Raw genomic sequence first — 66,770 nt, 5'->3', positions numbered from 1 at the left:
CCTTCAACCTGCTCGCCTCCTGCTCGCCTCCTCACTGGTGGAGGTGCCCAAGCTGGCACGGTTTTGAATGTTGCAATGGAGAAAACTGGCTGTTTTGGGAGCATTACATATTAAGAAATGGAAGAGCCCGTCAAAAGTTGACAAATGTCACTTGCACCCTTGCTGCTGTTTAGTTATTTATTTATTAATATATTTATTATGCGGTGCTGAGGATCGAATCCAGGGCCTTGTGTATGCTAGGCAAGCACTATGCAGAGCTACACTCCCAGCTCTCTTACTGTTTATTTATTTGTGTATCTCTTTGCTTATTCTTGGCGGTATTGGGGTTTGGACACAGAGCCTTGCTCTACCACTTGGGCCACACCTCCAGTCCCCTCTTGCTGTTATTTGGTAAACACGTATTGACTGAGCACTTACCGTGCGCCCAGCCAAGCTCTGTGCAGGAAATCCCAGCTTTCACAGAGTACCACATCTATTAAAACAGGCCTAGAAAGAAGCATTATTTACCAACCCTGTTTATAAGAGCTTGCTGCACCCCAATTTCCAGGTGCCATGCAGAATTTATCATTCTCATTTTCCAGATGAGGATAAACAGGCACTTAGAGATTGAGATATAGCTTCATGGCACATACACAGCTGAGATCACGTTCTTTAAACTTGGTCATCCAGGCGAACTTTGGTCTAAACTAAGCCATCCGAGACAATTTGTCTTGTATTGTTGCTTCTTGGAAAACATGGCCCTGGAGATCTTTCGAAAATGCTGATTCCAATTCCCTTTCTCAGGGAAGCGGTTTTGCATTTCTAATAGTTTCCAGAAGATATGGGTATGGCTAGCTCAGGGATCACACTTTGACTCTGAAGCTGAACTGTTTCAACAGTCTGGGTTAGGAAGACTTGACGGGGTAGTAGGGTGAAATGGGAAGAGCGTAGGACGTTATAGTGAAGCCTGGAATCGATTCCCAGCCCTCACACATGCTCTGACTTCTGGGCTGGTCAGTTCGCCTCTCTGGGCCTTAGATCCTCATCTGTAGCATGGGAGGCATGGGAGATATCTGTCTCTACAGCATCCCTTCCGCTCTGGCAGTCTGCACTGTGTGTATAAACGTCTTTTATAAATCCTAGCTGATGTAGAGCCCTTCATTTAGTTTAGATTTGAAAAGGCAACAAAAGAATATACTTTAAAAAAGTAATCCTCCTCCCCCCATTCTCATGGTTTGTATTTGGAAAATACAGAGAAGTAAAAGGGAAGAAAAAAAGAATCACTCATTTTTCACCCCAAAAATAATTTGTGCATGAACATTTTGGCCTCTTTTTCCATTGTTTTTCATGGAAACAGTGATTTACTTTTTTGTATATGTACTCCTTTTCCTGTGGTAGACATAGTCTCTACATAGCTATTTTAAAATTTGTCTCACAAATGTTTCCATGTTCTTAAAATCACCTAGTTGCTGCCCACTATTCCATGGCATGACATAACTCATGGTTTATGTCACCCTACTCAGGGGTAGACTATTTTGCTATTACAGACAACTCTACTTAGGGTGATTTCATTAGATTAGCACATTTAGCCAAAGGATGAGAAAAGTTTAAGGCTTATGAAAAAGGATTTTTTTGTGTATCTATTTTTTTTTCTTTTTGGTAAGACTGGGGTTTGAACTCAGGGCTTTGTGCTTGCACATCTCCAGTCCTTTTTTTTTTTTTTTAAACAATGATAGTCTCTCTTTGTTACATGAAGATTTACCTAAATAGGGACAGAGTCATATAATTTACCACATCTGAGGAAACACTCTTTTATTTTTTCTCTTTTTTTTGTGGTGCTGGGGATAGAACCCAGGGCCTTGTACATTAATTTCTAGCAAGTGCTCTGCCACTGAGCTACATACCCAGTCAGAAACCCTAATGTTATTCCACCTGTGGCAATAACAGTAATAATTATGTGTGTGTGTATTTGGTGCTGGGGATTGCCCCAGGACCCTGTGCACACTAAGCACCTGCTGGTCTTTACCTCCCTCCCCCAATTATTATTATTATAGCCAACCTGTGTCGGCTGGTTAGTAAACCTAGACTCTGTGCTACATTTATGATCCTCATTTTATATACGAAGAAAGCTTACTTGAAGGACTGGGGGTGTGGCTCAAGTGGCAGAACACCTGTCTAGTATGTACAAAGCTCTGAGTTCAAATCCCAGTACTAACTACCAAAAACAATCAAGAAAAAAGCACTTCATTTTATATAAGCCCAGAGTTAACTGAATTGGGGTTTTGACCCTAGATTTGTCTCATGACAAAACCATGATGCTCTTAACCCAGGTAAGTTGTCTTGGGCGTGTTTTTTTATGTGGCCTACAGCAGCTCCACTTAAAAATGTGAATTCCCCTGTCCTGACTAGGTGCTTGGAATCAGAATTGCAGCAGAAGCTAGGAATCTGCCTTCTTCACATCTCCCGCAGGTCATTCTTTTATTTATTTATTCAAACTATTTTTGGCCTAAATTTTGAAATCTGTTATCTACAGAAGAGTTCATAAAATATATACACACAACTTAAAAAAGTTATAATAAAACAAACACTTGTGTACCCACTGCCCAGGTTGACAGATTGCACATTAGAGGGGAACTTTCCTATGGTGGCCTGATTGCTACTCCTGTTTCCCTGTCAGAGGGAATACCTATCTTAATATTTGGGGTTTTCATTTCCTTGCTTTCTTTAGTTTTACCATCCCTGAGAGTAGTCCTAAATAATAGATTTCTGTTTCAAAAAACTGAGTAGCAGGCCCAAACCTAACCCCTTCTGGAAATAGCAATAAAGCCATTCATATTCGAAGGTATCCAGGAGCATCCAAGCTGAGCAACTCCGGGACAGAGGCCAGACTCAGCTTCCCCAAGCAGATTCCACCTGGAGAAGTCAGTGGGCAAGTCTTGGGAAGATTGCTCATGCCAGTGGAGACATCTGAACAGGGCTATAGTTTGACTATCTGGCCAAAATATAGTTGTTCTGTTTTTGCATCTCAGCTCACTTTAGGACCTCTCCAAAGTTCTCCAGAAGAAGGTTAGTGTGGAATCTTCTCAGGGTAAAAAGGAATATTTTTACCTGATCCAGGCAATAGGATGCTGCTGGTGGTTGTGGTAGAAGAGCGGGGACCTTGCACCTCTGGGTTGTTAAAAGAAACAAAATCCAGACACACACCTGTACTAGGTTTACCAGGAAGTCCAGCCTTAGGCTGGCTTTCACTTCCTAATACACATTCAAGTCTCTTCCATGTCTATCCATGTCTTAATACTTCATTTTTTAGTGCTGAATAATATTCTACTGTCTCAATATACTGCAACCTACTTATCCTTCAGCTCTGGAAGGGCGTCTAGGCTGCTCCCAAATCTTGGCAATTATGAATAAAGCATTTGTGAACATCTGTGTGCAGATTTGCATGTACATGTGAGTTTTCAACTTATTTGGTGAAAAGTCTTCTCTTTTGTGGTTGTTTTGTTTTTGTTTTGAGACAGGATCTTGCTCTGTAGTCCAAGCTGGCCTCATATTCTTGATCCTTCTTCCTCAGCCTCCCCAGTGCTGGGATTACAGGTGTGTGCCAGTGGCCTGGCCTCAGGTTGGTTTTTTTTTTTTTAATTTTATGAAAATTTTGTCTTATCTTCTACATCAGAGGATTCCCAGATGTCTGATGCACCTCCAGGTGATTCTTATGCACGGTAAGGTTTGTGAACCATTGCTGAAGAGTCTTCTGATTTCTGTGAGGTTTTGTCACCCGATTGAGACGCCATAGAGAAAAAACAACCTGTATTGCAGTATTTTCCCCAGAATTAGTGCTGTCTCTTCTAGTTAAATGTCCAGTGCTTTTCCTGAACAAAATGTAATATGGCTTCAAAGTGGCTTCACAAATTATTCCACCCACGTCCACCCCCTCCTGTGATCATTTGTCCCCATCTTACATTCCTGCCCCCTGCCAGTGGTTCCTGTTTGGGTTGGATGGCAGACTGGTTCTGGCCATCTGAACTGGTGCTGACCTTGGATGTCCATACCTACTGGACAGACACAAGTTGAGGCCAATGTCCTGGACCCAGAGGAGAAATTAAAGTCTATTTGTGGAAGCACACAGGAGGCCAGAAAGGCCCCTGTCCAAGGCCAAAACCTCTTACCATTGTACTGCTGCTCCAAACAGGAAGGGCTGTGTGCATAATGTGCTGACGATGGAAAGGGAAACCAGGGACAGGAGTGGAGAATGGGCAAACCAACTCAGAGTCAAAAGGGAGGGACCACTTTTTCTTTTCACATAAAGACACATTTTTATTTCAAAAATCTGTAAAGTTTGTGTGTCTTTTTTTTTTTTTCTCCAATACTGGGGCTTGAACTCAGGACCTCACACTTGCTAGGCAGGCGCTCTACCACCTGAACCACTCCGCCAGCAAGTAGTATGACTTAATATGTATGTGATTAACCTCTGTCTCTTTGATCTTTTGGAATGGTTTTATGGACTTTCTATCATGTTGAGAATAATATATGAATGACATAGAGAGGAGAAGGAGGGAGAATGACAGTCATAATAGTCATAAAGTCCTTCCTTTCTCTCTCCCTTTCTCTCTCTCTCTCTCTCTTTCTCTCTTCCTTTCTTGTCAGAGTCTCCCTATGTAGCCTAGCCTGGCCTTGAACTCCTGATCCTCCTGCTGCAGACTCTCAAGAGCTAGGACCACAGGCTGTGCCACCACGACCAGTGGTAACATTGTCAAATTCATCATTCAACTTCCCCTGGCCAGAGGATCTGATGAAGACTTTCAAGAAGTCTAAAATCCGCTAAAATGGTAGGGGAATCATCTCAGCACTGTAGCATCATCTCCCTCCACGTCCAGTGATTCACTGGGCGTCCTGGCAATCTCTTGGTGGCCTTGAATTTCTTTCCCTTGACCTTGGCTGTCCCTAGTTCTGCTCTCTATTCTGCCACCTTGTGGATTTATTGAGAATTGCGTCTTCTGCAGAGAGCCTGACCCCTAGCCTTGTGGGAATGGGGAAAGGAAAAAGGAGAGAATTCTCCCACCCACTAGAATGACAGTCACAATGACACCTGTTCTTTCAGTCTTCCTATAACTCCTCTCTCTTTTGGGACAATATTCCCAAAGGCCAACTGAAAGTCATTTGAATGGCCCGTCCAATATCACAGCTGAGGGATCACCTGCACCTAAGACCTCGCACCAGCATCCCAGGTGTGATGCAGGGTCAACTCTCCCGTCCACTATAAAAGCAATTCAAACTTACTGAGGGCCTCCAATCCAGTGGAGGAGACAGATTTTTAACAAGTAAGCAAATAAACACAGTATTGATAAATTATGGTGAGTGCTACTAGATGGAGCCATGGGGGTGAGGACTGGGGAACTTTTACTATTCTTTATTTCTCTTTTATGAAGGTCACCGTTACTGCTGCATGGAGGTTGGGTTGGAGTGAGCAGGAGACAGAGGTGAACAAGAATCTGGGAGAACAGTTGAGAACCTGGTGCGGAAGCTGGATGAGAGGTAACAGTGGGTGGCCATGACAGGGATGGAAGAATCTAAACCCAGGTTGTCCAGTGCAGTAGCCACAAGTCTCACGTGGCTGCAGAGCACTTGAAGTCTTGATACAAAAAAATGTAAAATATCCCATGAACAACTTGTTCTTACTGGTTACATGCTGAGATGGTATTTTACATATTACATTGTGTTAAATAAGATACTAAAAAATTAACCTTTTTAAAGGTTTTCTCTTTATTTATTTGTTTTTGTGAGACAGGGACTCACTGTACAGTCCCTGCTGGTCTTAATTTATAATCCTCCTGCCTCAACATTCCAAGTGCTGGGGTTATAGGCATGAATTACCATGCCTATTTCACTTTTTTGGGGGGGAAGGAAAATAATGGGGAGGGAAAACTCAGGGTCTCATGCTTGCCAGGCATGCACTCTACCATTTGAGCCACATTCCTAGCCCTTTTTTACCTTAGTTATTTTTTTGATAGGATTTTTTTTTTTTTTGCCCCAGCCCAGCCTCAGACCAAGATCCTCCCAACTATGGCCTCCTAACTAGTGGGATCACAGGAAAGTACCATCAACCCTGGCTTATTTATTGAGATGGGGGTCTCACTAACTTTTTGCCTGGGCCAGCCTGGAATTTTGAACCTCCCAATTGTCCCCTCCCAAGTAGCTTGGATTACAGACATGAACCACTGTACCCAGCCTCCCATATTATAATTTGTATTGAACAATAATGATATAGACAACTATTACAAAAATGAAAGAAATATTGTAGAGTCAACTCACACTTCACACATTAGAAATTTCTAGGTAGGTATAGACTTTCCTAGACCATGGAAGATGTTTATTTGCTGTAACAAAGCAATGTAGCTTTATGTTCCTTCCAATCACAAAGAGTAAAAGGAATGAAAAATTTGAATATGAATATAAAGGCTCAAGGTACTTTATTTGACAAATAGATGTGTGAGATGTGTGTATTCCTAAAATAATGCTCCTAAAACTCCTTAGTTCTTAAAAACTCTGTGGAAATGGAAAGGTGTTTGTAGCAGCAGAATGCAGAAAACTGAACCACAAATTCTGAGCAAATTAATATGTGAGGCAACTTTGCTAAAATGCATGATTTTTTGCCTTGTTTACAATCTGCTCAAAAGATCTCTTTACCAACCGAGTGGGCAGAACATTCAGTTTTTGTATCAGTCACAACATTAGCATAAACTCGGACAACTACAGGTCAGTTTTGTTTTTTTTGAACTGGTAAAGTGACCACAGAATCATCAGACCATTTCTCTGAATGGAGAGTTTTATCCAAATAAATGCCACATCCCTTCCAGACATATTTTTTTTATAATTGCTTAATAATTTCTTCATGTGATATTTATAGATGAATTTAAAAGGACTTCAGCATATTGAGATTTTCTTATCTTTATGAAAATAACCTTAAGTCTGGAATAAAGCTGCTTATATCTTACTGGTACATATTGCATAAGGTCCTGTAAGAGAGGAAGGGATGTCCCTGACATCATGGAATGTGTTAACTTTCTGTCACTATAATGAAATACTTGAGACGATTAACTTATAAAGAGGAAAGGTTTATTTTGGCTCACAGTTTTGGAGGTTCCAGTCTATGATTGGTAGACCCCATTTTTTCAAGACTGTTTTTCAGATAGCACATCATAGCAGGAGTGTGTGATGAGGCAAAACTGCTTACATCATGAGCTAGGGAGCAAAAGAGAGAGAGGAAGGGGCCAAAACCCCATAATTTCTTTCAAGGGCATGTCCCCAGTGACCTTAGGACTTCCCAGGGAGGCTCCCACATCTTAAAGATTGCACCACTTCCCAACACTGCCACTCTGGGGACCAAGGCTTTAACATGGGCCTTTGTGGGGACATTTAACATCCAAACTCTGATACGGGATATAACAGGAAGAGCACGTCATAGGTTTGAAGATAGTAGATAGACTCTGGCTTCCCTCAGCATCCATAATGTGTGAACTTGGGCTTGACTTCACATCTCTGGATCTCACTTTCCTCATTTGTAACCAGGAGAAGGATAATAGAGAGTTGTCACGAAGTTCATAGCTTACCCCTTATTCTTCATGACATCCCACAATGTAGGAACTTTCATCTCCTTTTTTCGGAGGAGAAAACAGACGCTCAGAGAGGCTAAGTGACTTACCTAAAGTTGCAGTACTAGAAAGAGGTGAAGCCAGGATTTGAATCCTGGTCTTTTGGCCCCAAAGTCAGCTGAAAAAAACTTTTTCCCCTTTGTCATGCCCCTTGCTAATTTCCCTGCCTACCTCTGAAATTATTGACAGGGGTAGGGTGTCTATTAGATTGGTGAATGGGCTCCAGAAAAATGTCATAAAATGAAGCAAATGTAATAGATGATTAAAACTTATTTTCTCAAAATGCTTTTATATCAACCAAGTAGGCAGAACAATTGGTTTAATATCAGTTACATGGCACTGTCATAAACTGGACAATTAATTATAGATTAGGAGCGTCACATAAATAACCAACAACTATAGAATGCACTAGATAGGTATCTGCTTACATGAGCATTCCCAAAGTCAAGCTCTGGTAGTTATCTTACAGTGGGACAATTTCCTGCCTCAGGATGAGTTCTCAGGAACTCAGAGGAAAATATTTTGGAGGTCATTACTACAAACTCAGAGTCAGACCCATTTAGTATCACATGGCAAGTGCTGTTAGTCCAAGCCCAAAACAGCATTGAACCTGACGGGGAGGGCTTCCTCAAGTAGGCTGGCTCAGTCCTGGAGATGTCATTCAGCTTCAGGCAGAGAGGATTCTGGGCACGATGGAGAAATTGTCTGTGCTGTTCCTCGCTCTCGCCCTGCTGCTGCTCTTCTCAGGTGAGCACTCCGCAAACACAGCCTCTTGCTTTGCTGACATGAACCCTGGATAGGGACATGCATTCAGCATTTAAGAAACATTTCCATTTCAAACAATACACGTGTATATTGCATAGATATTTCAATACACAATGCTCTTTTTTATTATTTTTTTTCCTGGAACAGCAGGCTTCTAGAATTACTATCATGAGGAATAAATTATTATTTAAAAATACGTAAATGTATTTGGGAACTAATTCTCCAAAATGCTGATAAGTCTTCAAGTACACCTTCTGGGGAGATCACCGAAACTTGACATATTTTTACCATGTTAATATTTTTAGTATTTGATGTGATTACCAAACAATGTGATTTTATTATCATAATACCTTAGGGCATGTGTGATGATCAAGTTTAACATAATTTTATTTATGGGTGTCTTCTAGGAATAACTTTAAGCTTGATTTTGTCTGTTGAAGATTTAAAAAAAAACACTCCCACTAAAACGAACCTGAAGGAGGAGAAACACAGACCAGAGAACAGAAGAAAATGTTTTAAAAAGCATATACTTATTGAATGTCTACTTTTAAGGGAATGGGTCATTGTGATAGGTAAATAGATATAAATTGCATGACTTTTGAGTTCATGATATTAGAAACAACTTAAGATTCTTCTCTGAGCCTTCTGGAATGCCACTTGCCTTGGGACAGGTTCCTGGAAAAGAACTTTTGTGTTTTAACCAAAATTGAACTTGGCAGATCCTTTGCCTTGGACTATGGAGATGGAGAGTGAGTACTTCCTTCTCCTGACAGTCCCTCATGCCCCTTCCTGACTTTTTCAGAGGCCTCTCCAATTCTAATGGAAAAGCAGGCCAAACAGCTCCTGAGGTCTCGGAGACAGGACAGGCCCAGCAAACCTGGGTTCCCTGACGAGCCTATGCGGGTGAGTGCCCTGATAACTTTAGACAACATGCTGTCGTCTGAATGCTCACTCATTCTGAACTGATCTGGGGGCTGTCTGGCTGCAAATGGGGGTTCTGTTACAGTCTCAGGTATAAGATACCTGGGATCTCAACCTCTTCCTTTGCGTTTTCTCCCCTTGCAGGTGCCAGCTCCACTCACCTACCGAGCACAGGGCATTTAAAGTAGAAATACTTTAAATGGTGAGAGTCCCAGGATGCTGAGTGAGTGACTGAGTGTCCCCTGGAACAGGTTGCTAGGGAGCTGTTTCCTTTGGCCGATGGCAACCCTGCCTTCTCCCTCTTGGGCCCAGGCAGGCTGGATGGGCATCCTTGACCAGATGGTCTGTCCAGACAGGCAGAATCTTTTTTTTTTCTTTTATTCATATGTGCATACAACATTTGGGTCATTTCTTCCCCCTTCCCCCCTGCCCCCTCCCTTACCTACCCCGCCCTCTCCTGCTCCCCCCCCTACTCCCTCGCTACCAGGCAGAAACTGTTTTGCCCTTATCTCTAGTTTTGTTGAAGAGAGAGTATAAGCAACAATAGGAAGGAACAAGGGTTTTTGCTAGTTAAGATAAGGATAGCTATACAGGGAGTTGACTCACATTAATTTCCTGTGCGTGTGTGTTACCTTCTAAATTAATTCTTCTCGAACTAACCTTTTCTCTAGTTCCTGGTCCCCTTCTCCTGTTGGCCTCAGTTGCTTTAAAGTATCTGCTTTAGTTTCTCTGCATTGAGGGCAACAAATGCTATCTAATTTTTTAGGTGTCTTATCTATCCTCTTATCTCCCTGTGTGCTCTCGCTTTATCATGTGATCAAAGTTCAATCCCCTTGCTGTGTTTACCTTTGATCTAATGTCCGCATATGAGGGAGAACATACCATTTTTGGTCTTTTGGGCCAGGCTAACCTCGCTCAGAATGATGTTCTCCAATTCCATCCATTTACCAGCGAATGATAACATTTCGTTCTTCTTCATGGCTGCATAAAATTCCATTGTGTATAAGTACCACATTTTCTTAATCCATTCATCAGTAGAGGGGCATCTTGGCTGTTTCTGTATCTTGGCAGGCAGACTCTTGATGACAGCTGCCTCCCGTTGTGGTCTGTGGCCTCAGCTCCCCTGTGGGTTCATGTTGTCCACCTGCCTAGTCTTTCTGAACCAGGGCATCCTTTCCTGTCAGTATTTTGTCAGTTTCATGGGTGCCATCAAACCCTGTAACGCTGGTCCAAATTGGGCCTGACTTGGTGCTGCCATGGCTGAAGCAGTCCTGACATTTGTGGCATTTCTGCCCCAGCCAGGTAAGTTGCTGTGGCCCAGAGAAGTCAGGATGCCTGGGAAGTGTCTTTGCGGTTCAGGCTGGGCTCCCATCATGGGCTCCTTCGGCTGGGTGCCAGCTCAGCCTCTTTTCAAAGAGTCCCATGTCAAGGCCCACATTTGCCTGCTCTCACTACACCTCACATTCATTGAAAAGACTCTTTTATTAAGATGAGGTATCTCGCAGTGACAGTGAGAACTGGCTTGAGTCACATTGGGTTTGAATCTCCCCATTTCTAACTGAGTAACTCTGGAGTTTCTGCACCCCAGTTCTCTTATCTGTAAAATGGATATAATAATAATTTTTAAAAATTATAATCCTTTATCATTATAAACAATAATGTACAATAACTGATTTGTGGGGATGCTATAAAGTAGCTCATAGCAGTTCATTGTTCTTAGACAGTGCTAAGCACATGGTAAGTACTACGTTGGATAGGAAGTACCAGGTGCCAGCTGGGTGCTAAGGCTGAATGGAAGGGCCAATTAGGTCTGCTCAGAGTCTGGTGGAGAAGTGAACCCAAGCTATGACTGACTCAGAGTGCTTTTAAAAATGAATCAAGGTCTCCAGGCACCGTGGTGCACACTTGTAATCACAGCACTTGGGAGACTGAGGTAGGAGGATGAAGAATTGGAGGCCAGCCTAGACTACAGGCTAAGTTCCAAGCCAGCCTGGACTGCATGGAGAGACCCTGTTTTAACAAACAAACAAACCGAGGACTTCAGACTGTTAAGTGTGGATGTGGCTTTTTGGCAGAAGAAGTAAGAGATGATTCAGACTATGTAGGTGCAGGGTGAGAGGGCCTCGAAGGGGGACAGGGGCAAGGTCAAGAAGAGGTTGAGTACCCTGGACTTTATCTTGTGCTCAGAAAAGAGCAATAGAGGGGTTATTTGAGCCAGGGAGTTCAGACCTGGGTGTTAGACAGATGGTCCAAGTAGCAATTAGAAGATTGAAGTCTGGGCACATCAATATTCAGAGGTGGGCAGAGGGTGAGGAAGGGGGCTAAGAAGGAATGCAGAGAGATCTAGAGGGAAACCAAGAGTGGAGGGTGCAGAGCAAGGGCAGTGGAGGTGCTGGAGGGGCATGGAACCCATGGGGAGAAGGATGCCTGGCCTGGAGTGATGGTGCTATTGGGGGCTCTATGTGGCCCGTGTGTTGGCTGATGTCTGGAGGGGCCATTCTGAAGGCTGCTGCTCAGGGACCCAGGGGCCTGGGGAGGAGGCTCAAAGGCCTGGAAAGAAGTTGTGGCTGCTCCAGGTGCTCAGGAGACAGGTTCTAATGACTGCAGAGTCTGCCATTTGAGGTTTCCAGTACCAACATCTACACCTGGCTCTGCTGAACTCTGGGGAGAAACGGCCTTGGCCCTGACTGAGGGCATCTCAGGCATCCATCAACAGGTGGGCTTGGACTGTTGGCAGCCCAATCTCCTGCATACTGTGCTGTGCTGGAACCCTAAACCCTACTTTGTGTGGTCCTTTCCTGTTCAGAAGCTTCTGAGTCCTCCTTCTCTGATTATGCACCTCTTCCTGGCTGGTCATTGCTTGCCTTCATCCTTGAGAACACTCCTTGCCTACAACTTGTAATTTTACTATCTGGCTATCTTCTTGTTAATTTTGATCATCTTTTATTGACTTGATAAACATCTACTCCTCCTCTTTACCTCCCTCCCTCCCTACCTTTCTCTCTCTCTCCCTCCCTCCCTTCCTTTCCTTCCTCCCTCCCTTCCTTTCTTTTCTTTTTTTTTTTTTTTGGTTTTTCTTTTGAGATAAGGTCTCATTATGTAGCCCAGGCTGGCCTCAAACTTTCCATCCTCTTGCTTCAGCCCTCTCTAGTGCTGGGATTATAGATGTGGGCTACCACACCCGCTTCTACCCACTCCTTTAGGTAGCCTATTACCTACTTAGACCTGATCTGTTTTCTCTGTGACTATTTCTTGCCACAGAATTTGCTGTTGACCTCACCAACCGTCTCCCACCCCATCCTGTATACTGCTCAGACCTACATGGCCCTCCTTGAGGCTCTTGACCTTGATGTCTATGATTCTCAGATACTCAGGCCAGTTTGGGAAAGTGGTCATGTGACTTACAATTGAAAGGGGAAATGAATATGCAGTCAATGGTTTGGTGGCTAGTCTTTACCAGTGGTTTTCATCCAGACGTGATTTCACTCCTCCATCCCAGCAACACTTGACAATGCTTGGAGACATTTTTGGTTGTCACAACTGTGTGTGTGGGAGATCCATGGATGCTGGTAAACATCCTACAGCATACAGGACAGCCCACTACAACAAAGAATTATCTGGCCCCAGAGATCAGTACCTGTGAGGGTGAAGAACCCAGTGTGTACAATACCAAGCCTCTTTTTCATTTATTCCCTATTATTCTCTCTATTATTCTGTGCATCTCTCTCACTCTCATCCACAATAGCAAAAAGTAGTTCCTGGCATCATATTTATCTATGAATATGTCTCTTAACTTTGGCTGGAACCACTAGGAAATTAAAAAAAAATATGATGTGTGGGTCCCACCCCCAGAGGGGTGCCCAGGCCTATGGTCTAGATATGGGGGTGAGATTAAAGTCCCCAGTGGTATTCATGGGGCTAGTGACTCATGCCTGAAATCCTAGCTACTTGGGAAGCTAAGATTGGGAGAATAGAGGTTTGAGACCAACTCAGGCAAATAGTTGAAAGATCCCATTTCCATAATAACCAGAGAAAAATGGATTGAAGGCATGGCTTAAGTGGTAGAACACCTGCTTTGTGAGCACAAAGCCCTGAGTTCAGACCCTAGTGTCACCAGTGATACCTGTGTGCAAATCAGCCATGTGTGATGATACCAGCTCCGCCCCCCCTTCCCTGTGGTCTAGTTAGGGTCTCAGGTGCATTTAGAAAATAGTCAGTGTTGAGGTGAGCAGTGTGGAGAGTTAGTTTCTTACTTGTTGAGACACAGTTTAGATACAAAGCGTATGAGGGTCAGGTGGTGGGTACGAATCAAGATATGCACTGAATTAAATTTCATGTAAACTTTGCCGTACCACACCCTAGGCATGGAGGAGGAAAGATAAACTGGAAGTTCTTCATTGAGGCATCCTTTGGAGTGGAGGTACAGCCAGAGTGCTCCAGCCTGGTCAAATCCTCTAACAAGGTTATCTTTAAGGGGCAGTGGAAACTGAGAGGAGGGGGTCCTTCAACTCTTAACTTGAAGGATGAAGGGGCTGGGAAGTCTTCCTGGAGGAGGTGTCCACCTGGTTGAAGCTTGAAGGTGAAAAAGCATTTTTCAGACACTACAGTGAGTGAAGGTAAGTTGAGAAGAATATTCTACTCAGTGTGATTCCAGTCCATATTCTGTCACTAGCTTGTTGTGGACTTTGGGAGAGTCATTTCCTCTTCTGAGAGCCTAATTTCCTTTCCTTTCCCTTCCCTTCCCTTCCCTTCCCTTCCCTTCCCTTCCCTTCCATTCCCTTCCCTTCCCTCCCCTCCCCTCTCCTCCTTTCCTTCCTTCCTTCCTTTCATCCTTCCTTCCTCTCTCTCTCTCTTTCTTTCGAGTTAGGGTCTCACTAAGTAGCTCACACTGGCCTTGAACTCAATATATAGCCTAAACTGACTTTGAAATCCTAATCCTGCCTCTGCCTCCTAAATGCTGGGATTACAGGTGTGGGCCACCACGCCTAGCTAGGGAGCCCAGTTTATCTGTACAATGTAGTTTGGCCCTAGATCTGGCCTGAAAAATTCATTCCAAGTTTCACATTCTGGGATTCTAGAAGGAGCTATGGGAATGATACAGGTTTCTTGGTGCCAGCCTACCACTCCAAGGAATAACCAAGAGCAGCAGGCGTCAACATGGGCAAGAAGCTGGGGGTTTATTTAAAGACACGAGCGGTTTCTGTCTCTAAAAACCCAGGGTGCTCTTTCCTCACGCTGGCCAGCTGCCAGCAGTATTCAGCAACTTTCTATTTAACCAGCTCCCTCTCCACCAGCTCTCATTGCTGACATTTCCTTTCTATGGATTTACTGGAAGCAATGTTGCCAGGTAATTTTGCATGTAAAATGATGTGCTTAATTTCATTCACCACCCAGCTGACTCAAAATGATCCTGGCCATGTGTTCACAGTTGAACCTGAGTGGACGTATGATGCCCGCCCCCCCTGCATTTGTCAGCAGGTCAAGAAAAACCAGGGAGACTCAACCTTTGGCCAGGTGAGGTCAGAAAGGTCACACAAGTTCACATCTTGATAGTATGGACAGGAAGAAGTTGACTCTAAGGGCTCTTGATTCTTGCAGAACCACAGAACCATGCCTTCCTGCTTTCTTCCTTTTCTTTCATTTCTTTTCTTTATTTGTGGTTCTGGGGTTTGAACTCAGGGTCTCATGATTGCTAGGCAAGTGCTTTACCATTTGAGCCCAGTGGCTTTTTTTTTATTTATTCGTTTATTCACATGTGCATATGTTGTTTGGGCCATTTCTCCCCCTGCCCCCCACAATCCCTCCCTCTCTCCCCTACCCCTCTCGCTTCCAGGCAGAACCTGTTCTGCCCTCTTCTCCAGTTTTGTTGAAGAGTAGACATAAGCAATAATAAGAAAGACATAGCATTTTTGCTAGTTTGAGATAAGGGTAGCTATACAGAGAGATTCCTAGCATTGCTTCCATGCACAAATGTATTACAACCTGCATTGGTTCATCTCTACCAGACCTCTTTAATACTTCCCGGTCACCTTCCCATATTGACCGCTTTTGTTTTAAGGTTACTATATTAGCTCCTCTGCAGTGGGCACATCAAACACTTTCAAGTTTTGGGTTTCCTACTTTTCCCTATTCATCCTGTATGTATTCTCCCCTTAGTGTGTGACCCATGTCCAATAATATTACTGCATTTGCTTTAGAACATGTTTAGAACGTGTGATTTTGGCCTTCGGAGCCTGGCTAACTTTGCTTAAGACGATGTTCTCCAGTTCCATCCATTTACTTGCAAATGATAAAATTTCATTCTTCATGGCTGAGTAAAATTCCATTGTGTATAAATACCACATTTTCTTAATCCATTCGTCAGTAGTGGGGCATCTTGACTGTTTCCATAACTTGGCTATTGTGACTAGTGCTGCAATAAACATGGTTGTGCAGGTGCCTCTGGAATAACCTTGGTCGCATTTGTTTGGGTATATCCCTAGGAGTGAGATTGCTGGATCATTTGGCAGGCCTATGTTTAGTTTTTTAAGAAGCCTCCATATTGTTTTCCAGAGTGATTGTACTAGCTTTCATTCCCACCAGCAGTGTATGAGGGTTCCATTTTCCCCACATCCTTGCCAACATTTGTTGTTGGTGGTGTTTTTGAAGACAGCTATTCTAACAGGGGTGAGGTGGAATCTTAGTGTGGTTTTAATTTGCATTTCCTTTATAGCTAGAGATGGTAAGCATTTTTTCATGTTTTTTGGCCATTTGAATTTCTTCTTTTGAAAAAGTTCTGTTTAGTTCAGTTGCCCATTTCTTTATTGGTTCATTGATTTTGGGGGAGCTTAGTTTTTTGAGCTTCCTGTATCTTCTGGTTATCAGATCTTTATCTGATGTATAGCTAGCAAATATTTTTTCCCACTCTGAGGGTGGTCTCTTCAGTTTAGGCAAGTGTTTTACTATTGAGCCATACCTCCAGCCATTTCTTTTGTTGTGCAGAAGCTTTTTAATTTTATGAAGTCCTATTTGTCCATCCTTTCTCTTAGTTGCTGAGCTGCTGGGGTTCTGTTGAGGAAGTCCTTGCCTATACCTATTACTTCCAGAGTATTCCCTGCTCTTTTCTGTACTAGCTTCAGAGTTTCGGGTCTGATATTAAGGTCCTTTATCCATTTTGAGTTGATAGTAGTACAAGGGGAGAGACATGGATCTAGCTTCAGTTTTCTGCAGGCAGATAGCCACTTTTCCCAGCAACATTTGAAGAGGCTATTTTCCATTTTATGTTTTTGGTGCCTTTGTCAAAAATAAGGTGGAGCTCGGTGGCTTTTGACCCCAATCCTTTTCCTGCTCTTTTTGTTTATCCAAGATTACTCCCATACAACTTCAATCTTTGTGTAAGCTGAAAGCCATTTGCTTATGGATGTCCCCTTGGTAGGGGACAGGGCAGGTTGGATGCACTGTGTATCTGAAGTTGCCAGTGTTGTCTGTGTAGGTGTGTGTGAGTGTGCATAGATGAGGGGTGTATGTATTTGGAAAAAAGGCTTGGCAGAATTTATTTTTATTTTTCAGATGTGTGTGGAATCGAGTCCTCTCTGTTCAACTTTTGGCCTTCGCTTAAGTACCTGGGCTACCGGGAGTAATGGGAGATGGTGATGGAAGGTTGTCTTGGAGCCAGGTTGGAAAGTGCCTGGATGTCCTTGTAGCAGAGCTGGGTTTCATGCTGATTCAGTGGAGAGCCATAGAGGGGTCTTAAGCCGAGGAGTGATGAGGTTATGTCTGGTTATAGGAGCCCTCAGAGGTTCAGGTCACAGAACTTCTTAGATGCTGGGCTTCACACCCTGCTGTATGTGGGTAATGGGTACATTACTGCACTCCTTGTCATGGTACCCAGGAGACAAATAGGTGGGCTTGGGCAAATTGGTGATCTTTGGGAAGATACGTGCTCTTGGGGACCGAGCCTTGAGGCGCACACGCTCACTGCTAACTTCAAATTACCAAAAGATATGACTAATGGAGAGGTTTGGTTTCACTTCTCCACGAAGGGTTATGTAAAAGAAAATGCTTTCAGAAAGGCGAGAGGCCACTGAAGAGGGTAATGGAATGGTGCTTCAGGGAGGTATTAATTCAAATCGAAAGTGAGTATGAAGATTTGCAGCAGTCTGTTCCCACAAAGACCTATTATGCAGTGTTACTGATCTTGACGCTTGGCTTAAACAGTGGCAGATACTGTCTTCTGTGGAATCAGTGGCTTTTTGGAAACAGTTCAGACAAGCTGCATTCATGCACATAAGGGGCTTGACTGATGTACTTGCTGACGATTCACTGAATCTGCCTTTGTCGTGGGAAGGATAACACATTATTGAGGACACTTGTATGTGCCTGTGTGTGTGGAGGACCAGCATCCCTCCCAGAGGTGGGTGATCATCAGGACCCTAGATGCAGGAAGACCAGGCCCCAAAGGGGATGGGGAGAGATCAAGAGGGAGACAGTTGGCTCTGGTAAAAAAAGGTAGGGAGGATTTTGAATAAATGCAGCCAGGGAGGATGAAAGCCCAGTGTGTACAGGAATGTGCAGAAGGGGTGGAGAGAGGCAGATGGAAGGTGAGGCCTAAAGGGTGGGGGGTGTTACACTACTGCCCTAGGAAACAGCTGATATATTTTTCTTTTGAGACAGGGTCTCACTATGCATCCCAGGCTGGCTTTGAACTAGTGATCCTTCTGTCTCAGCCTCCTGGGTGCTGGGATCCCAAGTATGTGTCACCATGCTCAGCTCTGATACATTATTTTATGGGAACACTTGACAATGAGTTTTGTTTTTGATTTGTGCTGTTATTACCTTTAGCAACCCACAACCCATAGGAGAAAAGTCCATTCCACATGGGAATGAAGGTTGGCAGGTGGTGTGTTATGTGGGATGATGGTGGCTGCCAAGAGAGGAAGGTAATTGCTAGAATCTGAAAGGTGCTGTGATAAGAGAAATTGGCTGTGAGACTCACTCATGATAAACTTGACTCCAGATCTTCAGAAATTTTGGAGAGTAGGATTCTGAACTTCACAGCACTCCCTGAGGGCTGGCATTCACTTGGGTAGATCCCATCTGGAGAAAGATAGATTTCAGCTGCACTAACAGTGACCTGGGTATGTTAGAGAGCTGTTGGGTCTAATGAAGCCTCAAGAAACTCATGAAGTAATAATAATAATAATAATAATAACAGTAATAAAAACCCTGCTTGGGGAAGAATGGATGAAGACAGGGCTGTGGGAAAAGGACTGGATTTATATTTTAGAGGGAAGATTAGACATTTTTTAGACATTTTTTTTTTTTTTTTTTTTTTTTTTACTCAATGTGGTCCCCGGTGGGGCTGCTCAGGTTTCACCTGGGAGCTCATCACACAAGCAGACCCCAGACAACTCCCTGCACCTCCAGAAGGTGGCCCGTGTCTGCAAGACCCTGGTGATCCCTGTGCACTTTCCAGTTAGGAAGAACTGCCCTGGAGGACAGCAGAGGTGGGTTGGGCTCAGAACTGGTCCATGTTTGTTTTGTTTCAATATACTTGACCTGCCTTCCTTCCTCTGGGCACCTGGTTTCAGCCTCTCGGGAGACTCCTGGTTTCCCCTCCTCCCACTTTCTGGCCCCTGTGCTGGGTTTCGTTTGTTGGATTCTTAGGAGCTGCAGGACTCTGTCCTCCCCTCCTACGACTTGAATCTCACCTCTACACCGATAGCTGTATACTTCTGCCATTGCCTGACCTCTTCCAGGAGCTCCAGGCTCAAGTTCATGCCTGGTCACTCCCCCAAGTACGCTTAGCGGGAGCTCAGATCTAACAGCTCCAAATGCATTCCTGATTTTATATCCTCACCTTTCACATTGGGGTTCATGGGCTCACCCCCAAGTCTACCTGACCACTTCTCACCTTCTACCACCACTGTCCTAGGAACGGACTAAGTAACCTAACTGCGCTCAGTTAGGACTGCTCTTCAGTCCTTTAAGTTCTACAGGTGCTAGAGGTTTAAGTGCCTTGGCCTCCCCTTGCATCTCACGGCGCCTTCCCCCCCCCACCCCGCCCCCCTCTGCCCCAGCCTCATTGGTCTCCTCACTGGACTATGTCAAACGCTCCCTTCCTGGCTCACCTGCTTGAGTGAAGTTCAGACTGTGGAAAGCAGGGTTGCATTCATATTATTCTGCAACTTGGTTGTTCTCATTCACTGATATGTCCTGTTCTAGCTCATTTTAACATGCATATTATAATGTATTACAACTTATTTAACTATTCCCTGAACTTTGGACATTTTGGTTATTTTTTTCCATGTGTGATGACAATTCTGATACACACATGTGTTTTGCCAAGTTCAGTGATCAAAATGAAATTGTCAAGTCACAGGCTTTATGCACTTTCAATTGTAACAGGTACTGCCAAACTGTGCCAATGCCCACCAGCAGTATGTGCAAGAATACTGTTTTCTCTATTCCTGTCAACACTTGATATCATCAACTTTGTGTGTTCAACTTTTGAAGTGGAAAGAAAGTTTTAGAACAATTTATTTTTATTTTTTGGGTGGTAAAGGGGTTTGAACTCAGGGCCTCATGCTTGCTAGGTAGGCACTCTTACTCCTTGAGCCACTCCACCAACTGGAGTTTTAAAGAAAGCTCACCTACTCACATTTCTCCTTTCTCTCTCTCTCTCTCTCTCTCTCTCTCTCTGTCTCCTAACATGTAACATGTTGCCAAACAAAAATGACAGTTTTCTGGGACAAATTCTTATCTTTGTCTTTATACTTTATGTGGTTACTCAGTGTATTAGCTTCCTAGGACTGCTACGAATTGGGTTGCTTGGAATAATAGAAGTAATTTTCTCATAGTTTGGGGGACTAGGAGTTTGAAATCAGGTGCTGGGCAGGGTTAGTTTCTTCTAGGGTGTCTCAGGAGAGCCTATTGGTCTGACCTTTGTCTGTCTCCTGGTTTCTGGGAGCTGGTGATTCTTGGTGTTTCTGGCCCAAAAGTTGTATCACTCCAACCTTTGTTGTCACATAGCCTTCCTTGTGTGACCTTGTCCACATTTTCCTCCTCCTCCTCTTTCTTGGTTCTGGGAATTGAACTCAGGGCCTTGCACATGCCAGGCAAGCACTCCACCTGAGTTGCAACTTTAATCCCTCACATTTTCCTTTTCTTAAAAGGAAAATAGTCATTAGCATGGTGAAGTGGTTCATTCCTGTAGTCCCAGCTACACAGGAGATGTAGGTCGGAGGATTGCGGTCCAGGCTGGCCTGAGGGAAAAACATAAGACCCTACCTGGAAAATAACTGAAAGCAAAAAGAGTTAGAGGTGTGACTCAGGTATCTGAGTGTGTGCCTAGCAAATGTGAGTTCAAACTCCAGTACCACCATCACCACCACCACCATAAAAAAAAAAAAAAAGGGATATAGGACCCCACTCATCCAGTATGACATTATCTTAATTTGATAATATCTGTAAAGACCCTATTTCAAAAAAAAAAGTCACATACATGTTTCAGGTGGACACAAATTTTTAGGACACGCTATTTAAACAGCCAGTCAAAAAAATTTTAATAAGTGTATATATGATTTTTCACAAAACAGCATAGGCCGTTAACAGTTGTGTTTGAATCTCAGCTCAGCACTTACTGCCTACCGAATTTTGGCCAAGCTGCTTAAACTCTCTTAGGTTTTCTGAGCTGTAAAATGGCCTCAAACTGGGATCCTCCCAATCTCTGCCTCCCAAGTAGCTATGATTACAGTCTTGATCTAACATGCCCACTCTGTTGTTAATTTCTTATTTGGTCCAATGTATAGATTAAATTTATCCTACATAGGTATGTATGTATAGGAAAAAAAAACATAGTGTGTATGTAGGGTTCAGTACTAGTTGCAATTTCAGGCACCAATAGGTGTTTTGGAATATATCCCCTGTGGATAAGGGGGATGGATCTATTGTACTCACCCACAAAATAATACTCTGTATTTATGTAGGCACATCTGTATGTATGTAAATTTCTAGAAAAAGGCCCAGAGAGATAATCAGTTTGCTGTTAATGATATCATCTCATTGAGGAGATTGGAATTGCATATGGAGAACTGGTGATCTTGAATTTTAAATGAAAATGTGCTGTGTATCACTTGCATGACAAAATTAAAGCAGTCACACTTATAGAAAAATTGGAAACCTTCTTTTGACACGAAAGAGCCAAAAGAAGAGAAGAAAATCAGCATGAGGGCGTGGGGGGGAGAGGGAGGGGGCAGAGTGGGTGGTAAGGGAGGGGGTGGGGGCAGGGGGCAGAAATGAACCAAGCCTTGTATGCACATATGAATAATAAAAGAAGAAAAAAAAATAAAACTTGCATGAGTAAAAAAAAAAAAAAAAAAAGAAAATCAGCTGTAATCCTCTTCCCTCTCCCTACAGATGGTACTGGCACTTGAAAATGTATTTCCTTCTAGTGTTTTATGTTTATTTAAAAAAAAAAAGAGAATTGACAGTTTCATTTCCTGTTTTTCTCTTAGTATTCTAGCACATATTTCTTCATATTGTTATAAGCTATTTATAATCATAATGCTATTGAATTATCCTTTTTTGCCAGTTGGCTCATTTTCAATGTTTTTTAAAAATTCTAAACAACACGCTGAACATTTTTATTTGCATAAAATGTTTCGCTCTGGGTATATGGCAAGGAAAGTAGATCAAGTCCAAGGACATGACTGTTTTAAAGCTTTTAGAATGTAGCACTGAATTGCTTTACAAGAGGGCTTTGACAATTTATGTTCCTGTCTTCCAAGTGACTGTTCTAGTAGAGGGTTTAAGGTAAAGCTACGATGAGAACAAGAGTCCAGTGGTTAAATTGAGCACCAGCTGGCTATGCTGGGGCCGCGAGGGAGAAGGAGGAATAAGAAATGACACGGAGGATTTTGTATGGAAAACACAGTGCTATTCACTGGCATTGGGCATCTATAAGGTAAAGAGAAGCAGTTTTGGTGGGATGTTGTTGTGTTTCAAGTTCAAGACTGACCTTCTCTTTGTACTTGTTTCTTCTGCTCTTGTCTACCCAGTTAACTCTTACTCACCCCAACAAGCTCTCTTTGGTGCTGCCTCTCCTCCCTGCAACGAATCAGAATATCCTTTTAGCATAACACTCACCCGGTACAAGATGGTTATTTTTGACATTTTTATGTCTGTCCTATTAGACTGTTCTATATTTTTTGAAGAGATGGACTATTTGTTTCGCTTCTTGGTCCTCAGTACCAAACACACTATTGGCGTTTACTAAATGCTAATTATATTAACTTCTATTCCTTTCTCTGCTTCTCTCTGGGGGTTAGAGAGAGTTCTGAGGGACATAACTCCACTGTGGAACCTAGAGGTTATTTCAAAGAAATCTTTTCTGTTGCCTCACTGCAGCTCATTAAATGTCTCTTAATCTTCCCGAATTTTAGGGAAGAAATTATGTGCCAATTGCTAGGGAGAACCATGGAAATTGTTTAATAAGTTGACATTCGAGCTTAAATGATGTCTTTTGTGATTGTGTTGGTAAGCACTTGTGTACCCTGGGAATTCGCCTTCCTAGGAAGCTAGTCATTTTGGCTTGTGTTCTTTTCAGGAATGTTCTTGTTGGGCACTTATAAATCATATTAGCTTTATGGTAAGTTGTCTTTGTTAAATATGCTTTCTTGTTTAGCCTCTTGACAAATGTACGTAGCAACCCCAGTACCCTTTTGTTCCTTATGATCTCAAAGATGGCTTGGAGTGGCCGAGATGTAAATTTCACACAACACTAATCTGCCTTCCTGTAGGGCAGAGCCTTGGGCATCCAAGGTAGTTAAGTTCTAAAGCATTCTCCTGCCCATGTGATTACTTTGCCTTCACTAATAAGCAAAATCATTCTTCCAAATGTTGATGGACCTCTAATTCTGCCCAAATATCACAGGAAGGGTTTCACCTTCTTGGAAAAAGTTCCCGCCCTGAAGGATGAACTGTCCACATTGATTCTCAGCTTAGGTCAGGTTCTGGTGGGCACTTTGTTACATTGTCACAGCACTCTAAAGCTGTAATAAGGGTCTACTTGCAGTGTCCGTCCTAATTACTGGTAAATTATTCATTTAAATCATTACAATTGGCATTGGTCATGGAGCACAAATATTGGTTTTTGTTTTGTTTAATTTCCCTCCCTTGGATAAAAGAATCTAAAGAAATTAAAACCTATTTTCCATCTTCCCTTCTTCCTCAGTCCAGGAACATTTGAGATTATCATTAATGCTGGGTCATTTCTAACGTGGCCAATGCAATTGTTGAATTTGTGGGTTTTAGCAGATTTGCAGTTTGGCTTTTCATCTTAGACTAATGACCACTTTCAGGCCTTTAGGGCATATTCATTTTCCTAACATTTTAAATAAATAGTGAAATGTCATGGAAACCAGTGCTGGCTTCTTTCTTGTTCTCTGTGCGTGTCTATTTTGGTTGTTTTTCTTCAACGATGATTTCAGTTGCTGCTTCAGAGCATGAAATAGATACCACCTTTGATGCTGTTAAAGTGCTTTTGGCCTGGGCCATTGGTAATGAGATTGACACAGAATCTTCCAAGAAGGATTTAGTAAGATCACCAAGAAAAAAAGAGTCATTTCATTTATTCGTTTGCTCATTTATACATTTCTCCAGTGAGCTGTGCTGAGGTACCACTGTGTGCCAGTCACTAAGCCAAACATTAGGTATACCTTGGTTACTGACCTCAAAAACGCTGGCTGTGCATAGTGACATGTGCCCAGAGTCCCAGCTACTTGGAAGGTCTAAAGTGAAGGATTACTTAAATCTAGGAATTCGTGACCAGCCTGGGCAATGTAGCAAGACCCTATCTCTTTAAAAAACAAAACAAAACACAAAACAAAGCAAAAATCAGCTGAATATTTAGCCAGGGACTCCACGAATAAGAATGTAAATGAGTATCTAATTGCAAAAAAGTGCTGTATATCCCTGGTGACGTTTGTTGATACCACCAGTTATCTTATCAGCAAAGTCAGTCCCGGGAAGCTGTTAACCTCATAGTAACAGAGGTAAGTTTTCCAAAATTCTAATTTCTTCTGTAAAGCTTGGGTTGTACCATTTAGCAACAAATACTGTTAATTGTTTTCTTTGAGTGACAGGCTCACTTAAAAATGCCTGCGAAATATGCACAGAAAGCACAGCTAGTTCAATCCTTGGCACCCACAGTCACTCAAGTACATTTCCTTATGCAAACCTTTGTACTTGGCCATGCAGCACAGAGGCTGCCTGCTGATGAACCACTGTCTGCTGCTTCATTGGGGCATCCTGCAGGGGAACTGGCATGTTCAGAATGTCTTGTTTTGTTTTTGTAACTGTGAGTGTGTGGCAGTGAAGGATTCAATGGCCACAGCACAATGGCACAATGGGTGCCACCACCTAAATTGCTGTGAAGGCGCCAGTGTTCTTGCCCACCATTGCTTTGGCACATTCGTGCAAATGCCGATAGAGTGAGAAGGCAAAAATAATGTCTGAGTATTATTCTAAAGATAGTTTTGACCTCACAGACCCCCGAGGGAGTAGAGACCACACTTTGAGGAATGCTGCTCTTGTCTGTTATTCAACAAGCCTTTACCGAAAGCTGAGTGGGTACAAGTTCCTGGGAAACACACTCAACTCGCCACCCTCAAAGGGTACTTAGATCTTGCTTATTAGATAGTAACTAAAATTAACAGCTAACATTTATGAGATTCCTATTCTGTGCCAGGAATGGTGTGCCAAGGCCCTGTAACATTAGAAAACTGGGTAATTTGGGACAATTTAACAGAGACTTTTTATAAAGATGTGGACAGAATTCAGGTAAAACAACAAGAAATGATAAAGGATCGGGGCTAAGAACCCCTAGGCCAGGAGAAGTATGGGAAGGAGTGGTTCCTGGAATTAGAGCAGACAGCCAGGAACTGTGGCCTTCTGAGGAGGGGTACACCAGCCTACTGTGACTCTTCTAGAGTAGCCAGCAGACTAAATCCTGTGGCCTCTTTCTCTTTCTACACTCCAGTCCCCTGCCGGTTCCTCTCACTGGTCAAATCCAGCTGGAAGCCACAGGACGAGGCTGTCTATGGTTACTGTTCATCTAGGTGACAAAGGGGAGAGAATGGATCTAGAAGGATGAATGCAGGCTACTCACTTGGAGCAGAACTTTATTTGTGTCCTCTCATTTAATTTAACTAACCCAGTAAGATAATACTACTGAGCTCTCATCTTGAAGATGGGCAAATTGAGGCTGGAAAGGTAAAGCAACATTGGCACTGTCTGGATTAAAGGAGACCCAGATTTCACAGTCTTTACATCATATTGCCTGGCAAACAGGCAGGTGAGAAAAAGGCAACGTGGGTTTCCTCCAGTGAGCTGCTTCCGAGGAGTAGTTTGACAACTAAAACTATGTGCCGGGGAGCTGTTTTTCCTTCTTGCAAGACTGTGTACTGCCTTCCCGTTCCTCCCAAGTACTGTTATTCTAGCCAGAGACCCCCTGGACAAGGCAGGAACTCAGCCCCAAATTCACAAACATGTCCTGGAAGCACCTGGGGAGTCATTGTTGGGTTCCACAAAGAGCCCTCTCACCATCCACCCTTCACCCCAGCTGACTGCGACACTCCCTGCTACGACACTCCCTGCCACGACACTCCCTGCCACGACACCCAGTGCACTTTGATGAGTTAAATGAAAATAACAGTAACCAGACAAATCAAAGTGAATGGAGGAAAGTTTTATATATATATATAGTATTTGGCAGTACTGGAATCTGAACTCAGGGATTTGCGATTGCTAGGCAGGTGCTCTATTGCTTTAGCCACACCTCTAGCCCTCTTTGCTCTGGTAATATTTTGGAGATAGGGTCTCACTTTTTGCCCTGGCCATCCTGGACTGCAATCCTTCTATTTTAGGCTCCCTGCTATAACTGAGATGATAGGCACATGCCACCATGCCCAGTTTTTTTGTATTGAGATGGGGTCTTGAGACCTTTTTTTTTTGCCTGGGTTGGCCAAAAACTACGATCCTTCTGATTTCAGTTAGGATTACATGTGTGAGTCACCAGTGCTCATCTTCCTCCTTCCCACCCGTTCTCTCTCCTCTTTCCCTTTTTCTTCTCTCTCTTTCTTGCTTGTGATTTTTTTTTTTTTTGAGACAGGGTCTCACTACATAGCCCAAGCTGACCTCCAACTCAAGATCTTCCTGCTCCATCTTCCCAAGGGCTGGGATTATTGGACCATGCCACTATACCTGGCTTTGATTTTTCTTTTTTAATGATCATATTTAATATGGGATCCAGAGTTCCTAGAGGACATTCTGGAATTATTAAAAACTTAAAGTTCTAACTTGGCCCTTTGTTAAAGCTTTCTCAATGCCTTAGGAGGACTTCAGGGCTGAAGTCACATTTTATGGACAAAACAGGCAAGGCCCCTCTATTGGGACTTCAACTCAAGCTGGCTTACTTGAGCTGAAGGGAACTAACCCTGACTTGGTGTGGCCAGGCTGATCACTTGGTTAAAGAAAACAGCAGGCTTTCATTGATTCTTTTTCTTGTTTTTTTTTTTTTGGGGGGGGTTTGAGGAGTGGGCTAAAGTTTGGTAATTGACTTTTTTCAAATTATATTCTTGTGCGCAAGCATCCTGGCTTTATACTTGGTGAGCTAATGGCTGGTGAGTTAACCCAGGAACTGCTGAACTCCTCCTGTTGCTGTGTCATCATCTTGCATAAATGTCCTGGCTTTGTGACAGGGCTGAAGGATTTTCAGTGTGTCAGTTGCTGAGATAGTACAGGGATGGGTAGAAGAAACATATCCATTCCAATAGGCCAAGTTAACCCTGTATTATAGTCTTGGACAAAGCATTTCTCAAATAATCAACATGTCTACATGCAGAGCTGAGTAGAGTCTGACTCCAAGGTTGAGGAGCAAAGGGGACAGACACAATATGAAGACGGAGATGCCAGACATCTTATCCCATTCTAGTCATCTATTAGATATCTATGGGTTGTAGTGAAGAGTCAGTGTTTTTAGCAAAGGAGGCCTTCAAGTTTTTACAAAGTAACCTAGGCAACTGTTATCACAAGCCACCTGTCAGAGGTGCTATCTACAGTGAAGCTAGTGGGTAGATAATAATGTATTGCTCAGCTGCGTGGTCTTCAGAATTAGTGATTTCAGAGTAAACTAAGAGCAAGCAAAGATACAGGGCTTATTTCTTTGCTTGTCATTTGTTTGGGCATCTTGAACCCCACTAATTTTAGCTCAAGCGAGTCATAAGGGGAACCTAGTCTGTAAATACTCTGACCTTGTGGCCTTATCAGGTGTTTTATGAGAAAGCTGTTGCAAGAATGCAAGTATGCACAGAGTGCTTTTAACAGGTAACAGGTTGAGGGTCCAAGGTTTATTTGCCTTTTGTCCCTTTGTGGTGGTCACTACCTGTTTCACAACCATGTCGTAGCACTTACCATACCTTCATTCTCTAAGATTGTCATGTTTCCTTATAAGAAGGTACCACAATTTACGTATCCACTCATATGCTGACGGACATCTGAATGGTTTCTGCTTTTTGGCTGTGATGAGTAATCTGCTGTGAACATCTGTGTATGAGGTTCTACATTCTTTGTCATTTCTCTTGGGCACCTCTCCAGCAGTGCAATTGTTACTAGATGAAATGTTAGATGAATGCTAGCTCTGTGTCTAACATTTTGAAGAACCACCAGACTCTTTTTACAAAATGCCCTTCTATTTTTTTATTTTCAAGTCATTTCATTTGATATTAGTATAGTGATTCTTGTTTTCCTCTGGTTATTTCTTGCCTTTAAAAATATGATTTTATCACAAATGCATGTAGTAATAAGTAATGTATTAGTTACATTTGTTTTGAATTTTATTAAAAATAGCAAGTGTTCTACTTGGATTTGCTGTTTTTACTCAGCATACTATATATATATATTTTTTTCTTTTTTGTGATAGTGGGGATGGAACCCGGGGTCTTGAACATGCTAGGCAAGCCCTCTACTCCAGAGTTACATCCCTAGCCCTTTTTTTTTATGGTTATAAAGAGAGTTTATTAAAAGTTAGTGAAGAGAAATACAAAGGGAAGTATGGTGAGGCCCAGGTGGAAGCAGGAAGCCAAGAGCGTGTGTATCTGCTCTTCAGAGTTCTTTTTTTTTTTTTTTTCATAGTCATAGCTATTCATATACATTATTTTATTTATTTATTTATTTTATTTCTTTCATTCATATGTGCATACAATGTTTGAGTCATTTCTCCCCCCTTCCCCCCACCCCCTCTCTCTCCCCCCCTACTCCCACGAATCCCTAGCCCTTTAAAAAAAATTTTATCTTTGGACAGGGTCTCACTTTAAAGCCCAGGCTGCTCTTGAACTAGTGGTCCTCCTGCCTCAGTCTCACCAGTGCTGGGATTACAGGTATGCACCTCCATGCCGGGTTCAACATGCTATTTCTAAGACCCACCTGTGTTGCTGTAGAAGCTATAATTGTTTTGTGTTCATTGCTGTAACATATTCCACTGTATGAACTACCATAATCCCATTGGAGATTGGCATGTTTCCAGTGTTTTGCTGTCGAAAACACAGCACTTCTCTGAACATTCCATATACCTCTCTGGGGTAAGAGTTTCTCTCATTTTCACAGTGACCAGCAGCAGCGCCAGCCAGCCAGCCAGTCAGCCAGGAATTTGTTAGAAATTCAAATTCCTGACCCACTGAATCAGTAACTCTTGAGGGTGGGCCCAGTCACCTGTGTTTTAGTAAGGCCTCCTGGTGACCCCAATAAAGGTTGAGTCCCACTGCTTCAGGGTTTGAACTGGGAGTGACACTTCTGGATTGCAGACGTGCCCTCCAGAGCTGTGGCTTGGTGTTATACTCCACTAGCAGTGTGCATGAGCTCTTGGGTGGTGCGCACGTCCTCAGCCTGAGGATGTCAGATTTCTTTATGGCATTCCTCGTTGGCGGGTCTGACTGGTCTTCCCCACCAGAGATGTGGGTGCCATGGGTGGGTTTCTCCTCCCCACCTGTCGTCTTTCCTCCCTCAGCCAGGCTGTGTCCTGCTTCTGGAAGCAGATCTGCTCCACACACATGGGCAGCTCGGCTGCCACCTTGGACAAAGCCTCCCTTCACTGTGGGTTTGCCCCTACAGGAGTACATGCACCACCTGCTGGCCCTGGAGCATGGTGCTGAGGAGCAGTTCCTGGAGCACTGGTTGAACCCTCACTGCAAGCCCCACTGCGACAGGAACATGGTCCACCCTGTGTAAGGGAACTGAGTCCTCTCGGTATGTCCCTCTGCTGAGTGGGGTGGCTGTGGACAGTATGAACGTGGCCTGGGAGACCTCTAGAACCTGGTGCTGGGGAGCCAGTGGTTAGCTGCTTATGGGTCCTGCCAGGACAGCCAGGCAGATGAGAGCCAGATGGGATGGACACTGGGGGAGCAGAACTACCAAGGGACCCCAAATAGGGGAAGGAGAGGATTCTATTTACCATCTAGAATCTGCAGCTGGATTGTAGAAATTTGGGTTTCTCCAGGTGGGGTCAGCATCTGAGGGCTTGACCTGCCTGTGACATTCACCGTAGCCATCAGCACTGTGACCCTGATCAGCACCTTTTCCCCTGGACCTTGCTCCGGGTTCCCACAGCCTCCTCACAGCATTCTGTGTAGTCTGCCCTCCATCTTCCTTTGTTGTCCGGGCTTGCTCTCCCAGGCCACCTGTGGCAGGCTGCTCTTTGCTGCCAGCATGCCCTTCATACGCGCTTCTGCTCCCCTACTCCTAGATGAGGCAGATCACTTCTCCCTGATTGTCCATCCGTCTGTCCCCATCTCCTTCCCCCCTTTCCAAATCCTTTTGAATAAGGTAGCAAAATCCCATCAGGAGTTAAATCCAGTGAATTTCATTCTTTCTCTGCAATTTTTATGGGCTGAGAAGGACAGGACATTAATGGCTGGTGTGTTATGTATGGTTAAGAGTGATCTTATCTTTGTTGCTGTTAATTTTGTGCTGCTGTGAATTGGCATAGAGACACTCCCTTTAAAGTATCACTGTATAGATTACATAGTGTTCTTATTTGGCCCTCTTAATACCCCAGTGACATTGCAGCACATACATTTTTAACTCCATTTTATGGAGAAGCTATCTTAGCATGGTGAAGTTCCTAACTCATGCAAGGCAGGGGTTGGCGTGCTGATCTTCTGACAACTCCAAGTCCTGTGAGATTTATGTGGACTTGTCACTTGGCCCTATGTTGGAGGGAACCTCTGTGAGGGGACCTATTCAGAAAGACAGAGAGGGGATTTCCAGTGAGAATGGAAGAGAAGTTCTACTTCTGAGAGTTTGGGCTGCCACCCCTCTTCTGGTCCTTTCAGGGCCCTGTTCCAGGTCAGTACTGTGATGTGCCCCGAACTGGCTTCTGACACCCACCCTGCTACCTTCCCCTGGACCTTCGTCTTCCATCATGGAAACTCTTGCTTGCCTTCTTCCAGAAAACAGAACTGTGGAGTAGTTAGATGCTTATATTCTGGAACTGGTCCCAGCTCAGTTAGCCTCTTTGTGACCCAGCTCTGTGGCCTTGGACAAGCTGCCTCACCTCCCTAAGTCTTATTTCTGCATGTATAAATTAGGGTAATGATGTGTAGGGAGACTGGTCCTCAGTAAATGACTCCTTAAATGGAAGCACTTGTCTCCATGGTGCAAACTAGTGAGAGGATGGGTTTCTGGGTGTGTGGGGTCCCACTGTGTATCCTTCAAGGGTGACTCAGACTTCCACTCAGGAGGACAGGCCCTGTTGGGGAGCCAAAGGCCTGGCTCCTGCAAACATAAGGTTCCACTGGGGCCTTAATCCAGCAGCACTTACACGAGGACAAGGAAGCAGTGGCTGGAGAGATGTGTCACTTTGGAATTTGGATTCAACCAGCTTTCAGATCCACTAGTCACTGGCTGCATGGGAAAAAATGCTTGACTTCTGTTAACTTATCTGTAAAGTGAGGACAGTGAGAGCTCCTCACTCATGGTTGGTCTGAGGATTAAAAAGTCAGTGCATAGCTGGGCTCTGGTATCTCATGCCTGTAATCCTAGCTACTTGGGAGGCTGTGAGTGGGAAAACTGAGGATTGAGGCTAACCCAAACAAACAGTTTACAAGACCCCCATCTCCAAAATAATTGGAGCAAAATGGACTGGAGGTGTGACTCAAATGATAGAGCGCCTGCACAAAGCCTTGAGTTCAAACCTTAGTTCCATCAAAAAAACAAGACCAAACCATACCAAACCAAACCAAACCAAACCAAAACCAAAACAAAACATGTCAGTGCATGGAAAATTGAACTTCTGCGGCACACGTAGGAAGTGTTCAGAGAGTGACATTTGGATGGCTGTTTCCTCCTCCTTAGTCTCCTCCCTCCCCCCTTCCTCCTCCTCCTTCATCATCTCTATCACCACCATCCTAACATTATTTTCTGGTTCTTTTCCTGCAAGCATTTTGATAGGTAGTGACAAGGAGAATGCTGACACAGGATTTTAAACTGCAGAAAAGGGAAACAGATGTCTTCAGACCTGGTGAACCCATGCTCTTGTGGACATGCCGAAGTTTGCTGTGGTGATGGAGGCAAATACAGTTTCTGCTTCTTTTACTAACCTGCATTAAATAATTAAAAACTAATTCTTTATGGTTAAAGCTCCTGAAGAGCTTCCTATTGACTTGGAATGTGGGCAGAACTAGTGTTCCCTGGAGCTGATGGAGCTGGGTAGGCTGCTGAGTTGTGGGTCATCTATTTTTTTTTCTCCCTTTTCCTGTACTAATAAACAATTGTGTTAAATCTCCTTTCTGTGGTGTCTCTTTCCTTTCCCTGCAAGAAGGGGCATGGAGATTTCCCTCCCTTATTTATCTTTGTACATCAGGGTCAAAAATGGACTGTTCTTTGAACATATGAATGAATGAAAATATGAACACAATTTCACATAAGGCCCTCCTTTTGTTTTTGAAAGGCCACTTCTGAAAATAGAACCCTAACTCAGCATCAGGTGCACACCCTAGGCTTCTAGCAAAGGAGACATTTTATTGTGGAAAGTGGGGTGTTGCTAGAACCCCATTGCCCTCACCTGTCCCTTGGTCTCAAGATTAGAGATTAGACATCAAAGATCAACAAAAGCGACATTGGGAGGGCAAGGGAAGGTGGCTGAATGTTCCAGGTAAAGGAGAATCTGACCTTCTCCAAAAAAGGGTAAGGTGAGATGCTCCACACAGAGGAGGGCCTGTCCCAGGGGAGGCTGGTGGGCTTGTCTAGGGAGAGAGTTACTGAATCTTCTCAGAATAAAAATGGAGTTGCTTGTGTCAACCCTACCAGAAAAAAAAAATAAAGCTAGTAGGTTATGAAGGAAGGGTTCTTAGCATGATTACCCGATAGCAACTACCACAAAAAACCTGCCAGAACCACAAGCTTGTCCAAAGGTCACTGAAACCTTAGACAAAAAGTACTTCTGTAAGAACATTTGTCCAGCAACTGTCTGCAATTTTGGACTGATGCCACTCTTGTTATTAATCATCGTGACCAAGGATTATTGTTTCAAAAGATCTAATGCAATGCTTCTCATTTTTGTCTTTGAAAAATTCCCCTTGCTGCCACCTCTTTGAACATTCCCACAGTTTAATATGACATGCATGTTCCCACTGCAATAAATACCTTCCCAATAAATGTCATTTTATTTGAGAATTCCTCTCTGATATTTAGGTCGACAATAATCATACCAACACCTGTTTTATGCTTAGTGTAGGGGCAAACCCTGTGCTAGGGTTTTACAGGCAATATCTTAACTATTATCACATCTACTCCATGTAGCAGATACGGTTATTATCCCCAATTTATAGATGAGGAGACCGTTTATGGAATTTTGGCAGTGCATTTATCTTTAGCCTCAATCATACCAAATTACTGAGTGGCTTAAGACAACACAAGTTAATTACTGTACATTCTGCATGTCAGAAATTCAACATGAGTCTCACAGGTTAACATCAGGGTGTCAATAGGCTGTGTTCCTTTCTGGAGGGTGTGGGGGTGATTTGTTTCTCTGCTTTCCCAGCTTCTCAAGGCTGCCTGTGTTTCTTATCTGGGGCCCCTTCCTACATCTTCAAGGCCAGCAGTGTGAATTGACTCTCACATCACGTCATTCCAACTTTTTCTTCTGCCTTCTTTCACCTTTAAGGTCTGTTGTAACATATTAGGCCCCTTCAAATAACCCAGGAGAATCTCCCCATCTTAAGGTCAGCAATCTTAATTCTTCCTGCCACTTGAATTTCCCATTACCATCTAAGGCATCCTATTCACAGGTTACAGGAATTAGGACCTAGTTGGACACCTTTGGGGAGACTATATTGTGTTGCCCACTTTCAGTTGCTTGTTCAAGTTCACATAGCTGGCAGGTTGGAGGAACTGAGATCTGGATTAGGACTCCCTTAACTGAACACTCTGTGCCTCTGCTCCGGGCCTGATACCTTCTGCCTTGAATTAAGTGGGTTATAAGCCGAGTTCCTTGAGGGTTCAGGTTGTGTCTTTATCAGGGTACAACTGCAGCCCTCACCTAGGGCCATCAATTGATGCCCTTCAGAGTCTATGCTAGACTCTGAAGTTTAGCACAGCGACTTGCCCAGGTTATGTGAAGTAGTGGCAGACAGATGCTCCTGGCCAGGCCACCTCCTCACCTGCCTTTCAGGGTGTTTCACAAGAAGTAGGGACTAACTATTACATGTGGGATGGAATGCAAAGGAATGAGAGTAACAGGGTCCAACAGAAAAGTGAGACCAGAACAAAAATTGACTCAAACCTCAAAAATTGAGGTTGGGGTTGGTGTCCAGGCTGAGAAGGAAGGGCTTCCTTAAAGTTCTAGGGTGCTTGGATGGGGCTCATACATCAGGAGCCAAAGCTCCCTATAAGAACAGTGGGAATTCTTTTTTTGTTTTTTTTCCTTTTGGCAATACTGGAATTTGAACTCAGGATCTTTCACTTGCTAGGCAAGCAAGAAGGGATCCTTGATCAGTCATATTTACCCTGGTTCTCATCGTCCTCCCCCAGACACAAGATGCATAAGTTTCTTAGAACACCTCGCAGTTTACAGCTCCCTGCATCTTCACCTTCCTTTTACTCACAGCAGCTTCTTAAAAGACAGGAGAGTGAGAGCAATGGTGTTTGGATCATCTTGACAGAGTTCAGGATCCAGGCTTAGAGCTGAACTCCCTGTATTCACATTCTGATTCCACCATGGACTATGTGCCTTTGGTCAAGCTGATTAACCTCTCTGAGTCTCAGATGAATTGCAGACATGGCACCCTGATAACACGGTGATCTGCTTAAGGAAGTGTTTCTCTGCCCACTCAGGCACACAGAAGCTGCTGCAGCCATGGTCCAAGGGGGCCAGCGTACTGGTTGAGTTGGTGACAGGTCTTGATATTGTCCATGTAATGCTAGCTTCTCAGGCATGCAGAATGCAAGAGTTGTGGAGTCATGGAGGCTTCCACTTAGCTTTCAAAGGAAGGACTGGGAGGCTAGGTACTGTGTAACGGGCTTGGATTCTCTGCAAGCATCCCTTGAGCGGGTGATAATAAATTTGTGAGAGTGAAACTGAAGATGCTGTGGAGACCCCAAGATGCTGGAGGTGCCAGAAATGTGGAAGATCTGCTGAGGAAAGCCACAGTCAGTGAGCAGAGCCATCCCAAGAGATGTGGTGGTGATATTTGGGGAAGTTCCAGAAACTTTAGGAGGTGGGATGTAGCTGGAGGAAGTAGGTCACTGGGGGTGTGTGTCTTGGGGGCTGTATCTTGTCCCAGTCCCCACCCTGCTTCCTGGACCAACAGTGACCAACTTTGTTCCTCTATGCCTTCCCTGCCACGATGCTTTGCCTCAGCATGACCCAGAAATGATGGAGCTGGCTGACAATGGACTGAAATGTCTGAAACTGTGAATTAAAATCAGTCTTTCTTCATTCAGGTATTTTGTTACAGCAATGGAAAAGTGACTAACGGAGAGTATCTAAACCTTCCTCTGAGGGAGGCTTGGGGGGAAAGGTGTCTAATGAAGCTGGGGGAGGATGGGTGAGCAGCAGTCAGCCAGGTTGAAGAGGGGAGGGGAGACATTTTGGGCCCAGGGACAAGATCTGTGCAAAGATGCCCTTTGAAGGTTACCTGCATACCTTCCTCCTAAACCTTTCCTTTGGGGACAGTGTCTGATGCCAGACTCTGGCCTTTTTTTTGCTCTTGGTTTCCAGATTTAGTTCATTGGTGCATCTGTTCTTTTCCTCATTTATTCCCTGTTTGTCAGGTACCATGCTAGGCACTGGGTACTCAGTGTAAACAAGACAGAGCAGTCCTGACTTGGTGGAACTCCTCTGGAGGAAGGGCCCGCTGTGCAAGAACACAGTGATGAATGTTATGAAGGAAACTCAGGTGTGTCGGACATTGACACATCCCACCTAATGTGGTTTCCTGGGCAGTTTTGAATGACCATTAAGGAGTTAGCTTGACAAACCAGAGGGAAGTAGGAATAAAAGTCAGAGAAGAATGAGGGTTGGCTGGTGCAGGATGGGGGTGGCAGAGGCAGCAGCAAGTGCAAAGGCCTGGGTGGGGGCAGGAGCTGGTTTGTTCTAGAAGCTTCTAGAATGCTAGTGTGGCCTCACCCGAAGACCAGATCTGTTGGGAGACAGGTCTATGGGCTCTGTAAACCTTTGTAAAGAATTTGGATGCCACCCAAGGACACAAGGAAGCATATGGGTGTGGAGGCAGAAAGTCCCAGCTGGAACCTTCCTTTCACATCAGAACATGGGTTGAGCCCCACAGAGGGAGCCAGGAAGTTCCTTAGAGTCCAGTAACCCTCCCTTAGACCTGTAAATCACTTGAGAGAATGCAAGTCCCTGTCCAGAGATCTCTTAATTGATAAAATGGACAGCTCATTTTTTTTTTTTGTAGATTAGTTTTTTTGGTGGTTCAAATCTCTGTTTCTCTCTCACTAGGGCTGGCTCTAGTGGTAGAGCACCTACCTTGCAAGTGTGAAGCCCTGAGTTCAAACCCCACTACTGCAAAAACAAAACAACTATTCCCCTCAAAACTTCCCAAACTCTCTCTCTCACTGTGATTTGATTGACTTGGTCCCTGGCTTTCCTCTAAGCTGCTCCTGTTCAAGGGCTTCTCTTCTCTTGGGGCTTACTGGAAGGCATACAGCTGTGTTCTCAAAGTGTGGCCTTGGGGCTGGCAGGCAACACGTTCGCCATGTGACTCCTCAGACCCACTCAGCTCTCTCATTCAGCAGTCTGGACTGATGCCCAATGGTCTGAGGGTTACCAAATGCCCCCTGTGATTCTGGAGCACCTGGATAGGGAACTGTGGGCTCAGAGTTTCCTAGAACTTCACGAGGTCAGTAAAGAACCTGAAACTCAGACCTAGGAGACCCTGGTTCTTGTCCCCGTTACTCATGTCTCCAAGGAATATGCTCTGATCCTACTCGGTACCTCCCACCGCTCTAGGCCTGGGGATGAGTGAGGAAGACAAAGCTGATTTTAAAAAAGTGGTAAAATTCATGTAACACAAATAAATCTTCATTCGAACTCTTTGAAAATATAGAATTTAGTAATGTTTAATACATTCACGATGGTGTGTGGCCATCCCTACTACCTACTTCCTGAACATCTATCTCATCACCCCTAGAGGAGACCCTGGATCCCTTAAGTAGTTACTGTCCCTTTCCCCCGCCCTGCAGCTCCTGGCAACACCAATCTGCCTTCTATGTTTCTGAATTGGCCTGTTCTGGATATTTCCTATAAATTGAATTCATATAATATGTATTTTTTGTATCTGCTTTTTCACCTAGCATGTGTTTATGGCTATCAATGGTGTGGCATTTATCAGTATTGCATTCCTTTTTGTGGCAGAATAATATTCCAGTGTGTATCTATACTACGTTTTGTTTACCTGTTCGTCAGTTGACAGCTACCTTCCAGCTTTGCTGAGTGGTGCTGCTGTGAACATTCAGGTACATGTTTTTGTTTGAGTTGCTGCTTTCAGTTCCTTTGGATCTATACCTAGAGTAGAATTGCCAGACGGTGTGGTAACTCTCTGTTTAGCTTTCTGAGAAAAAAAGTGAAAGTTTCCATAGCAGCTGTCCTATTCTGCATCCCTGCCAGCAATGCACAAGGGTCATAATTTCTCTACATCCCTGCCAATAACTTACTATTTTCCACTTAAAAAAAGGTAAGTGCTCCTGCAGGTATGAGAGGTAGGTTAATTATAGGTTTGATTTACATTTTTCTAATGAATATTAATGTCAAACATTTACATTCCTCTAATTAATATTAATGTTGAGCATCTTTTCATGTTTTTTTTTTTTTGGCCATTTCTGCATCTTTTTTTTTGAGGGGGGGAGTTGCTAAGTCTTTTACCCATTTAAAATTTCAGTTGTCTTTTGGTTGTCAAAGTGCTGAAGTTTCTGTAGTGACTAGAGCACAGCTCGTTAAGGATAGAATCTTGGACAAGTTATGGAACCTTTTCTTAGTTTCCTCTTCTGTGTAGTGGGGCTCATGCTAAAGCCTACGGTAAAGGGTTGTGAAGATTAAATGACTTACAGTGGGCAAAACTTTTGGAACTTTGCCAGGCATGTGGTAGGTTTCTGTTGTGTAATTAATCACTGTGTTAGTCATGAGGTGAGCCTAAGGATGGTAACTAAACAAGAAGTTACCAGAGATTAATAACTGCTGGGAAGTAAATAAAACAGTGATGCAAGAGAGAGTGACTGGAAGGCTATTTTAGGTTGGGTGGATGGGGAAGGTTTTTCAGAGGAGGTGATACTCAAGCGGACACCGGAATGACAGGAAGGAGCCAACTGCTTAAGGATCCATGTACAGGAAGGGCATTCTGGGTTGAGGGAACGGCTGGGGCAGGAATAAGCTGGCCAGATCAGGGAACTGCTGCAGAGGAGGCCAGAGCTGCTTGGGTGGGGATGGAGGAGTGGGGTGGGGAGGCATCCTGGCTGACAGTGATGGCCTGGAAAGGCAGCCACTTTGGAGTCAAGAAGCCAGAGTATCCAGGACTCTGCTTATTAGTTAGAAAACTTGAGGCAAGTTCTGAGCCCATTTGGAAATGGCCTTTATTTTCTCATAAGATTTGGGGCTGGTTATACTTTATGAGATAGGCTGTTCTAAAACCCAAATGAGATGAACTAAAGAGGGGCACGGATTCTAGGTGGCATTAATCACAACACTTTAGCTTAGTTATTTAGCTTAGCAGTATAGTTTTGGCCACAGTTTAGCTGTTTCCTAGGAGTGGCCAAAAAAAGTGAGTGACAGTACGGGTGTGTTTGAAAGTCCCTTTTCACAGGATGGTCTGCAAACATGACCTTTATGTTTCCACCTTGGCATCGTGGTTCACTCAGCTCTCATCCTCTCCCCTGCTTCCCCCTCTTCCTCAAACATTCCTATGTTGAGCTCTGATTGAACATCCCTGTGTGCCAGGCCCAAGGCTCTGAAAGTGAAGGACACAGCTCATAGTACACCCCCTCCAGAAGGGTTGTTCCTGCATTTCTATAGCCTTCTTCCTCAGGAATAAAAGAAGCACACAGAGAAGTGTTTGGGTCCTGGAGCCCACCATGAGCACAGCAGCATCCATGTCTCCTCTTTGCTATATTCACAGTACACACATGCATTAACTGAGAGCCCTCTGAAGCCACACAGCCTGGGTTTAATGCTGGCCTCATGCTCACTGGTTACTAAATTTCCCTGTGCCTCAGTTTGCCCATCTATGAAATGGAGGTCATAGTTCAAACTGCATAGGGTCATGCTGGGATTGCACATAGGTTATTTTAGCATAGGTAAAGTTCAGGAAGAATGCTGGCAGATAAGGGCTATATAAATATTTGTTTATTAAAAATCAGTAAGAACATTAGCCTAGTGACCCGGACAGGTGGAGTCTCAGTTTCCAAATCAGTGCATGGGGCTTATTTTGAGGCTGCAGGAGGATATTGTGAGCACAATGCCTAGCACTGCTGTGTTATGTGAGGACACTGTTTTTCCCACCAGTTCCTCAAGAACAGAGAAATCTGCCTTAGCTGAGCCCAGGGGCACCACAGCAAGGTTCGTTAGGAAACTGTTCTCTGGAACTGGAGGAGAAATTGCGCCTTTGGTTTGGAGGGAAAACGGACATGGTGCATGTGTGTGCTGGGGCGGGAGGAGGAGACGCAGCCCCTGCCACACCCCTACAGGCCCACACTGAGCTAGCTGCTCTGCGGCTAGAGCAAGGTCACCGAGCGAGGGTCAGCGCAGGGCTGCGAGGACGCGGCCGGCCACTAGGGGTCAGTGTGTCTCCGCCGCAGGGGCCGCGGGCGGCTTACCTGATTGCCGCAGGCGCCCTCTGACAGTTCCTGACAGTCTGCAACATCTCCTGCCAGGCATTAAAAAAAAAAAATAATTAATTAATGTATCTTTCTACATAGTAGAGAAGGGAGCCCAGACAACCGAAATAACAAGCCGACTCTCTTTGCAGGAAAATGCAGAAGGTGGTTAAACCGTCCCGTCCTTCGCATTCCTGGGCTGAGGGAATAAGGATTCAATTGTGGTTTCTGCTCTGGTTATCATGGTGCCGCCGACGGTGCCACGGGGAAAATCTGCTGAATTCTTCCTTTTCTATTTTCTGCTTCGGGGAAGAGGAGGGCGTTAATGCCGGCTGGCAGCTACACGAAACTCGGATGGATGGTAATGGAGAGTGTTAACACAGAACGGCAGGAAATAAAGTGTCATATTTTCTGGAGAGTGAACTGCTCCTAGGAGACAGGGCTGCAGGATTCCACCAAGGAGACACTTGGAAGAAAAACAAAACAAAACCAAATCCTGCGTATAAAAAAATAATCAACTTTGATCCAATACTTGCTTTCAATGTTATTCTTTTGTCAGGAGCCAACTCTGGAGATAAACACTTCAGAATCTGGAGGTAGACTTTGCAACATCAGAGCTACCTGCCTGGAGCCCAGACCTGAGTTTGGTCACGCATCTCCTCCCTCCTCAAACCCACACCCTCAGCAGATGGGACCTCCCGAAGCTGCCTCCTTGCCTGTGCTTTGCACGTGCAAGAAATGTCCTTGGCCTATTTCTGCATTCCTATCACTCTCCTCTATGGCACCTTCTCTGATTGATTCTGCAAGGACCCAAGACTCCTAACCTGCCTGGTGGCACCCTCCCTGCCCCTGCTGTCCCTTTCTCGGAACCTATTTCACAGCCTTTCTGTGAACAATGAGCTCTTTGAAAGCCCAGCTGCTGTCTCATTCTTTGTATCCCTAGCACCTGGTGCAGTGCCTGCCCCATTGTTAGTAGGGGCTTGGTATACATGTGTGAAGTCCCGAAGTCCTCTGCTAGAAATAACAGTGGCCAATGGACACTGAACAAGTTCTCTGTCCTAAGGACCACACAGGCTTTCTGTCATTTGTTTTTTGGCAACACTGGGGTTTGAACTCACTGCCTCATGCTTGCTAGGCAGGAGCTCTTACTGCTTGAGCCACTTCGCCAATCCTCTTTCTGCGAGAGTGGAGTGAACACATCCTATCTTCATCCTCATCCTGGTTTTATACATGGGGACTTTGTGCCTCAGAGAGGTAACCAGTGTGCATTCAGTTGCAGAACCTGCAAGGATGCAGATGTCACCTCACATGCTTCAGGGCTTTCCCTCCTTGGACAGTTAACAAAACCACACCTGGATCCCTCCCTGTGGCATTTGGCACTTCCTTTCCTGTACTCCTGAAAATCACATGTGCCCTTGTTTGATCTCCCTTCAAAGATAGTCTCTTTGAGGACTGTGGCTGTAGCTTCTCTGTAATCCTCAGGAGAGAAAGTACTAAATCAAGCCAGGGGCCGGGTGCTCTGGTAGCATCTGAGTCTGCCCTAGAAGGATGCGCATGGGCCCATTCTTTTTTTTTTTTTTCAGGGCCTTGTGCTTACTAGGCAGGTGCTTGACCACTTGAGCCATGCCTCCAGCCCTTTTTGCTCTGGTTACTTTGGAGTTAGGGTCTTACTTTTTGTTGAGGCCATGCTGGCATGTCAGGTGTGCATCATCATGCCCAGCCTTTTCTGATTGAGATAGGGTCTTGCAAACTTTTTCTGTCCAGGTTGAAACTGAACCTTGATCCTCCTGGTCTCAGTCTCCCACTTAGCTTGGGATGACAGATGCACAGCACTGAACCCAGCTATTGGTTGAGATGGGGTCTCAGGAAACTCATTCCCCTTTGCCTAGAACCATGATCCTAGGATTACAGGTATGAACCACTGGCACCTGGCCAGGGCCAGATTCTTTTTGGACTCTGGAATGAGGCTGCTTGGGTTCAAAGTCCAGCTCAGCTGCACTACCTGGACCAGTCACTTGCCCTCTGCTGGCCTCAGTTTCCTCATTTACAAAATGATGGTTATGGCAGCTCACTTCATAGAGCTGTTGTGAGGAGCAAATGAGTGGATTCATTTACTTTGAAAGACGCTTGACACAACGACCTACTAAGTGTGAGTGGTTCTTCTTGTGAGACAGTGGACACAGAATGTGCTTTCATTGTGTCACTTCTGATCTGATTGTCCCTTTACAGTTCATCCAATGACTGTGGCCTTATACATCCTACTTTTTCATTTGAAAAGTAGTTATTTCATCAAAACAAATAATACCCCACACCAAGAATCTTTTTTTTTATTGTTGTGCTGGGTGGGGGTGCATTATGATATTTCCAAAACTTTTTACAATATATCATAGTTAAATTCGCCCCCTCCATCATTCTCATTTAACACCTCCCCCACCTCCCCACACACCAAGAATCTTGCATCTTTGAGAAGATAAGGGAAGCAGACATCAGGTTCTCCCCCTTGGCTTTCCACTTCATGTTGGCTATTAACAGTGGGCAAAGCAGCAGGGGATGCCCATCTAAGGCCTGATATTCAACACATTTGGGGCAAGGCTGCTTTGGGTGGACCCACGCTCACAATTAATGAAGCCAGCCAGCCTCTCCGGATGGATATAAATACTCTAGGAAGAGAAACCCAAGACCAAAGGTGCCGTCGGCACCAGTTCATGCTCTTCCTGTGAGATGCAGCATGACCGATACTTAGTCCTTCCTGAGAGCAGGGTGAACCCACTACAGCCACATTTTTGTCAGTGTTCCCAGTAGTGTCACCAGATACCACATTCTCTGCAGTTAGAATGCATGCTATTGCGATTCTTCAGGAGGTGAACAGGCAGGAGTATGCTGATCTCTATGTGGGTGAGGGATCTGAGTGCTTGGGAGTTGCAAGTGGTTCTCATAGTTGCCACCCAGTCTCTGAATACATATATATATGGGCAGCACTGGGGTTTGAACTCAGGACCTCACCCTTACTATGCAGGTGCTCCTAGCACTTGAGCCACTTCACCAGCCTTGTTTTGTGCTGGGAATTTTCAAGATAGGGTTTTGCAAACTATTTGCCCAAGGCTGGCTTCGAACTGTGATCCTTCTGATCTTTGCCTCCTGAGTAGCTGAAATTACAGGCGTGAGCCCCCAGCGCTGCCTGGGTTTCCAGATATTTATGGGGCATTTGGGCGGAGTCTCCAAATACTTATGGGGCATTTGCTATATCCTTAGTTGCTATATTAGGTGTGGGAATGTTGGTGGGTCCCTGTCTCCATGGTAGGTGCAGCCTGATGGGAAATGGCCAATGGACACGATGTATTGTTATGCTGAGAGTTGGGAAGGAGAAACCAGAGTGTTCAGGCTTCCTGGGGAGTGTGTCTAAACTGAGTGGTGAGGGATGAACAGGAGCTAGCTGGGCAAAGAGTGGAGGCAGCCTGTTCCAGGCAGGGCAAGATTGAAGGTTGAGATTATGGAAGGTTGGAGAAAGGGCATGAAGGGAGAGCACACAGAGCAGGAAGAGTGTGCTGAGAGGAGCTTGCAGAGGTAGATGGGTGAGAGCCTTGCTAGCCAGGTTAAGGATTTCAGAATTCACAGCAAGCTGAAGGATTTTAAGAAAGGAAAGTAAGGTAATGAGATTTATATAAGAAACAAAGCTATCACTCATAGTGTCTGCAGTGCAGATTGAAGAGGTTTAAAGAGAAGCAGAGGTGGGGAGAGGGAGGAGGCGGAGTGGGTGGTAAGGGAGGGGGTGGGGGCAGGAGGGAGAAATGACCCAAGCATTGTAGGTACATATGAATAATAAAAAAATAAAAATTAAAAAAAAGGTAATCTGATTTTGAATTAAAAAAAAAAAAAGAAGCAGAGGTGGCCATGGGTGATCAATTCAATCCCTATTTAAGGCTGGTGGAGAGATGAGGGTGGTCTGGAGTGGGGAGGGGGGCAGCAGCAGATAGGCTGAAATGGTGCTATTGATTGGGAATCATTGGCTCACAGATTGTATTTAAAGCCACGGTGTGCATGAAGTGACCCAGTCAAGGAAGCAGGTCCGTCCTGGAGGGGACAAAGGAGTGACAATTGGGGGGTTGGATAAGGCCTGGGCTCGCTTGTAGGGCAGCTTGGCATTTGTCTGGGTAACCTATCTTAGGTGGCAAATAATTTTGTCTTGTACTTTTATGTTTTTGGAAGAAACTTATCGGTAGTAAAACAGGTCTTTGAAATTTGAACCACAGGATGCATTTTCACAGTCATTTCCATTCCTGCTTTGAGAGCTGGCAGATTTTTTTTTTTGTTTGTTTGTTTTTCTTTGGTGATACTGGGGTTTGAACTCAAGGCTTTATGCTTGCTAGGCAGGCACTCTAACACTTGAACCACTCCACCAGCCCAAGAGCTGGCAGAATTTTGCTGAGGTTGAAAAGTCCAGGTGGAAATTCCTGAAGAGGCTGGAGGAAGAAGGTTGTAGGTGGTCCCTCTGATTTGGTATTAACTAGTGGTAAGAGCCACCCTGGAGGGAGTGGTGTCTGTCTAAGATCTGAGAATTTAAATGCACAACTCACTCATGTCTTCTTACCTTTATTTTCTCCTGGATCTGGACTTCCTGAATGTGTGTAGGGGCTCTGCTGGTGGCAAGGAGATCATTCTAGGTGGTAGCCAGATGTGACATTAAATTACATTAAATCACAGAGTGATATCCTTACTACATTTTCAGTCCTGCTATGCAGAAAGAAAATGCCCAGTACTTACTAATCTCCCCTTTTAACAAAGCATGATCAGCTTTTTGGGGTCAGACTAGGAACCAGTTGGACAGCTGAGGACTCTCAGCTGGTACCACTATTTTATTTCCATTGATTTCTAGTTTTCCTCTTTTCAGCAAGTGAAGCTGGTTTGTTTTTTTTAAAGCTGTAGCACTTTCCGCTGCTTGTTCAGCTCTATTTTTTGGGGTTACTTGTTGCCTCAGTTGACTTGGCTTATGCTGACTACAGCAATAATGATATAAAGATATTCTTTTTAAATAGATGTATTTGAGAATTTTAAAGTTCTGTATAGTTTGGGATAAAAAAATCTATGAGGGTGGTAACATGGGTGACAAAGTTTGGAAAATGATTTTAGAATTTTTTTTTAAAAGGAGTTGACCATTAGGATTGTCTACCATCCCAGTTTTCCTACGATTGTGTTCCTAGATTGTAGTATTTCAATATTAGAACTAAGAAATTTCCAGCAATTGCATGAGTTGGTCAACCTGGTCTAAGTGAAACTAACTGGTTTAATTCACTAGCTTGTCTTAATTCAAGAGAAGAGGCTGGGTGTGTTCCTCAGAGTCTGTAGGGGCAACAGGCCATAGAAGAGAGTCAGTGGGTCTTTGTCTCTCTCCCCAATCTGGTTGAACTCCCTCACCTGACAGATGAGGAAACCAAACTGATCTGTTCAAGGTTGCAGAGAGAGTTAGTGGCAGAGTGGAGCCAGCTACCTCTCCTGACATTAGTACCAGTTAACTTTTTTCCTCCCGGATCCCCAGGTAGGGATCTTTGCACTCCTCTGCTTTTCCCTTCACAGCCTCTGTTTGCTTTTAAGGTCTCATAATAATGTTAAAACAACCGACAATGAGATGACATTTATTAAGTGGAGACACTGTCCTAAGAGCTTTGTATGTATTAATCACTCACAACAATCCTATGGAGCAAGCACTATTATTTGTTTTTGATCCATATGGAAACGGAGGCACCAAGAGGTGAAGCCACTTGCCCACGGTCATCCAGTTAGTAAGTGGCAGAGATGAGACTGAGAGAACCCAGGCTGTCTAGCTCAGGATCCTATTCTCTTCCTCTTCGTGCTGACGTGCTTCTTCCAGTGCTGCCACGTTTATGGTATGTCCTGCAGTGGGAAAGGCTCTTGGCCATCAGGGCATCTCAAGATCCGGGTTTGAATTCTGGCTCCCATGGTCCTCCCTTCAGTTATGTATAAAGTGGGAAAATCATCATCATATAATTAATAGTATCAAATCTGCTTTTCTTTGCATTGCTAGGTTGTCCTAAGGATCACACATACGTCTATATGAAATGACTATCTGAACCAAAAACTGCAAAAGCACTATCGTTAGCTCTGTAAAACAGACTGGGACGTAATGAGCAGCTCGTTCAAGGCATGAGAGTGAAGTGTAAAGCCTACTGTAAAAGGAATGTGTTGAAGAATTAAAAAGGCCTTGATTAAAAGTCTAGATGGCAGTGAGATAAATTACAAGTGATCAATAACATTTGTTGAATGGATAGATAAATGATGCAAATTGGAAATGCTGATATAAAACACACAAATAAAAAAAAAAGCTACAATACTCCTGTTATTAGATCCACGTTATAGATGATAAGACCAAAGCACAGAGAGCCTAAGGCCATATCACTGCTCCCAGCCCTGTTCTTCCCAGCTGCTGACTCTGGGTGAGGCCATGAGCTCTTTGAGTTGAACCTATTTTCTCCTTCTGGTGTTCCAGGATTAAATGATGTATCTCACGGTTGGTGCCTGGTCTTTGGGAATCCCTTGGTCACCATGGTGGGAGTTCCTGGTTCCCCCCCAGGGAAGCCCCCAGCTAAGGGGGCTAGGAGTGTATCTCAGTGATAGAATGCTTGCCTAGCAAGCATGAGGGCCTGGATTCAATCCCCAGGGCCTGTGTGTGTGTGTGTGTGTGTGTGTGTGTGTAGGGGGAGTTGCTAAGGAAGGCTGCGAAATCTTTCAACCACCCATCCTCTGGGTGTGAGCCTCTCTTTCAGCCAATCTTTTAATATCTTTGTGCTTTAGTGAAAGAACAGCCCTCAAAAGAAATTAGCATTCATCTAGTCTTCTTGCTGATTTTCTTCAACACCCAGATGCTCAGTGCTAACAAAGCGTCTTTCACACACCTAGAGACCAAGAGCACAGGTCCTGTTTCTGGGAGCAATGGTAGGCTATCTTCCCCTTCCTTCTCTTCCTCCACACCCAGCACATTATCTATGGGGATTAGAAAACTCTATCAAACAGGCCCCATCTGTTGCTGAAGTTCTGGAAGAATACTTGTATGTGATGAAGGGTCACTGGAAGACCCTCTAATTTTCTGGGAAATGACAAGGCATCTGTGGCCACATTGTGTAAAATTTCCTCTTTTATACCTGAGTTACATGCCATGGACTATTTACTTGGAGTCTGAGGGCATATTTACCATTCAGACAACATCACAAGTTGTCAAAGAAATCTACTCAGAGTAGGATGTGTTGGGTGTCTCGCCTTTCTAAAAATGAAACCAGGCTTTTTTTTTTTTAATAAATCGTTTTAGGTGCTATGTTCACAGTGTAAATAGCTCAGAAAGGATACTGGTAAGGAGTCAAAGTTTAAGTCAGGGCAGACACGTTGCATGGAAATAAGACTTGACTCAACAGCTTTGCCAAGAAAGGAAGCTGCCTATGTACCCAATTCCCTCTGCTAGGAGCCACCAAAGCAGATTACTGGGGGCCATGGAGCATTGATCTGCTGAGTAAGCAGCTCGTGGGTTTAAAGGCTCAGTATATCATTCCAAGCCAACAGAGGACAGTCACTCAGTGTAGAGAAGTTGCCTCCAAAGTCAAAAGCTGAAGGAATGCTGTGGGGAGAGATTGGAGAACATGTTTTTCCAAATTTAGAACCCACTCACATTTCGCGGCTTCTGACATTAATATTGAACTTGAACATAAAGTTCTGGCAAAGTGCAGTTTCCTGATTCAAAACAAGATGCTGTCTGAGGGAGCCTGCAAAAGTGTCTTGGAAGTCATGGTCACTCACAAAATAGCCTGTTTGAGAATTCGAATGTGAATGAACCAGGACCAGACTGGTTGATTTCCTTTGGAATCTGTGTAGCTTTTAGAATGAATAGCAGAGAGTGGTAGGGGTGGGTGGAGAGGACGAAATAGCTCTGGAAAAAGTGCATTTGAGGTTTTGCTGACCTGAAGACATTTGAAAATTAGTATGAATTTTCCCACCAGGTTCTGATGTCCTGAATCTTGCAGTTTTACTTTTTGATCTCATAAATCACCAAGAAGAGCTGCTGGAGATGTGAGTGCCATTAGGCTACCTCTCTGGAACAAAAGGACAGCCACCCTGGGTCTCTGGATGCCTGTCTTTGTTGCTTTACAATGATTTGGGCTCTGAACTTAAGGCTCCCACAGCTTTGAAGTTGGGGTTGAGTGACTTCATATCCAAGCCTTGACAATTTTTCTAAAACTCTAATATGTCACCTCCAGGTTTAAGACTCCTTTGTTGCAGTTCAGCTGTTGCATCTTTTTTTTTTTCAGTACTGTGCTTGAGCTCAGGGCCTTCATCTTGAGTCACTCCACCAGCCCTATTTTTGTGATGGTTTTCTTTTTTTTTTTGACATAGGGTCTTGTGAGCTATTTGCCCAGGCTGGCTTCGAATCGTGATCCTCCTGATCTCTGCTTCCCAAGTAGCTAGGATTATAGGTTTGAGCCACTGGTGCCAAGCCAGTTGTTGTATCTTAAAGCTCCCCGCCCCTGGCATGGTCTACCTGGCCTTGTATGGTCTAGCCCCTGCCTCCCTCTCCAAGCTTGTCTCTTGCCGCTCCTCAAACTGGATTCTCTAAGCCCCTTAAACACTTTTGTCCTTTACCCTCTCCCTACCTTCCCTCTTTGTCCCCAACCCTTTCCAGAACCTTGATCTGGCAACCCTGAGTTAGATTAGGCTCCCTTTTCTGTGCTAACTCTGTGTGAACATCCTGACCTTGCTCTATTGGAGCACTCACCTCTCTCCAGGTTGTAGTGCTCTACTTCTGTGTGTGAGGAGTTGGAGCACACTGTACCCACCAGATTCTGTAGATAGCAGTCAGTTCTCGGGTAGGGAGTAAGGAATAGATTATATCTCTAGGAGGCTGTGCCCTGGGGAGAGTCTCATGCTAATAGCTTGGGCTTGTGGGAAGTGGGTGATAATTGGTAGAAAACCAGCAAGATGGTGGAAGGCTTTGGATGCAGAATGTGATCCTTCACCACAACTCTTTAGATCTACAGTAAGGTCACTGACACCATAAAAACACCACTGGATTTATATTTCTTGTGGAAAAGTGGTAAAGGTGCCTAGAGCTGTTCAAGACTTACAAGTTCAAGGCCATTATCCTGGGATGACATCTATGGATGCAGGGCTGGAGACAGAATCAGGAGGAGGAGAATGGACATTTCCATTCATTATAGGGATAAGGTCTGGATTCATAGAGGTTACAAAATTAGGGTTTGAGCTATGGGTGATACTTGTTTGTCTTTCCATTGGATTGTTTCCATTGGGGTGTGTGTGTGTGTGTATAGGTTATTCATCTCTGGATCCCCAGCACCTACAATAGTCCCTGACATACAGCACATGGTGCTCAGTGAATACTTGCTGGATATAGGGAAGGATGGATGGATGATAAATGGGTAGGTAGGTGGGTAGGTGGATGGACAGATGGAACGATGGTAGGAAAGATGGAAGAATGGATGGGTATTCCAAGGATTGGACACATTGGGCATGATTTCCCTTCTGCCTCAGCTCTCATCTGCTCTCTTCCTCAGCTGGTTAACTTTGTAGTCACTCTTCATAACCTGGCACATGAGACAGAGGGAGTAGAATAAACAAAGGCCTGGAAGCCAGAAGAAGCAAGGCCCAGCTGGGAAATGGCAATAAGGCGTGTGTGGTTGGAAAGCACATTTTGAGGGGAGGCGCAGAAGTAGGCAGTGCAGCTGGAAAATTGTAACCAAGGGACAGACCACAAAAGGACTCTGCATTAGTCTAAGCCTTTGCATCCTGTCCTGAGAGCACTGGGCACTGTGGAAAGCTTTCTGGAGAAGGGTAAGGTCCTGAGGCATCTGCATCCCACATCTTTACTACATGGCTTTTTAAACAGGTGCTTAGATTTGCCCTGCCAGGTATACAGCAGTCCAGAGCAGAAACCAGGCAGCCTTATGTCATCAAGAAGAGTCTGGATCCAGACGTGCAGGCCTGAGATTACTGTGAAGCCTCACTCTTTTAGCTGCTAGCTAAGTGACATTGGCAGAGTTGGTTCCATGCTTCCTCAGTTTCTCATCTGTAAACTGAATTTACCCAGGGCTGTCCTCATGCTTGGGCAGCTTGCGTGGCCACAGAATTTACAGCAATCCTGGCTGGTTGGATGCTCTGTTCTTGCTGTCTTGAACTTATTAGTATTTACACAAAGTGCTCCACATTTCATTCTGCCCCGCAAATTACATAGCCAGTCCTGAATCCACCTCACAGGGATATTGTGGGGATAAAATAATATCCAGAAAAAGACCAGTGAAATGTCTTTAAAAACGATAAAGCACTAAACAACCACAACCTTATTGGTATTATCCGTGGCTATGTGGCTATTCTAACTATGTCAGTCTTCCTGTATGCCAGGTGCGGGGATTCACAGGTACTTAAACTCAGTCACTAACCTCAGTCAGGGACAGAGCTCGAACTTGAACTTGTGCCTCCATACCCAAGTCCAGTGCTTTTTCTTCTACAATAAACTGTTGCTAATATGTTTGTCTGCTCCACTGTTCTGAATGAACTTTTGTAGCTGGGGCATGTTCCCTATCCTGTACTGTATTTCCAGTACATGGAAAGCATTTTGGGCATACATGGTGCCCATAAATGCTTGTTGAGTGGATTCTTACCTTTGAGAGACTGACAAGATTATGTTCCAAGCATCCCTGTATGACTCTCCTTAACACTTCCTACTCCCCAACTCCTTATTTTTTTTTTTTAGCCTTTATGAATTTATTTATTTATTTATTTATTTTCATTTTTCTTTTATTATTCATATGTGCATACAAGGATTGGTTCATTTCTCCCCACTGCCCCCACCCCCTCCCTTACCACCCACTCCGCCCCCTCCCTCTCCCCCCCCAATACCCAGCAGAGACTATTTTGCCCTTATTTCTAATTTTGTTGTAGAGAGAGTATAAGCCATAATAGGAAGGAACAAGGGTTTTTGCTGGTTGAGATAAGGATAGCTATACAGGGCATTGACTCACATTGATTTCCTGTGCGTGGGTGTTACCTTCTAGGTTAATTCTTTTTCCCCAACTCCTTATCCTAGCACAAGACCCTCAGTGGTCCAGCCTCTGCCATACTCTGACCTCCTTTCCTGATGGGCACCTATCCACTGGCAGCTGCTCTGACTTCCTTTCAGCCACTCACATCCACCATGCCCCTGCCACCCCAGGGTGGTACAGCACATATTGTTCCTTCTGCCTGGGACACTGTCTCTCCTGTCATCTGCCCGGTTCCCCCAGCTCACTGTTCATGTTGCAACCTAAACTTGACTTTTCAGGGAAGCCTGTGCTGACCCTCTCAGCCAGGCCACCCTTTCCCCATGGTCTCTCAAAACCCTGAATACCTCCCTGGCCTAGCACTTCTTGTAACCACAACTTTGCCCTTCTTCATGTGGTTGCTAGTTGCCTGTCCTATGCAGTAGTAGGATTCCATTTGTGTTTGTTCCCTGTGGTATTCCCAGTGATAGAGCAGTACCTATCACAGAATGGGTGTGTAATAAGTATTTGATGAATGAATGAATAAGCAGAAGAGGTTGGTGTTCTTTCCAGCAAGACAGGGGATGCTCCCCTAAGCCCAGGACAATACAATAATCACGTAACAATGAACAAGCAACTAGGGCTCTTCTTCTGCTCCAGTGCCAAGTCCTCTAAATGCACCATTGCACACTCTCCCACAGTACTCTTATAGGATGAGGCTGTGACTTTGCTGATAGCAAGATTGAGGCTCAGAGATATTAAATGGTATCCCCAAGGTCATAGATCTTGGGGCTATCTGAACTTGAGGTCAGCTCTGGCTAGAGCTAGTTTCTGGGCTCTTTTAACATCTGTTTTATCAACCTGAGTCCCTCTCTGAGGAGCCATGTTGGCCTCTTTGGGTTCCAATATGCAGGCACCTCCCACGAGGCCTGTGCTGCACAAATGTGAGCTGTAACACAGTGGATCAAACACTGGGCAAGAGGCCAGAGGGCACAGGGACCTGTCTTAGTTCATTTCTGCATTGCTGGGTCACCTTGAACAAGTCAGGATTCTTCTGTGAGCTTCAGATTTTCCAACATTTGAAATTATATATACAGTGTGTATAAATTTTATAACCTTTCTATTGTCAATAAGTAGAAAAATTCTCTATCTACCTACCTACTTACCTGCTTACCTACCCACCTATCATATGCTGTTGTTCATTTTTCATGGCCTCCCATCACTAGAACAAGGCCTATGTAGGAGCAGGGCAGTGGCTCTCTTGTCCACTGCTTCATTTTTAGCTCTTGGGAAGAGTGCAATGAGTATTTACTGAATGTATTGAGTGAGTCATTGAATGAATGAATGAATGAGTGAATAGTTGGGTGCTCACTAAAGCACTAAGGATAGGATTCCAGCAGGGAGGGAAGATCCGGTTAGAGCCCTGTGCTCTGCATATTGGGGAAGGCAACTGTACAGGGGAAAGCACTGTTGCAAAGAACTGTGTAAAGCCAGTGGTGACTGAACCCAGAATCAGCACCAGGTAGGAAATGTGAAGATCATGGGCTTCTTACTGGACCTGACAGGGCCCTGGTGCCATTGTCAGGAGCCCAACACCAATTGTACAGCTTACTCCCTGGAGTAATGTAACTGCTCAGTAAATATGCATTAAATTCATGATCCCATTAACCAAACAGGCCATGGCAGTGGCCCCAGAGTGGCTGTTGTTTTGCCTGTTAGCCCAACAGGGGTGATCCTGGAGAAGGATCACAGGCCCCAAACAGTGGGGATGCAGGGGCTCTCTCTTGCCCTCACTCTTCGCCCTTTCTCCCTTCTTCAAACCAAGGAATGCCTGTGTCTAGCTGCTGGGAGCCACAGCCTGCCTGTATTTGACCATGTCACCCAGGGAGTTTGCATGCAAATTTTTTTTTTGGGGGGCATTTTCAAAGTGCTCACATTCTGCTGATATAAAACCTACTGCTCCCCAGGGACTCTGAGGGTTCAGGTTTGATATTTTTGAAAAATGTGCTGCAGCACAAATAAAACACATTCTACACCCTACCCTTGCTTGCCATGTCCCCTTCCCAGCTCCCACTATCCTGAGTCACCATTTGATAACTTAGAGTTGCCCTGAGATCAGAAACAGATTTTATTTTTACACCCTACAGCTGTCGTGAAGCTGAAGAAACTCTATTTTAATATTTGTTATATTAAAATGGCTTCCAGACTGAGCATATTGCTTTCATTGTATTTGAAGATCTGGAGCCTGCACCCAACCAATCCCTCTTTGGGAAATAAAATAAGGAGGTAAACCATCAAGGTTTCGTCCTTACTCTTGTTGCCCTCTCCTACTGGAAATACAGGTAAAACTGAATACTGGCTATGCCCATCTGTTTTCTGGACCCAATTTCAATTTTCCACCCATAAAAGGGGGAAACCTGTGTTCTTAAACTGGAAGTTCCTCCTGGGGGAGATAAAGGAGCTTGGGAATTCATTTAATCCCTCTGCCCACCTCTGGGCTGGCCCGCAATCCTCTGCCCCACAGAAACAAGAATCTAAAGTTGTAGAAGAAAGGTGATTTTGCAGTCTCCCTAGGAGCCCCTTTTCATGGTTCAATAAGCTCTTAGAGTCAGGAAGTCATTTTTGGATCTGACCTAAGGTTCTTATGCTGCATTAAACCGTGTTGATCTTAAAACATCCTGGTTTCCTGGATGGCACCTATCTTGGGTTTTCCTGGGGTCTGTGAAGGAAAATGAGCCACCTTTGAAGCACGTCTTAGAGGAGATTTGTCTTCCTCTGTCTAATGGCTGAGCATCCCTGCTGCTGGAGCCTTTGATGATTTGCTTGCTTGCCAAGGATGCCCGCCCCACAGCGGGAGGTTGACCAAGTGTCCTGGGGATGGGCTCTTAGGCCAGGTTAGAATGAGGCTTGCTGTGCTATATCCCAAATCTTAACCCTCTTTAGGGCAGTGCTGAGAGCAGGCTTAATTTTGTCCTTTAATTGTTTTACTAACCCACTGGCTCCATCCCATTCTTCACGCCACGCTTCAGGATACCTCAGCTGGAAAGGGGGTCTCAAATTAGAGACCCTGCCTCCCTGCTATATAATGGCATCATTGTAGACTGAAGGCATTTCCTCCTATTCTAACCACCCTGACCACCATGTTGTCCTTTCTAGTTTTGAATGAACCTTCAGTTCTGAAAGCCATTGCACTACAGGGGACAAGCGATGGAGATTGTGAATGGGGAACATGTATGAATGAATGGACCAGACTAGACATGTTAGCTTTCTGGGTTTCTAGTTGCTTCCCTGTTTAGCAGTGGCTTTTCTGCCTCCCACTAACTGAGATCACAAAGCACATTTAGTAAGTAGAGAAGATGCCAGTAAGCCAGGACAGGGGAGACCCAGCTGGGAATCCGGGAAAGAGTTTGACAAAATTTTGGCTTTAGCACTAGGCTACGAACCAGGCAGTACACAAGCTAAGGAGACAAAAGTGCCTCTTGTATTGGTGGCATCAGCTCCAAGGTGCTTTTATAACTCCACCTTTGGGATCCAATAAACTTTCCCATCTTCCTTTCCCCAAGTCCCCACCTCCATGTCCAACAGAGCCAAACTAAGGATAGTGGTGCGGTGTTCAAGTAGCTCTGAACCGAGAGAGGACAGCCTGCTTTCCTGGAATTCCTAATGAGGAATATGCTAGAAATATGCTGTTTGAATTTCCCCGTCCTCTTCTGGCAACAATCACAGAGCCCTGAAGCTTCTAGAACAACATGCAATGATGTAAAATTATTGACTACGAATAAGCAGGTAAGGAACCAAATGCCACTCCATATGGTAAAAGGGAATTTCAACACAAGGAGTTTCTCTGTTAACATTGACTGTTATTAACATAACACTCCTCCAGCATGCACTCTGCCCCTCCAGACCAGAGGGACAGTACAGCTCTTGTTCATACAACTGATGGGTTGGAGTGGTTGGCCCTCCCCCAATCCTCCCATGGAAGCACCCAGGATTTCAGTCCCCTAGCACACTCAGAAAACAAGCCCCATATCAGCCCTCAGGTATTCAACCAAGTAACACTCCAAAGTCACCAGAGTACAGGCAACAGAACCAGCAAATGAACAAGCCACAAAACCACTGAACTAGTACATCTTCTTCCTTCTTTCCAGCTAAATGAGTGAATTAGTTTCTTTTTATTCTCATCAAGTTTTTGCAACTAGAAAACAAAATACAACACAGTTGAGTAAATCTTGAGTTTCTTTCTCTTGGAAGTTGCTTTAAACACCTTCTCTTTTTTCTTCACCCCGACTTCCTCTCTCTCCCAGGAAATAGGAAGCTGCCTTTCAGATAGGATATCTTCTTTCCCAAGGTTCACATGAGCTCTGACTTGCTCTCCTTTTTAAGACCAAGGTTCTTATTTAAGTTCTCAGGCCTAGGGAAATTTGTCTTTATTGTAGGAAGTTTTTTTTTTTTTCCCATCTGAATTCTACCCTGCTTAGTATATTTGATAATCTCTAGGAAAAAAATGTACTTTGTCTAATAAATTAATATGCATCTTTCAGTTGTGCACCTTATGAGGGTTTTGTGACCTGGCCACCTGGAAACTCAGTGAAACTTTTTGACTCAGTTGCATTACTTTTCTTTGTTGGAACTTTTTGATTCTGATTTCCACTAAGCTGTAGCTTCTCTATGGGCGGGGAAAATCTGGCATACACTTTCAGCTGGACAAAAAGACCTCTAAACAAAATAAAGGTGTGTGTTGGGAGAGAAAGAAAGAGGCATGTCTCCAAAAGAATTGTAGGTATGTTTTTTGGTGCCTGGAGGTGAATGGAATAAAATTCATAGAAAACTAACAAAGTCTTTGAGAGAGCTTATTGTCAGAATTTCTACCAGGCTGATCTAAGAGAAAATGAGGCTCTTGGAGATGTAAACACATCTTTGTGTTCCCACTTTCCTATAGCAGGTAGCAGATGGCAGATTTTCAATGTGCTCATCCAAAGTGGCCAGGGCTGATGGGCAGGGAAGACTCCCCAGGGAGCAGAGCCAAGAGCCTGGAGAAGGAGTCAGAGAACTGCTCTGAGGTTGCAGAATAAGGACCACAGAAAGGAAGAGTTTCTGCCTGCAGGTTAGGGGGACCTGGCAAAAAATTCCCAGGAGAATGTCAAAGCTGCCGCAGACCAGGGAAGGCTGTGGACTTCCATTCTCCCCCGATCCAAATGAGAGTGTTTTGCAGTGATTCTGTACAGGTTCCACCATTATCAGTTGGATGTGTATGAGAGTATAACTTGTTCTGTCAAATCAAGAAGAGCCCCAGTGAAACCTGATGGAGATCAGATTGATCACGGCTCAGTGCCAGGATGGGATAAGACTTCTGGTGTGTCTTCATGATACAATGAGCGTATTTTGCTGTGGGAAAGGTGTGAATATTTGTGACCAAAAAGGGCAGCCAAGTGGGCATAGTTTGTAAAAATTTCCTCCCTCCCCTTTCCATCCATCTCCATGGGGCATTGGCCTTGATTTTGATCTTTTCCATTTTACTTGCTTTGGCAAATGTGCAGCTAATAGATATGACATGAGCATAAGTTGAAATGTGCTTGCACTGTTGAATTTTCTGTCTTACACTTCTGTCATTGCTTTGAGAAAAATATGATATAGGCCCAAAGCGGTGTGGAGTCTAGCTGCCCCAGGTGACCTAGTGACCTTTAGCCTGAAGCAAAGCTACCACATAACCCTCAGGGCTATGGGTGAGAAATACTTCTTGTTGTAGGCCACTGTGATGCTTGTGGCTATTTGTTACACAGTACTAGCTGACTGAGACAACATAATAGCAACTTGGAGTCCCTGACTTCCTAAAAGGTAGGAAGCGGGCAAATGAACACCTAATGAATTGGGGATAGGTCAGCCACAATTGGAAGGAGAAAGGACCCCAGTCTTTGGGATGAGCTGAGGAAGTTCTCCTGGCTGCCTAGAAAACTTGCATAACTAGTGGGTCCTGGGAAAGGTGGGAGGCTACGTGGTAGCAAGTGTACCTCCAAGTCTCCCAGGCCAGTCAAAGCATAGGCATAAAGAGTCAGTTGAGGTTGTGGGTGAGGTGAATGGTTTTATAGACTGAGGCTACCCTGGAATTCTTAGTGTATATATACAGTGTACATACTCAATGCTTGATATATTTATTATACAGTAATTTTCTGATAATTAAGCTTCTTAATATAACTTTGTGGTTAAAGTGCTTTTCCCACATTCCAGAGATTACCAGGAGTCTGACATTTTTAAAAAAAAATCTTGTTGTATTGCATATATTTTTAGAAGGAGGTAGAGTAAAAGTAAATAGCAGTGCTGGGAAAGGAGGTTGGTGCCATTCAGAAATAGACCATGAAACTAATTACCTGGATAAACCAATGAAAAAAAATTATTGTTTAAGACAAGGGTCATAAACTTGAATCGGTTAAGGACCACGAGGGTAACAAAGAAGTAAAGCAAGCCAGATGGGGAGTGTGGTGACATGGAGATTGTGTGCCCTGTCCAAGGAAGTTCACCTTGACTTTGCTTCCTCTAGTCACTGCCATGTAGGAATGGAGTCTAGTGTTGTCAAATCTTCCAGAGAAACAGGGCTGCCATGGATATCTGGGCAGGTTATACACTGCACAAGAATAAGAGGGCAACTGGTGGCTGAAATACATTTAAAGCTTGTCAAGTCCTGACACATGAGTTGGGGAACATAAGTAGGCTGGATTTCAGCACCCCCTACTCAGTCCCTGTAGCCTACCTTCGTGTAGTACAAGGTCATACAGGGTGGCTCCAGGAAGGAGGATCCCACAGTCCATTATGGAAGCTCAATAAGAAGTGCCTACCTCTGCCCCTGGCAACTCAGGCACAGGTGCCCTTCTTAGGCTCAGCCAGTTGGATGCTCCTTCTGAGGACCTGGACTCTTGTCCAGAGCACAGAGCTGGGGAGAGCACATGGGGTGGCATGGGCTGTGTTTTGATGTGTTTGTGATAGACAAAGAATTTCTGGAAAAACACCGAGCTGTTGAATAAAACTATCCAGCATGCTGACTGGCTGGGTGGGTCTTCAGCTTGCCACTTCTGGATCAGAGGCTGTGAACTCACCAGTTCTCGGGAGGCTTTGCACAACCTTAAGTTTCTGCTTCATGGAAGTCTCCTAACTTGTGTGTCTCTACAGTGAGTTGTCTTTTCTTGCATAGTTCAGAACAGTGAAAAGCTCCTTGTTTTTTCATTTGCATTTGGGTTCCAGTTCTGCTAGAGTTTGGTCACAGGTTTTGAACTTGGTCAGGTTTTCATTCTGCTGCTTCTCAGTTTCCTAGTGATCCTTGCTAGCGATCCTTGCTTCCCAGGGCTATGGGGAAGACTGACTTCAATGGGATAATGTATGAGAACAGACGTGGCAAGCACCAACACATCACGTACATATAAGGTGTCATTACATTGTTGTGAAGACATGAGAATTCACATTGCTGAAGCTTTAACCAGAGCTAGAGGGAATCTGGCATGAAGCAGGGCTGTTTGATTATGTTCAAAATGGTGGAAAAAGAACTTTGCAATCCACTGACCTCCTTTGGCTGCCCACCCCATCCACAGCTGCAAAACTGTGCCTTTCCTATCATATTTTGTACTGCACCTGAACATGCATGTGTTTGACCCTCACAGTAGTGTTACTGGAAAAAGATTATTATTTTCGGGTGCCAATGAGGAAACTGAGGCTCCAGGGATCCTGAGGTTCTGCAGCTGTGAGGAGCAGAGGCAAGGGAGCGAATGCAGCAATTTTGCTCCTAGTTCACAGGTGTCTCAGGACAGAGCCTCCAGGGACCATGAGCTGTCAGGTCAACATGTGGTTCAGCAGACCGTTGATGATGGTTAGGACTCCCATCCCTAAACATCAGTGAGTGGAGGAGACCCAGCTCAATGCCCCTCCGCTCTGTTTTCTGGAAATAGCAGCTTCCATCCCCAACTTTAGGGGAGCTGCCTCCCTCTCTATTCCATGTGGTTTTATGTGAAGCCCCTCTCTTATGCGAGAGAGGAGCATGTGATTCAGCTGGATAATTCCCATGCCTTTGAATTTGAGAGGCTGTACACATTGCAGCTGGGTCATCCCAGCAGCACCTACAGCAGCACCACCCTCAGGACTGCTGCTAACAGACTGCTGGGATCACCCCATAACATTCAGCAGGTCTGGGGTGTGGCCTGAGAATCTGCATTTCTAGCAAGAGCAAATGTCCCAGGGGCAGAGGACAGAGATGCTACACACACAGGACAGCCTTACAAATACCCATTCCCAAATCTCAATAATGCGTTTGAGAAGCCCTGCTCTAAAAGAAGGGTCCAGGTGCTCAGATATGCCCAGTCCTGGCCTCTCTCTAAGCTCTCCCATGGGATCTGTAGGCTACCTCAGTGTCCTTGCAAAATAGTTCCTCTTTTTTATTTTAATCAGAGCCAGTTGTTGTTTGCTGTGACTAGAGATCTACTAAAGATGGAGGCAAGTTGGTAAGAGCACGTCTTCCCTTTAATGGTTGCTCCATAATTTCCTCCATCATTCTCCCCTTACCATTTCATAGACACTCAAGTATAAAAGCTCACATTTATGTGGAAGATTTTCCTTAGGTTCATATCCAAAGATGAAATTGCCGGGTTGTGATATTTGGGCTTCTTCAGTTTTACTGACTATTGATAAATTGCTGTGCAGACAGTTGCATCCATCCACCCTCTCCACAGTGGTGCTTTGGTTAGTATTAATCTTTTTTTCTTTCTGGATTATTATTATTTTTTTCAATCCTTTTTAAAGAATCTTTCCATAGGCCTGTATAATAGGATTATTCTCCTCTATTTTCTTTAAAAAATATAAATCTTTTAATTTCAAATTTGTTAAGGGAAGAACAGGACCTGCCTGGAACTGAGGGGTGGAGGGAGAGGGTGGGGGAGGGGGACAGGGGGGAGAAATGACCCAAACAATGTATGCACATGTGAATAAATGAATAATTAAAAGAAATTGTCTTTAACCCTCTTGAAATTTATTTCTATTTGTAGAGTGAGTCAGAAATCTCATTTAAACTTATCTGTATGCATGGCTAATTAGCCCAGTGCAAATTATTGAACAACCAGTTTTCTCCTTATTGATCTATAAGATCCATGTGTTAAATTTCCATTTATTTGTGGGTTTTTCTAGGCTTTCCATTCTGTTATATTGGTTTGTTTGTATATGATAATGACACTTTTTAATTATTATAAACTTATACTATACATTGATCTTTTTTTTTTTTTTTTGGTAGTCCTGGGGTTTGAACTCAGGGATTTATGCTTGCTAGGTAGGTGCTCTAATGTGTGAGCCACAGCTCCAGCCCTTTTTGCTCTGGCCATTTTTTGAGATGGGGTCTTGCTTTTTGCCTGGGTTAGCCTTGATGAAGACCCACCTACTTATGCTTCCTGCCTGGGATGACAGGCATGACCTTTATGGCCAGCTATTGGTTGAGATAGGGTCTCATGAAGTTTTTGCCTAGGTTGGCCTAGAACTGTGATTCTCCTGATCTCAGTTTTCTGAGTAGCTGGGATTACAGGCATGAGTCACTAGTGCTCGACCTTGATTTTGAAGTGTGAATCTTTCCTTCTTGTTTGTCTGCTTCAAAATTATCTTGGCTAATTCTAGTCCTTCATACTTAATGCATATCTAAATTTTTATGCATGACCAGTGTTATCAAATTTCATGAAAAAATTCCATTGAAATTTTGATCTGATATATTGAATTCACAGATTAAGTTAAGAACAATATCCTTATGTTGTTGTTGACCTTTTATTTTTTGTGGTATTAGGGACTGAACCCAAGGCCTAGGCAAGTTTTCTATCACTTGAGCCATGCCCCCAGCCCAATGTTGATTTTATTTTAAGATAAGAACAAATAGCTAAGGATTGACTAATTTTGGAGAAACACTTGTAAAAAGAGAGGGGTAAGGGAGGGAAGAAGAAAGAGAAACAGGGAGTTAGCAGAGAAAGAAAGAAAAAGAAGGAGGAGAAGGGAGAGGGGGACTTGGAGTAGAAGGAGGGGAAAGTAGAGGACAAGGTGAAGAAGAAGAAGAGAAAGAGAAGAAAAAAAGAAAAAGAAGAAAAGAGAGGAGATGGGAAAGGAGATTGTGAAATGAATGAACCTGGAAGACATAATTTAGAGATCAGAAAATAATTAAAACTTTTTTCTAATTACATAATATTCTCAGAGGTTTAAGAAGGTATTATGCCATGAAAACTCAGCATACCAAGCAAGTAACAGTTATAGGATAAGAAACATATTTTAGAGATTAAAAATATAAGTAAAACTGTAAACTATTCCAGGAATGGGGGGGAGGGAGGATAAAGGAGAATGAAGGAGGGCGTGAATTCAACTATGATATACTGTAAGAACTTTTGTAAATGTCACAATGTAGCCCCAGTACAATAGCAATAATAACATATGTATGTGAGTAAGATGGATGTCCTGGACACGAAGGATGGTGAGGTGTCTCAGGAATTGATAAAGAAGGGAAATTATGAGAAATGAAAGAAGAGAGTAATCCAAGAGGCATGGTATTCACTTTATAGGAGTTTCATAAAGATAATAGAGGAAACAGAAGAAAAGAATTTATAAATTAAATAACTAAATACTGCCTAAACATTCCAGAGCCACAGAGCATGAGTTTATAGATTGAAAGGAAAATAAAACAAGATTTATCTCTGTGATTGTTTTTCACGATGAGAAGATCTTGAAGGAAGGAAGGAAGAAAAGAAGGAAGATTGAAGGAAGGAAGATGAAAGGAAGAAAGGAAACTAAGGAGGAAAAGAAGGAAGGAAGGAAGAAAGAGAAAGAAAACAAGAATCAGACTTTCTTATCAGCAGAACTGAATGCTGTAATAAGCAATGAAGCAGATGACTTCAGAGTTCGGAGGAAAATGATTTTCAACCGAACTGTTTCTATTTAGAAAAGTTATCAACAAATTGAGAGATATTTCCAAAAGTTCCAAGGATTTACAGAAAGTATATCTCAAATTCTTAAGAAGTTACTTGAGTCTAGCAAGTGTGAGGGTCTGAGTTCAAACCCCAGTACTGCCAAAACAAAAACAAAAACAAAGATAAAAACAACAGCAAAAAACTTGAAGGTATGTTCTGGTGAAAACCAGGGAGAAAACCAAGAAAGAAGATATTATAGCCTTAGGACAACACAGGTCTAACCCAGGAACATTAGAGGAGAACAACGCAGATGGTGTAAAAGCAGGAGAGGGCCGGAGGGGACAAAGTTGGTAAGGAGATCCCCTGGAGAAAAAAATAATCTCAACTATTTTGTATGCTGAAGAGTTTTGCTGGGGAGGGAAGAATTTATAATAAAGATAAATACTGTGGGGGGGAAGGCAATTAGAAACTCAAGGAAAATCATAAAGTTTAGAATAAAGGAGGCACAACAGTCATGCATTATTTAGGAATATTATTTATAATATTCTTTCTTTTCAATTTTAGAATCTTTCCACAGATTGAGAATTGCAAACAATTATTTTTTAAACAACAGAAGATGAACGTTACCAATTTTGACAATGTAGATGTACAGATGTCAGGAGTTGGGAGCCAGGTATGGGAAGGAGAGCTAGGAAGCGACAGAGACCCTAGAATTTTTATAAAGTGGTAATTTAAGAAGTACTAGCAGCAGGACACTGCTGGCTCAGGCCTGTAGTCCTACTTACTTGCAAGGTTGAGACTGGAGGACTGTGGGTCAAGGCCAGCCAGGGCAAACAGTTCTGGAGACCTCATCTCTAAAATAACCAGAGCAAAATGGACTGAAGGTGTGGCTCAAGTGGTAGAACTTGAGCCCTGAGTGGCAGAAGCCTGGAGTTCAACCCCCCCTCCCCCAAAAAGTACTTGCAATTGTTGAAAGATTAAGACACCAAAATGTAAATTGGACTTACAAAGATAATTAGTAGTGGTGTAATTACTTCTTGAATATAAATAAATGAGGTTGGAGCAATATAAAACAGCTAAATCTGCCCCTTGATATCATAAGAAGGAATCACTTAGTAGCATGTAATATTAATAAATCAAGAAGTAGTTAAATCAGTATATTTAGATATTTGGAATAATCTACCTGAATAAATGCATAAATAGTTAAAAAGTTATTTTTGGAGAATGGAATTAAGGGTAGAAAGGAATGAAGCTCTTTATTTTTGAATTATGTGCATTGTTGCTTTACTTAAAAACAAGGCAAAAGCCATGGACTTTAGTCAAGCAATCCATATGTTGTTCTAGTGGATTTGAAGTCCTCTTTGACCCTTGCTGGCCGGGTAGGTGCCTGGTCCAGAAGTGGGAGCTGGGAAATATTGAGTTCTTTTCTCTTCTTCTGGGGCTCCTTTGCTGCCCTTCCTGGCCTAGTTTCCGGCAGCTCCAGACTTTGTTCCCTGAACAGGACAACAAAATTGCTGCAGAAAATTCTGCTTGGAATGCATGAGAGCACTCAGTGAACACTCACTGAGATGGAGAGAAAGTGGCCAGGAAGACTACGTGCCCATGCAGGGCATATGCTTGTGCACCTCTCTCTCCAGGCAGCTCCAGAAGAATACCACATTCAGGTAGTCAGTGTGTGTTTGTGCAGCTCCTGCTGTGTTCCTGGTAGGCCAGTGAGACGTGGTCTCAGTCTTCATGGAGATGGATGTGAGATGGTGTGTAATTACACTGCAAGTAGTGCTATGGAAGGCAAAGAACTGGACTATTATATTTTATTGTTTTTTCGCGGTGCTGGGGATTGAACCCAGGGACTTGATCATACTAGGCAAGCACTGTACTACTGATCTACATCTCTAGCCATAGAATTTGACTCTTAGGACTTTATTGGAACATGAAGGGATGAATAGGGCGAAGGCAGTCAAAGACAAAATAGGCATGCTCTGGACAGAGTAGCATGTGCAAAGGCCCTGAGGTGGAAAGAGCTAAATGTTCATTAGTGCTGCCTGTCATATTTTAATGTGCACCTGGAGCTCTTATTAGAAGGTTGATTCTGGAGTGAGGCAGAAGTCCTGAGGTAACTGCTGTTTTGTGGCTGAGGCTCACACTTCAGGTAGACTTTTGAGGGTACGGTAGAGCATGTGGTGAGAGTGAGGAGATGGGACAGGAGGAGTAGGCAGAGACTAGATCATGTAGGGCTTGGAAGGTACATTCTAAATGCATGCAGAAGCCACACAATGTGATTTGGCAACTGAGAAATGCGTCTTAAACGCGCTGTAACGTTGCTGAGGTTGGTGGTAGTGACACACCTGTGGCATTGCTAGAGGTGCTTATAAGCCATACAGTGGAAAACCCGCCCTTCTCCCTCCTCTCCACTCCAGTGCCACCCTCACTCCTTGCAGGGTCCACAAAGATGGGTGCAAGGAAGAGCTGCCTACAGACTCATGGTGAAACCCCAGCCCACCCCTTGCCCCTTGTGTGCCTGCCTGACCTTGGACACACTCTCAGTCTGCCTGAGCCTCATTTCTGTGTCCGTGAAATAGGTGTGCAGAGCTGTCCCTGGACAGCCTGTGGGCAGCATGGGGACAATGCAGGAAAAGCCTGACCATTCAGTCCGTGAGAGGGATTTTTCCTGATTCCAAGTCCCAAATCCTGAACTCAGGAGTAACTCACAACACCTTGTGCACTAAATTCCAGGACTGACCTTCATAGGGTAAAACGCCGCCCCGCAGAGTCTAGAAGGAGAAAGATCCCTTGTTTCCCTTGTCTTAGAATGGCAGAGTATAGGCCAGAAAACAGAATTATTTATTTTTGTAAAAAAAAATTCTCCATAGGGTTGGGGAGTGAGCTGGGTTCTCCTTCTTGGGTCTCTGCTGACCTTTTCCCCTTCTGTCTGTCGGTCTAGGTCATGGTCAAGTCTACCCAACAACAGGATGCCCTCCTTCTTCTCCTCTCTGCAGCAAACAAGCCCGGAGCCAGTCTGTCTGCGCCCTGCCTGTGTTTAAAGGAACAGACACCCATTTCTCTCCGAGGAACTGTTAAGTAAACAGTAATATATTTTTTTTAACCCAGAAAGTGGCCCAACGTACTCAGCATGGAGTGAATGTCTCTAGCATTCCACCGCAGGTTTGGGGACAAGGGTCTCCAGAGGAAGGATGCTTCTTTTCTTTAAAAGAAGGAAAGAGGACAACAAGAGGCCCTGGCCAGAGGTCCAGGAGGCCTGAGGCTGCAGACAGGAGCCTGGATACTTTTTGCCACCGCTGGCCTGAGCTAGCAGGAGAAGATGGCTTTTCTACCCCAGGTGCTGTCCCCACATGCACCGCCCAGCACTGTGTGACTGCCACCGAGGCCTGACCTCACTGCATGCCCTGATGACTCAGAATTAGACTTCCTTCCTCCTGCTTCACAGATGAGGCCCAGAAGGGTTAGGTGACTTGCCCAGGGTCACACGGAAAAAAGTTCACATAAGGACTCAAACCTGTCTAGCTGACACTGAAGTTCATTTCCAAAGCACACCCAAGATTGACTTGTTGGGTCCCAGACTTCTGGACGACTTGACTGTAACTCAAAGACTTGCAAGACAGGAAAGGGCCATTTTCCACCTCTGGAAGAAGGCCCCGGGATATGAGTGAGCAGCTCTGTTGTCAGTGGGCTCAGGGAAGGGCCAACTTAACAGGGTCTTGACTCAAATCCTTGCAGCTGGCAGTTTCGATAAGAAAAATTCAAAGAACAAGATGCCACCAGCACCTCCATTCCCTTGGGTAGACACCACACTGAGACTTCCTACAGCCCACCTCCCACCGTGTCTTTCTGAAGCATCCCCACAGCGGCTGTCCATGGAGGCCTGCAGTCCCATGTCCATGTGCTTGTCTGTCCCTACCAGCAAAGAAGAGATTACCAGAAAAATAAGGCCACGTAATATATTTTCAAATCTTGAAGAAGGGAAAAATATTTTTGGCTTCTTCAAAACACCATGACTATCTTCTGATTGAGGGGAGGGGGAAGACAGCATGGGGTGGGAAGTGGATGTTGCTGGCTTTGGGTAAAGGCAGACCTAGGTTCAAGAGCAGTTGCTAGTGAGGTGCCCAGCAATGGTCCTTGTCTGTTCTGATCCTTATTTCTTCATCTGTCACACCTACACCAAGAGATGCCAGGACTTCGTCTATCCTCACACAACCTGCACACAGGCAGCATTCCTGTACTTACAGTGAGGAAACTGAGGCTCAGAGAAGCCCACTAGCTCATCCAGGGTTGGCTTCCAAGATGAATACACTTGACTCGGGGCATTATGCATGCTAGGCAAGTGCTCTATCACCAAGGTACACCTCAGCCCCAAATTGAATGCTCTTAATTGAATTCCACGCTGGGTATGAGTGTGGAATATGCTAGGCACGTCGTGTGGGTTCAGTCAATGCCTATTCATTTCCTTGATTCCCTGACTCCAAGGGCAAATAGCACAGCCCCAGTGGCCCCTTTTGATAGCTGGACAAAGGGTCCAAGGCCTTAGTGAAGATGTGGGAGGCTTGAATGTTTTGCCTCCCCTTGCCCCCTTGCACTCTGCTCAACTCTGTAAACTGAGACCTGAGGTGAAATTTGATCATTACCACTGAGCCAAGTGTTGTCATCTTTATCAATGATTTCCTTGCTAGAAAATTAGGGGAAACCAAGTTTATTGGGAATGGAGGAAGAGGGCACCGAAGGACAGAGCAGAGGGCTGTGTTCATGTCAAACAATGCAAGTGAACTGGAGGAATGGCTAAAGTGGTAGAGCAAGTGTGAGGACCTGAGTTCAAACCCCAGTACTGCCAAAACAAACAAACAAACAATGCAACTGTTGAATGTTCACTATGCAGACACTGTGCCAAGCACTTCATGGTGGCTTACTTCTTTCAACTGAGATGCTTAGGGGAACAGTGGTACTGTTCCCCTTCAGAGGCCTGCACGGTCCTTCCCTCTGTGCAGGAGGTTGTGGGGGGGGGGGAGTTGGGACCCTAGGGACTATATCACTTTGGCTTTCTCATCCTCTGACTTCCTGTTGGGTTTCTCCAAGGAAGACACTGGTAGGATGTCAGTGGGCCAAGAGGGAGGGTGGGCTGGTCTTTTCCCTCTCTGTGTCACAGCTTCAGGGAC

General features: G+C 44.2%; 1 protein-coding gene across 1 annotated transcript; it reads left to right on the top strand.

Moving 5' to 3' along the window:
- The first annotated feature begins 8,173 nt into the window (after positions 1-8,173).
- Positions 8,174-32,228, top strand: C11H17orf67 (chromosome 11 C17orf67 homolog). The gene is made up of 4 exons (XM_020179875.2): positions 8,174-8,375; positions 9,196-9,296; positions 29,460-29,594; positions 31,786-32,228. The coding sequence occupies exons 1-3, from the start codon at positions 8,321-8,323 to the stop codon at positions 29,574-29,576; spliced, it is 273 nt and encodes a 90-aa protein (XP_020035464.2). The 5' UTR covers positions 8,174-8,320; the 3' UTR covers positions 29,577-29,594; positions 31,786-32,228.
- The last annotated feature ends 34,542 nt before the right edge of the window (positions 32,229-66,770 follow it).

Source organism: Castor canadensis, chromosome 11, assembly GCF_047511655.1.
Source record: "Castor canadensis chromosome 11, mCasCan1.hap1v2, whole genome shotgun sequence".
NCBI lineage: Eukaryota > Metazoa > Chordata > Mammalia > Rodentia > Castoridae > Castor > Castor canadensis.
The sequence above is the reverse complement of the archived record's forward strand: the minus strand, read 5'-3'. Positions and strand labels throughout refer to the sequence as shown.

What these genes read in the sequence shown, in the direction of transcription:
- C11H17orf67 (XM_020179875.2), top strand. Translation starts at nt 8,321, where the DNA reads ATGGAGAAATTGTCTGTGCTGTTCCTCGCTCTCGCCCTGCTGCTGCTC. An exon ending in CCTGCTGCTGCTCTTCTCAG is followed by an intron (nt 8,376 to 9,195) that starts GTGAGCACTCCG and finishes TGACTTTTTCAG; the next exon opens with AGGCCTCTCCAATTCTAATG. An exon ending in TCCCTGACGAGCCTATGCGG is followed by an intron (nt 9,297 to 29,459) that starts GTGAGTGCCCTG and finishes TTGCCCCTACAG; the next exon opens with GAGTACATGCACCACCTGCT.